We start from the raw sequence: 71,214 nt of genomic DNA, 5'->3' as shown, positions 1-71,214 counted from the left end.
CTAATTAGTGCATAATCAATATGCACAAATAAAATCACAAATCAATTCAAATCACATTAAAACTCATGCAAAACCGAAAACCATCAAACAAAATAAATAACAATATCAATTATTCATCGTAAACAAATTAAGACACATTTTAACTTGGTTTATCACACGATAATAGTGTAAGACACACTTATCTCTTCTGAGCTGCATGACATGAACAGGATACGACGATCACTCCAGCAGAAAGCAAACACAGACGACGTCGAAGAACAAGAACGTTTCTATGCAACTGCAACAAGCAACCCACACATGCCGGGGGACCAGAGGTCATGCGAAAACCAAGCTGGCTGCTACAGCGAAAGCACAAGCTGTTCTCCCACCAGCAAGCTAGAATCATTGCAACTTTCGCAGTCACTTAGATTTGCGTAATCGCGGCACGCCGATCCCCACTCCACATGCACCATTACTTCCCTGCCCGGCGACGGCCAGACCGGCCGGCGTTGGTGTGCGTCGTTGTTCGTTTGCCGGTGGCGGCATGGATGAAGGGACGTCGAGTGTGCTTAGCCGCTTGCGCCGAGGAGGCAGTGCGGCGCATGTGCGCGTCGCCGCCCCGGGACAAACCGTCACGTGAGCGGCGGGACGGACGCGACGGCTGGGCCCGACTCGCGGCCGAGTTGATGTGCGGCCCAGCGAATCGATAGGTGGGGGCGGGCTGACTGCTTCGAACCTTGCGATTGCGTGCAGCGCTGCTGTTCCGTCGGCGGTCAAAGTTACCTGTCACTTGGGACCTGGAGACGGCATCTTGAAGCGCCTGAGACCCTGAGGGCGTGTTTGGATGGTCCGGTCTGCTCCGCTCGTCCTTGCACCCGGGTTTGCTTGCTAGGACAGAGCATGCGGGTTTGCATCAGCTGGTGCAGTTTGTACACGCGGATGTAGGATGGAAGTCACGTGGGAATTGGCCCTAGCTCAGATGCAGGCTCGTCAGATGTAACGGTTTGATGCTGAGCTCATTGGTCGGTTTTAAAGTTATCAAACATAAATTCAAATTAAACATAGATTCAACCAACTAAACAGTTTTATTTTCTAAAATATAGTCTTCTCAGCTTGTTTCTGCTCATATAAGATATACGATACAGCTCTACAAGACACCGTACAAATAATCAAATACATCCTTTATATTTGGAGGTAGCACCGTCCGTTAACGCGGGAGAGAGACTATAAGCCGGGGGAGTCTGACGTTTTGGGCAACCACAAAAGCTCTGAGCCTGCCTTCTTCTCCTATTCTACTCCTAACCTCATTTTCATCTCCTGCTCCCTATCCTGATCTGTTGTACCGTAATTTCTCACTGAGTTCGTGACATGTGGATTCAGCGACAGGTTCGAAAGCAAGAAATCTCTCTCTGTGTGTCCCCTGCAAAGGGCATTGGATAGCATGCGGGGGAGGTCACGGTGCCAGGAGCTCGTGACAGCGGAAAGGGACGCCGGCACTTGAGAAGAACAAGATCAGATTTGACACTTCTTTTTAAAACATTTTCAGGTGAATTTTTTCCCAAAAGTTTTCCGAAGAAAGATTTGTCAAAAAGTTTATGGGAAAAATTTTCCGATTTTTTTGGGAAAAATATTTTTCAACAAGTTGTAGAAAAATGTTTTACGAAGAGTTTGAATTTTTTTCTAAAACAGTTTTCAAAAAGTTTTTAAAAAGAAAAAATGGGGAGGGAAAAGTTTAAAAAAAAGAGAAAGACGGAGAGGCTGTTGAATCGTGCGTGCGGCCATTAGCAGGGCCCCTAATCAATGCCTTTGCACGGGCAGCGTTTCGTTCTCACGCTTCAACAGAGCACCAGCAGAGACAAATAAACCAGCAATCATTCACGCATGCAACCCATCGACAAGTTGCGAAGAACAGCTCTTGCACGACCTGTTCCGTGCTGAAATGAGGCGGCCGTACGGTTGAGTGGGCTCCTCCTTGCAGACGTGCGAAATGGACGTCTGTGTTCTTGGGCTCATGAGCTCATCCCGTTTTGTTGGTATCGTCGCAGATGAATGGGTGGCTTGGCATCTTGTGATGTTAAGGGAATGTGACAAGGTTTGCATCGCACACTTGCGCCGTTGCATGTTGCTCTAGGAGTGTTCTCCAGGACCGCTGGGACCCCGAGCATCGTAACAGAGCATCCTCTGCCATTTACCCCGTTTGTAGTAGCAGGATTGCTTATTATAAGTAAGTTGAGGCCGACCTGATTTTATTTGTACCGTTTGATCGAGTACAGACATTTATGGTGAAAATGAAGGTATATGAGACCCAGGACATATATACCATTGTGTTCAGTACTGAGTTTTGGGAGACTTGAGGAGAATGTTACGAACAAGAAGAGATCACAAGCATTATTGAAGGAAAAATGCAGCCTTGATATTATTTCAAGCAGCAATGACTGTATTTGGTTGTTTACTACACCGACCATCAGGAATCAGCCTTAAGAGCTTCTACTTGGGAGATATTTTATTTTAATATTTTTTAAATTAAAAAATTTGCAAATATATGTGCTTATTTTGAAAACTGCAATGTTGCCCGTTGGAAAGATGTCAGGTTTAAAATAAAAAATATTACGCTCTAATGCTCTCAAAATTTTAAAAACCATCTAAATAGTCATGAAAATTTTTGAAATAATTTTGTGATGTAGAGGATGCTATCATCTATCTCTCCAACAATTTTCAAACAAAAATATGTGCTGTACTATGAGACAAAAAGACAAATTTTAGGGATCCTAAAATTTATTTATTTATTTCTCATTGCACAAGTAATTGTTTATGTTAAAAAAATTTAGAGAACCAGATGATAGCATCCTATACACCACAAAACATTTTTATGTTTCTTATGATAATTTCGATAGTGCTTTGAATTTTAAGAGCATTAGAACGTAATATTTTTTTGATTTTTAAACATGTCGCCCGTTACCTGTTACCCTCCAATGGGTGATAGGGTGATAGTTTCTATATTTATAATTTTTCGAAACAGAGGTATATATTTATAATTTTTTATTTAAAAAATATAAAACAAAAAATGTTCTCAACGCGACAGGTTCTGAACCACATGGCCCGCTGGCTGCAAGGTAGACCGTAGACCCTTTAACGCGAGGGAATCGGGACGGGGTTGCTGCTTCATGGGCTGATTGGTCTCGCGTGCTGGGTACAACACGAGGAGCTTTTCTGACCCCGAATCGACCCGGCTGTGCGTTGCGTGGTGGGCTAACACGAGGAACTGCATATGATGAGCCACATCACGTTACAAAAGCGGGTGACTCAATATGGCCCGTTGGAATGACGAATTAACGTGTCGTGGGCCTGATACGTGTGTTTATTGTTTTTTTTTTCTATATATCTCCTTCTCTCCTAAAGAAGCAAGACGTGATCCGTTCGTAGAATATTCCTCTGTCTTCCTCGCAATTCCTCTACCGAGCGTCGTCTCCAATTGTTGTTCTTCACCATCGGACGGCTGTACCCTCGTACCCTGATTCCCCGTCCGTGCCCGCACTCCGCACGCCCGCGTGACCGCCCCACCCCTCTCTCCCCGATTCCCCACCCCGGCTTCTCCGCCCGCTGCCACCTTCTCGCCCTTGGCTTCTCCGCAGCCCCCTGCCCGCCACCTTCTCCGCGCCCCCTCCTCGGGCGAACCGTCTTGGGCCCATGGAGATTTCCCCGCCGCCATCACCGCCAGAAACACCGCACGACACATCGCCCCAACCGCAGCCGCCAACTTCGCCCTCCAGCTTCTTCACGCCTCCTGTAAGTACCTCCGTGTCGAGGGCAACACCACAGCTGCCTCGGTGAGTATTCATCCTCCGACTGTCTCGTGAGGTGAGTAGCACTAGAATCACGAGGTGGTCTCAAAGAAGCCAATAATTTTCATTCTCTCCCTTTATCCATACAGCCCCCTTTCTCCCCGACGGAGCACCCGCACCACCCGTCCTTCCAGGTCCTGCTCAGGTGAACGAGGTGGAGGCGCTGTACAAGCTGTAAAGAATATCAGCTGCTCCATTGTCGACGACGGCCTGATCCATAAGGTTTTTCCTTTCATGGTACGGTTGGTGAGATGTGTGCTTTTTTTTTGCTCCGTTGGGGTGGTGGGATCTTCATGATTAATATGAGTATTAAGTTGTCTGCTGTGAAAGTCCTTCAAATTATACATGGTTGGGGTCTGGTGGGGGTCTTTGTGCTATTTCTGGTGGGGGTCTGGTGGACATTCTGAGTGCATACGGGCTCGTTCCGTGGATGGGTTCAATTGGGCGAGCTTAGTTGACGAATTAGTTGGAGATTTGTGTTTCCTTTAGCCGATTCCATCTGTTCAGGGGTTGGTCATGAGAACATTTTGCTGTTTTCCTCGGGAGAGCACTTCCATTTAGGGATTGATGAGTTGCACTTGCATCTGGTATGCGGTAGTGGTGGCAACCGTTGCATTTTTTGTTAATTTTGCACTACTTAGTTAGTCGATCGGTGCTAATTTATGGTTCATTTATTACCTTAGTTGGTATAACTAACTGTGTTGGATGTAATTTTTTTTTTGGCTGCATTTAGCTCGGCGTGTGATTCTCTTGATGGAAATGGAGTCCTCCATGCCTGTATTTAGCTTGCCGTATTCGTAACAAGTAGTGAATAACATATCCTTTCCCCTGTATGAACTGAAACTTAGGATCCATTTGTTTGTTTGATTAGGACATCGGCTAGGAAATGCTATGATTCACCCGAGTAGTCTGTTGACTTACCTTTCCTGATGAAAATCCATCCGATAGTTGGTTTTGCTGAGTAAAGTACTTCATGGGACGAACAAATCGATGGTGAGGGAGTCTTTTAACTATGATTTTAGCTCCAGTCCTGGATGTTTCATTTCGTTTTTGCATTCTATTCTCACCAAATTCTTGGCCTTTGCTACTAAAATGATCTATCAGGTTTATTTGATACTACAGTTAGCAACTCATTTGAGCATTATAATACAACATTCTTATTTTTCATGTGCCAAAATTAGTGTTTCCGTGATGTAGATTACATTCAGGTTTTTTGCAATCTTTCCCATTCTCTTACAAATATGAACTACTATTTTGTTGGGAGAAACAAGTTTGTTCATGTCCATTCAACAAGAACTCAAAACATGTGCTGTGGTATTTGATTTTCTGTACTCAGTGTGGGCAGTTTCATGTGGTTATTTTTTTTAAACAGGGACTTGTATTCTGTGCAACTTTAGATCGGGCAAATAGGCATTTCATATTAGTTTTTATTGCAATTTTGTATATTGCCATGCAGTACAATCAGCATACGAGTAGGATGAAACTTATTCAGGTCAGCATTTCTGTGTAAATTAAATATAATAGATATATCAGTTTTTCTGTGTGTTTGTGCACCCCAAGCATTTTTTTTTTGTTTCAAATTGAAGCATTTTATTACATCGAAGCATGCACTTTAGTTATCATGTATTAGGAATTTGTAAGGTAAACAAGCTGGAGCTAAAACATTTTTTTTCTGCATATTGAAGTATCTTTCCAGACGTCATCGTGTACTTTAGTTAACGTTGAATGAACAAGCTAAGTTATTTTGATAAAAAAATCATTCTTATCGATACATACATTCCTTTGCAAATGATGTGAGATCAGATAGCTGCACTTGACGATTGTGCCATGAACCATTAGTCCAACGGACATATACAGGTAACTTGTTTTGAATGTCGCTAGAAGCAATAAGTAATAAGTATGTTTATCTAACACCGAGTTTACAATTCATTCTGCCGTAGGTATTTATCTGGTTTTTTCGTTTTGTAATTCATGTGCTCATGGAATAGTAATAATCTATACACGCCAAACTGCACAGTGAGCATATTACTTTATCGCACCGTTGTATGTACTTTTCAATTTAAAATACTATACTTTATACGTGAGGTATATTTACATTTACATATATATGATGCATGTGCAGGATGGCCAAACACTAAGGAGGTATTTTTTTATCAGCCTATTGACGTACAACGGGAATTCGTGTCGATACGTAATACCTACAGGTGTACGAGAATATCTTAGCCGTATCGTGGGCAAGATGATTTGAAAGAGATAGTTATGGTAATAAATCTATTTCTATAGACTTATTTATTTGTATTCAAAGTTAAATCATAGTTGTATTTGAAATTCAAGTTGTAAGCTTTATCTGAAAGCGATTTTATTATTTGTCATGAGGCTACATACCTAGATAGTCCTATATAATTTTTTAACGTCAGTTACAACGCACGGGCAGAAAACTAGTACTTAAAAAAAAGAGTAAAGTGTATTCTGTCCACACATAAGATTCCTCTGCCGATGCTGATTCCTCGACCATCGTCGTCTCCGATCGTTGTTTGTTCCCGATCGGATGCCCATGCCTATGCTCCGCACACCCGCGCGGCCGTCCCACCCCTCTCTCCCCGATTCCCCACCCTGGCTTCTCCACGCCACGCCCATTGTGGCACAGCGCGTCGCCATGCTCCCGAAATCACTGCTCTCCCATCCCTATCCTCATTGGTCCCCACCCCATCCACATCTGTTGCCCCGACTTACCTGCCTTCGTGTGGTCCCAAGGAGGAGAGCCCGCTGCCGCTAGCTCCACCCCCCTGCCCACCGCCTTCTCTCCCCCCCCCGGTGAACCATCATGGGCCTATGGAGATTTCCCCACCCATCACCGCCCGAAAACACTGCACTGCATAGTGCACCAACCGTAGCCGCCAGCTCCGCCATCCAGCTTCTCTGCGCCCCCTATAAGTACCCCGCATCGAGGACAACACCACGGCGTCCTCGGTGAGTACTCATCCTCCGTCCGCCTCGCGAGGTGAGTAGCACTAGGCGACGTCGAAGGTGGTGGTGAGTCGGAGCGGGGCCGCACCGTGGATTGGGGCTGGGCTCGGCTTTACCTACACAACTGGATTTGACGGGATCTGCCCATATCTCGTGCATGCCCACACTGCCACCAAGTCCTATGCCGCCGTTGCCACCCGCACCGAGATCGAGGACCTCAGCGTCGCCAAGCTCGACCTCGAGGAGAAGCAGCCGCACACGGAAGAGGCAGAGCAGCACCTCCACCGCCCTCTATAGTCCAGATCCGGGGCGGTGTCGTCCTCCCTGTTCATCCACCAAGCACTTGACTGCAGGCGCAGCGAATATCGACCCATCCACCTCCGGGATTGGATTCTTCCTTTGCTGCCTTCCTACCTGGTAAGGATGAACCCTAACCTATCTTGCCTGGACCGATCAATTGGGTTCTTCCTAATCCAATCCATGCATCCGTTCTATTGCGGGTCAATTTTATCTTATCTGCCGAGTACTGTTAGCAGCTACTTTATCTCCCGAATCTTCTTGCTGGTTGGCTGGGTGAATGCATATATGTGTATGCCTTCTTCTATGGATGAATAAATTGATTAGCTTTTAGGCGCGGCTGCTATGTTACGCTCGCAATTCTGCCTTCCATGGATCGACCCATTCGTAGATGCTTAGACATAGGTGCCAATAATTGTCTCCCCATCACCTGGCTGCATGTTCTCGCGAAATTGACTGGATGTTTGTTCTTAGCCTCAGATGCATGCAGTTTCTTCTTCTTTCGTGTGTGGTGCGGGTGGTGTTCCCTCCTGTAATCTTGTTACTTGTACACTTGCCTTTCTAATACCACTACCAATAAGCAATTAGTGGGAGCGTTTTGGTGGAGATTTTCACGACGAAAAAACACAATAAAAAGCATTTACAAACCAAAACCAACCCTTCTTGGCAGATTGTATTTTCTGAAGCCTGGTGGGTTAGGACAAAAGAAGAAAATCAGAAGAATTTAAACTTGAGTTTCCAAAAGAATTCCAAAATGTTTGCTTTCTTTGCATCCAAATTCATTTCTTCTATTTCCTGTTCTCTTTGTGTGTATCATATATGCTTCATCATTTTCAATTGATAGGATGCAGCAGATTGTGATTTTAGAGGTGGAACAGGTGCCACCATTAGTGAAGCAACTCGCAACAAACCTGGAAAGGAAATTGCAGAATCCCGTTCGCCGAAGCTTGAATCTGATAGTGATGCTTCTGAAGATTCAGATCATATTGATGAGAATAGCACACATACTATGAGTGAAGCACCTTCAGTTAGACAGTATGCTAGGACTGTTGAAAAGCCTTGATGTAAGACACTTTCACTCGTTTTCAATTGTTAATCCCAGTGATTTGCCATTAGTACTTTCTATCTTTCATGCTTTTTATGGAATTATTTTTTCCCCATTCCTAGACTAAAGCTCTTGTGTCTCATATGAAAGGTACCAAATTTGATTGGTACATAAATAAAAAGCTTGATCCCATATGTGTAGGTGAACTATAAAGCTGGTGGAAAGTATTAGGTGCTTGATAGTAGATGCACATAACATATGATCGGCAATATAAATATGTTTACCTCTCTAGAAGATGAAGTGGACGATTATGACAAAGTCACTTTTGATGATAATTCTAAAACAAATATGGTAGGTTTGGGTAAGATGGTAATCTCAAATAATTATGCTTCTCACTAGTTATGATAACATCAACATTACTAAATAAACATGTGAATTTTTCCTCTAATGAACAAGATCTTGATCACTCTTGCAAGATCAATGTTGGATGAGTATGGTACGTCAGAGAAGTTTTGGGCGGAAACAATCGACACGGCGTGTCATGCATCCAACTGAGTGTATCTTCACCGACTTTTGAAGAAGACGCCATATGAGCTTTTCATTAGGAGAAAACCCAATATCTACTACTTCTGGGTATTCGAGTGTAAGTGCTTTATCTACAAGAAAAGAGAATGCCTAGGCAGGTTTGAAAAATATTGTGATATTGTTTTTTTTTGTTGGTCATGTATCAAACTCCAAAGCATATCGAGTATTCAACAATGCCATCGATTTTGTTGAAAAAACTTGTGATGTGTAGTTTGATGAATCTAATGGCTCAAAAGGAGAAAGTATTTCTTGTGATGATGTAGGTGATGAACCCTTGAGAGATGTGATGAAGAATATGATGATTGGGGATATCAAGAACTAAGGATGATTGTCGGAGGGTTAGCTTCTATCGCAGGGATCCTAAGGGACCCCTTTTTAGAGATTCGTCCGGGGGGATAATTCTGAATAAGTTTGCTGGAAAATTAAATGGATATAAATGCAATGGCAGGTAGTAAGGAATGAACTAATGCAGAAAAGAGTAAATGCGATGGGGGATTTTTAGACAGGTTCGGGCCGCACTGCACGTAACACCCTACTCCTGTGTGGATGCTATAAATGCCCTGAGAATGTCTCTCAGGAATGCGCTAGTTACAAGAATGTCTATCTATCCTAGAGCCTGGGGCTCCTTGTTCTTCGGCTTCTATGCTCGTGCCAAGGTGTTCTTCGATCTCTGTTGGACTCTGTGTGCGCCTGAGAGTTCGAGCGTTGCCTATCAATTAATTCTCTCAGACCTCAGACCTCATACCTCTCTTTGTCTGTGCTGCCGGTCGCTTTAAATACCCTCCGGCGGTAGCGTGCCCCGAATGGAAGGGCATGAGTTCCAAGGCGTGATAAATGGAAAGGGCGTCATCATAGCCTCTGCGCGAAGTGACGGGGGTTGAAAACGCGCCCCACGCCCGGTCTTCAGTCGTCATGATGGCGCTGGCAACGGGCGCTGTGGAGAGGGCCCACCGGGCAGCCGCAGAGCGGCCCGGCGTGCCCGCCCTATCTTGTTCGCCTGCCACAGCAGCGCGGCAGACGGAACACCTCGGGCCTTGCGATGCTATCCCGAGGCGCGCCGGATGGCACAAGATGGGACCCGTGCATTAAATGTCCCCACGCCCTTCTACCAGAATATGGCAGGAACTGACACCGAGCGTGGCGGGAGCAGTTGGAGGTGACAGGCCACGCACGCTCTTAAATGCGGCCTTGGGCCTTTCACTGGCTGACACCTCATCGCTGGACCCCTGTGGGGGCCACTGACGGAGGGGCTTCCTGGGTCGTCGGGGAACCGAGTGCTCGGGGGTCACTGTTCACCTCCCCGAGCACTCTCTCCCGAGAACTCCCTTTCTTGGTCCTCGGGGAACCGAGTGCTCGGGGGCCACTGTTCACGGCCCGAGCACTCTCTCCCGGTATTGACTGTACGGAACCTTGGGGAACTGAGTGCTCGGGGGCCGCTGCCCGCAGCTCCGAGCATTCTCTCCCAGAACTACCTTCCTTGAGTCCTCGGGGTACTCGGGTGCCCGGGGGGCTACTGCTCGCAGCCCCGGGCACACCTCTCCCGGTACTCGGTTCTCCTGGTCGTCAGGGGACTTGGGTGCTCGGGGGTCACTGTTCACCTCCCCGAGCACTTTCTCCCCGGTCACTTTAGTCTTCGCAGATCATCGGGCAACCCGGGTACTCGGGGACCACTGATTGTGGCCCCGAGCGCCCTCTCCCGGGACTTAGTCTTTTTTACCTTGCAGAGGTGACCCCGCGGGATGGCGTCATGTGGTAGATTGCTGGCCTGGCCTCGGGATTCGGGGACCCCTGGTTCCTGATTCACCGACAGTAACCCCCGGGCCCATTGGCAGGCGATGGCCCAGAGACTGCGGATGGGCCCTTCGTCGTCATCGAGGCTGAACCCAGCACTGACGCCACGCGGCGCGCTCTTAGGCGCTGGCCTCTCCGGCCCGGGCTTCTGGTACGGCCCAATGGGGAGCCGAGCGGATGCGCGTCCAGCCGACTCCCGAGGCGCGTGATAACAAGGCAGGCGGCGCGCGTGGCAATCGTGCAGATCGAGGAAAGTGCGCCTGGCAACCGCTGACAACCGCGCGGCCCGAGGGAGATTCGCCTGGCAGTTGCGCTGGCCGAGGAAATCGTCTCACCGAGCGCGCCGCGGCAGGCGACGTTTGAATTTCCCCGGAGTATAAAGGGAGGAGGGGAGCGAACCGCCCCCCTCTTTACGCCATCTTTGCGATCAAGCCTTCTTCTTCCTTGCGCTCCTGAGCTCTTGTCCTCCCTTAGGCGATCAGAGCACCACTTTTCCCCCACCGTTCCAACTCATCCCCCACCCTGACAAGATGCCGAGAGCGGGAGGAAGCCGCCACGACAAGACACCTGACAGCGTGCTGCTGGAGTCCCGACTCGTGAACGAGGAGGCGGCGGATAAAGTGCGGAAGTTGATGGTGCCCGAAGGCCAGCGGGAGGCCTCGGTGGTGAGGCTGATGAGCTTCTCGCCGGTGACGGACCGGTCGGAGCGCATCGTCCTCTTCATCTCCTTCGACCTTCTTCCTCCAGATCCTCGACACGTTCGGGATCCAGCTGGTGCACCTCAGCCCGAATTCCGTCGTCGCTTTGGTGGTCTTCGCCCACCTCTGCGAGATGTTCGTGGGGGTGCCGCCGTCGGTGTCACTCTTCCGACACTTCTTCGTGCTGCGGCCAGCTGGGAAGAAGAGGGGCTTCTCCACCGCAGACGTCGCCGGCTATTGCAATTTCCGGCTGCAGGACGGCCTGGCGGAGCAGTACATTCCCCAGGTGCTGCGGAGCAAATGGGACGACTGGCGGCGCGACTGGTTCTACGTCGACATCAGTCCCCACGACCGCCTGACGTTGCCGGAGATGGCGGTGGAGCCCCAGAAGTCAACCTGGGAGGCGCCGCCGCAGACGAACAAGCGGATGGAGCCGGTCCTGGATCGCATCGACTTCCTGCGCCAGGCCGGCCTCACTTCGGTGATGGTGGTGGCGGATTACCTGCGCCGCCGTCTCGCACCTCTGCGGGAGCGGGTCCGGCCCTACTGGGTGTACACGGGCTCCCAGGACATCACCAGGACCCAGATTGGCGCGGAGTGGGACCTGGACGATGCGGCGCTGAGGGGCTTGCTCCGGGTGGTGACCGGCGTAGATGACCTGACCCGGGTGGAGCTTCCCTGGAAGGAGCTGGCGCTCTGCACCGACCCGAACTGGGTGGCGCTGCAAGCGACACTGCCTGAGTTCGACGCCCAGGGGTTGGTCGACCGGCCAGGGCGTCGGAACCCCGGGACTATCCAGATTCCTGGGGTGGATGAGGCGACCGGCTGCGCTCCGAGTGCTTCCGGCGGGAGCGCCGCCAGCAGCAGGCCGCAGACGAGCGGCAAGGGGCCCGCGAGCGGCCCGGCGCAGACCGGTGGCGCGAGCGCTGCGGGTAGCAGGCCGCAAGCCAGTGGCACGGGTGCCGCGGGCGATAGGCCGCAGACCAGCAGCGCGGGCGCCAGGCCGCAGGCCGGACGTGGGGCGGCCGCAGGTAGAAGCCGCCAGGCTGGTGGAGGAGGCGCCGCTGGCAGTGGGGCGGCGACAGCGCCGGGGGACAAAGGGAAGTGCCCCCGGACTTTCGTTCCTACGCCGACGTCGTCGTCATCGCCGTCGCCTCCGTGGCAGCGGCCGCCGGCGGGCGGCGCGATGGAGGGAGGCTGGGGCGGCCAATCGTCCGGCGCGGGGCCCGTGACGGAGGCAGCATCTGCAGTTCTGGAACCCGGAGACCAAGGTCGGGGCGGCCAATCGTCTAGCGTGGGGCCCGCGATGGAGGCGGCATCTGCTGTTCTGGAACCCGGAGACCAAGGCCGGGGCGGCCAACCATCCAGCGTGGGGCCCGCGATGGAGGCGGCATCTGCGGTTCTGGAACCCGGAGACCAATGCCGGCACTCGAGTGGGCCTACAGCGAGTGCCCAAGCCGGCCCGCCACTGGCGACGGGCACCCGGGCGCCGGAGCCCAGAGACCAAGGCCGGCACGAGAGCACGTGTACAGTGAGTGCCCAAGCCAGCCCGCCGCCAGAGACGGACCCTGCGGTGGCCCCGCAGAGCCCCCCGCGGAAGAGGAGGGAGGATTCCGGGCCAAAGCTGTCGGGCCCAGAGTACAAGATCCCGGAATCGAGATGGCAATACTGAAGACCGAAAACTGCGTAAGTTTCTCTCTTTTCCCCGAGCATGCCTTGCCCGGAGTGAGTTCAGAGACTGACCTTTATTTTCTCTTTCAGGCTGCCTAAGGATGCCGCCGGAGACCAAGGACGGCCGGAGGTGCCAAGGCCAGCTCCAGCCCCCGAGCCGAGTGCGCCTGGGCCGAGCGTGCGGGTGGAGCCGGAGCCGCAGAGCGCGCCAGCCGAACCAGAGCCGCAGGCGCCGCCCTACCCCGAGCCGATGGCAGAGGCCGCGCCCAAGCAGCCGGCGCTGGCTGAGCCCGCCCCGAGCACATTGAGTGCGGGGCGGATGGCCTCGTCGAGGGCGGTGCCTACGTGGCAGTATTCGGGGACCCTGAGCTCCTCAGAGAGGGCTCGCAGGGGACCTAGCGCCCGGCCGTCGTCCAGCCGGCCTGCAGAACCCCTCCCGGACGTGCTAGGAAGCACCCGGGAGGTGATCGAACGGCTGGAGGCGGCCGTGGCGGGGGAGAGGACCCAACTTGAGGCGGACCGTGCCGCCCTTGTTGAGGAGAGGGAGTGGCTGGCGAAGATCAACCGCCTTTTGGAGGCCCGCGTCACCACGGCGCGCGCCGTCCACGAGAATGAGCGGCGCACGATAGAGGCAGAGCGGGAGGCCCTGGAGGAAATATGCACGGAGGCCATCGCCGAGCAAGAAGAAGCCGCCCGCCTGGGCGAGATATCGCGGCAGTGGGCCGCCGAGGTATTCGCCAGGGAGAGGTTGGTGCGGGCTTGGGAGGACGCAATCCTGTCTCGCGAGAGGGCGGTGGAGGCCTCCCTGGTGGACTTAGCCCGCCAGAAGGACGAGGTTGAGCAGAGCCGCGCCGAGCTCCATCGTCGGGAGGAGGACATCACGATTCGCGTGACTGACGTCGGCATCACGGCGACGGCTCTGGACGCCCGGGAGGAGCTATTGACTCGCCGGGAGGCGGAGGCTATCGAGGCATCGGCGGCCTTATCTGCTCGGGAGGAGCGGGCCACGATGTGGGAGTCAGAGCTAACTGCTCGGGAGCAGGCCCTCTCTGCCCTCGCCGAGCAGGTGAAGCAGAAGCAGGCAGAAGTCTCGGCGCCCGCCGTCGTCCCAACCAGCGCGGCCGAGGGACTGAGCTTGGAGGAGCGGCTGCAGATCCTGAAGAACAAGCTCGAGACCGTCAGCGCCGAACGGACCAATGTGAAGCTGATGATGGGAGACATCCTTCGGTAGGCACGGAGGTCCGTGAGGGTGGCCGGGCTCGGGCGAATCGACGTGGGCGAGAAGGGGATGGAGCGAGCTACCATCGGCCACATCGCCCTCGGCTTCGAGGAGATCAGCCAGCGGCTCAAGGCACTTCCACAAGCCGTGCAGGAGCTAGCTGCCCGGGAAGGGCGTGTCCTGGCCCAAGTGATGGCCGAGCACGTCCTGGCCTGCTACCGAAGCCGGGGCCCGAACTTCTCGCTGGAGCCAGCTCGGGAAGGGGTGGTCGAGGCCGAGGAGGAGGCCACCCGGGAAGCTGTCCAGGGCGTCGCCACCGAGGTGGCGGCTTGCTTCATGCGGGAGCCGCCGCCGCCACCGGACCCGGGTAGCAGCGGCGAGGAGTCCCCGCTACCTTCTGAGCCCGATGACTCAGACTTAGATTAGGCTTTAGTAATTTTCTTTTTCTTGGACTTGATGTAAATATGGGAGTGATCCCTCAGAATAGCTGTCCTTTCTTTTGAATATAATGGAAGCCTTTCTTTGGGGTCGCAACTCCAGTGTTCTTTCAAATGCTTGATGAAGTCTCTGTTCTTTTCACTTGATGTCCCGAGGAGTACTCATTCAGACCGAGCCCGACCTTTCCCTCCCCGAGAACGAAGTCGCCCCGACCACTCAACGCTTGAGTAGTGAGGCCTTCTTCGCGCGTTCAGCCCCGAGCCCTCACGAGTCCGTAGTGGCTAAGTCAAAAGATAAAGGCACGAACTTCCTTGCTTGGGAGATAGGTCGATCCAGCACGGAGCACGCCATGACCAGTGAACACTTTCCCATTTTGCGACCACTGAAACAGGTAGACTGGAGACACGTGCGGGCGGAAATGTGACCAAGAGTCCCCACGGTTTGGTGGTGCCCGGGCTAGGACGGACCAGACCGAGCACCAACAGCCCGCCCCCAGGGTCTAGGCTCCCGATCGCTCTTTGCTCGATCGGTGAGATTACCCGAGAACCCTAGAGGCTCGGTAGTGCTCGGGGCCTTTTGAGCGGACTGAACACCACGACCACTATGAAGGACTTTGGTCAGACATCGCCGTTCGTACGGTACACCTTTCTACTGTCCGTTCTGTCGTTCCGGGGAAAAGTGGACACGTGGGCAGGGTTTTGTGCGCGGGGAGACCATCTCGCCGAACAGATTAGAATACGAGGGTCTCGGGGATAACTCGGGAATAATATATTAATGAATGTAAATTCGTATGACTTTAACCACTCACCGGACAGCTGTCAGCTTTTCGGCCGACCGATCCAGGAGAGGCGTACGCTTCGAGCTCGGGGTGCTCGGGAACTTGGTTCCTTCAGTTGGAGGGCCCGAGCACTGGGGAGCGCGATGGGGAGCCCGGTACCAGGCGATCCCGACCACTTATATCCGAGCGGTAGGACCACCCGAGGACCCCTAGGCCCGAGCAGCGACCTGGGCACCGAGGTTGTCACGGTCGAGCTACTTTTGCTCTCGATTGTTGATCTGTGATTTAAGAAAACAGGAGGATTCTTTGCTTGGTGTGCTCTGTTAGTGCGGTACTCATTATAGGCTGCTCTCGTTTTCGACCCGAGACCTCTCGAATACCCGAACCGGCGGACTATACAGGGAGAGGCATAACCCAGAGGTCCTATGGTTTGGTGGCGCCCGGGTATGGCAGAACAGACTGAGCACCGACAGCCCGCCCCTGGGGCCTAGGCTCCGGACTACTCTTTGCTCGAGCGATAGGATTACCCGAGAACCCCAGGGACTCGGTGATGCCTGGGGGACTGCCATGACACCGAACACCACAGCCTACCACGACAGACATAGGCCAACGGCAACTGCCCGCGCGCATACCGATCGGGATTCGTTTATCAACGGGGAAAATGAGAGAGCAAGTTTTTTCGCACAATCGAGCATCTCACCAGACAGATTAAACATATGGTTTCCAGAAAAAATAAAATTTGACATAAGAACTGGATATTGATAACATATATATTGTATTGACAATTGACAATTTTTACAAGTCTGGGTGACTTACCCGGTTAGTGGTAGCCCCTAGCCAACTTGGGCGGGGGGGAGCCCCCGGCCTGGTTGGCCTGAGCACACATACATGCCATCTACGGGAAGAACTTGCGTAGATGCTCGATGTTCCACGCATTGGGGAGCGGTTGCATGTCCTCTGCAGCCAGCCGAAAGGAGCCTTCTCGCGGGACACTGATCACGGTAAAGGGGTCTTCCCACATAGGGGACAGTTTATTCCTTCCTTCGCGCGATTGGATGCGTCGGAGAACTAGATCCCCCACCTCGAGAGACCGGGCCCGAATGTGACGCTGATGATAGCGTCGCAGGCTTTGCTGGTAGCGGGCTGTTCGGACGGCGTCACGCCGTCGGCACTCTTCCAAGTAGTCGACGTCGTCGCGCCTTCACTGTTCCTGTTCGCCTTCAGAGTAGGCATGCACCCGAGGGGAGCCACGAGTGAGCTCGGAGGGGAGGACCGCCTCGACGCCGTACACAAGGAAGAAAGGAGTCTCCCCGGTAGCGCGACTTGGCGTGGTTCGATTGGCCCATAGCACAACAGGCAGCTCGTTGATCCACCCTTTCCTGTGCTTTGCGAGCACGTTATAGGTCCTGGTTTTGAGCCCCTTCAGTATCTCCGCGTTGGCGCGCTTGACCTGCCCATTGCTTCGAGGATGAGCGACAGAGGCGAAGCAGAGCTTGATGCTGAGGTCCTCGCAGTAGTCCCCGAATAGGGCACTTGTGAACTGAGTGCCATTGTCGGTGATGATCTGGTTCGGGACACCGAAGCGACTGGTGATACCGCGGATGAACTGGAGCACCGTGTTCTTGGTCACGTTGACGACTGGAACCGCCTCCGGCCACTTGGTAAATTTGTCGATGGCGACATAGAGGTACTCACAGCCCCCGATTGCTCGGGGGAATGGACCCAGAATGTCCAGCCCCCAGATTGCGAAAGGCCATGATAGGGGGATGCTTTGCGTGGAACTGGCACGCCTTGCAGCGCCAAAGCAACTCGAAAGCATCTTGGAGGGCTGTAGGCCAGTAGAAACCTTATCGGAAGGCCTTCCTGACCAACGTGCGGAATGATGCATTGCCACCGCACTCGCCCTCGTGGGCCTCAGCGAGAAGCTCGCCGCCTTCTGCCCGTGTGATGCATTTTAGGAGGACGCCGCCTGTGCCGCGCCGGTAGAGATCCCCATCTACTATGGCATAGCGTTTGGACTGCCGAGCAATTCTTTCAGCAGAGGCATCATCCCCGGGGAGGAACTTTTCTTTCAAGTACCCTCAGATCTCGTCCATCGACAAGGCATCTTGAGAACAGCCAGCAATCGCAGCGCACTCGCCGGGCGGCGGCACCCTGTCGGGGCTTCCCACTGATGGCGCCGCCAGGGTCCCCTGAACTGGGCTCGAGGTTTCCCCTTCGTCCTGTTCGGTAGGCAGGACAGAAGATCGTGTGAGTCTTTATTCAAAGACTCCGGCAGGGATGCGCGCACGGGAAGAGGCCAGGCGAGAGAGGTTATCGTCCAGAGCGTTGTCGCGGCGAGAGATGTACCGCAGCTCCAGGCTGTCGAAGTGCCTCTCCAGCTTCCTGACTTCTGCCACGTACGCCGCCATTTGAGGATCCGTGCACTGGTATTCTTTCGATACCTGGTTGACCACCAGCTGGGAGTCTCCCTTGACCAGGAGGCGACGAATCCCGAGGCCCACCGCAGCCCGGAGGCCAGCGATGAGGCCCTCATATTCCGCCAAGTTGTTGGTTGCTCGGAACTGCAGCTGCACGACGTACCGGAGTTCTTCACCTGTTGGGGAGGTGAGAACCACTCCGGCTCCCGCGCCTTTCACCATGAGGGAACCGTCGAAGTGCATAATCCAGTACCCAGGCGCATCGTGCCCGGGATATGCGGAAATCTCTTCTTGGTCGATATCGGGAACAGGCGTCCACTCTGCCACGAAGTCAGAGAGCTTCTGGCTTTTGATCGCCTGGCGGCTGACAAAGTGCAGGTCGAACTCCGCCAGCTCCACCGCCCACTTAACAATGCGCCCGGTGCCTTCTCGGTTCCGGAGGATGGGCCCCAGTGGGTACGTGGTAACCACTGAGACCTTGTGTGCGTGGAAGTTGTGGCGCAGCTTCCGGGTGGTAACGAGCACGGCGTCGCGTAGCTTCTGGGCTTGGGGGTATCTTGTCTGGGCATCCCGGAGGACTTCACTGACGAAGTACACCGGTCGCTGCACGCGGCGGGCCCGGACTGCGGCGTCACCCGAGGGCCTTTTACAGCCCCCGAGCTCGGCGATGTGGTCGGGGCTGGCTGGGTGCTCGGGCTCGACCCCCTGCTCGGGGGGAGCGAGAGGACTGGGGAGTGCTCGGTGGCGGCCGGGAGCTGGGACCCAGTACCTCGCCCCGAGCACTCATCGCGCTCCACCACCAGTACCATACTCACGACCTGAGGAGTGGCCGATACGTAGAGCAGTAGTGGCTCGCCCTCAGAGGGGGCCACTAGTACGGGCGGTGAGGTGAGATACTTCTTCAGATCGTGGAAAGCCTGTTCGGCCTCCGGCGTCCAGTCGAAGCGACCGGTCTTCTTCAGGAGCTTGAAGAGGGGGAATCCTCGCTCCCCAAGTTTGGAGATGAAGCGCCCGAGGGCTGCCATGCAGCCGACGAGACGCTGCACTTCCTTGAGTCGAGCCGGGGGTCGCATCTGCTCGATGGTCCGGACCTTCTCTGGGTTGGCCTCGATCGCTCGGCTGGAGACCAAGAAACCGAGGAGCTTGCCCGCAGGTACCCCGAAGACACACTTCTCGGGGTTGAGCTTCAAGCGGGTAGTGCGGAGACTGTTGAAAGTCTCGGCAAGATCTTCAAGCAAGGTGGCGTGGTCTCGGGACTTAACCACAAGATCGTCGATGTAGGCCTCGACGTTGCGGCCAACCTACGAGTCAAGGGTGATGCGGACAACGCGCTGGAAAGAAGACCCAGCGTTGCGCAAACCAAAAGGCATCGATACATAGCAATAAGTCCCCACAGGAGTGGTAAAAGAAGTTTTTTCTTCATCCTCTATGGCCATGCGAATTTGGTGATAACCAGAGTTTGCATCTAAAAAGCATAAAAGATCACATCCTGCGGTCGCATCTACAATCTGATCTATGCGGGGTAAAGGAAAAGGATCTTTTGGGAAAGCCTTGTTTAGATCGGTGTAGTCCACGCACATGCGGAGCTTGCCATTGGCCTTCGGGACGATGACTGGGTTTGCCAGCCACTAGGGGTGGAGGACTTCTCGGATGAATCCGGCGTCAAGGAGCTTACTGACTTGCTCCCGGATGAACTCCTGGCGCTCGAGCGCCTGCCGCCGGACTTTCTGCTTCACTGGGCGTGCGTCCGGGCACACAGCCAGGTGGTGCTCGATCACCTCCCTAGGGATCCCAGGCATATCGGACGGCTGCCATGCAAACACGTCGACGTTAGCCCGGAGGAAGGTGACGAGCGCACTTTCCTATTTGCCGCCCAGGTCACCGCCGATTCGGACGACCTGGGAGGCGTCTTCGCCCACCACGACCTCCTTCGTAGGAACGGAGGCGTCGGCAGCGAGTCGGGGTTTGGATGAAGAGGGTCCCGGGCCCCCTGGATGACCTTCGACCTCGGCCCGTGCTGGGATCAAGGCCGAGTATAACTGCTCGGTGCAGGAGACGGCACTGCTGGTCTCGGCGAACACGGAGATGGGGCCCGCTGGGCCCGGCATCTTAACCGTGAGGTTCGCATAGTGCGTGGCCACCATGAACCGAGCGAGCGCCGTGCGCCTGAGGATGGCGTTGTAGGGGAGGGGGAGGTCCACGACGTCGAAGATGACGTTCTCCGTCCGGAAGTTGTCCCGGCTCCCGAATGTCACGGGCAGCTCGACCTGCCTGAGGGGCAGGGAGTGCCCGGGTGTCACCCCGTAAAAGGGGAGCGACGGCTTTAGGCGCCTGGAGGGCACATGCAGCTTCTCGAAAGCCTCCCTGGAGAGGAGGTTAAGGCCTGCGCCCCCGTCGATCAGCACTCTGCTGACCTTCACATTGCAGATGGTGGGGAACACTACCAGGTGTAGTCGCCCCACGCCTGCAGTACTGGCGGGGTGATCGGCTAAGCTGAACGTGATCGGGGCATCCGACCACTTCAGGGGCCTTGCGGCCTCTTCGCTCGGGGTCGCCGAGCACACCTCGCGCCGCATGGTCTTGACACTGCGGCGGGAGGAGGGCATGTACGCGCCTCCGTCGATGAAGGCGATGGTGTGCTCGGGTTCCTGGAAGCTGAGCTCTTGGTTGTCGGGGGCGGCTCCGTCGTCGCCACCCCTGCGGAGCTCCTCGCGGTCCCTCTGGCGCTGCTCGATAAGGCCTTTGACCGTGCGGCACTCCGTGAGGTCATGCCTCCTGGTTTGGTGGATCTGGCACCACTTCCCCGGCTCAGGCCTCGCGGGAGCGGGGGCCCTTGCCAGAGCGGGAGCCCTTGCGGGAGCCGGAGCCCTAGGAGGGGCTCAGGCCTGAGCCCTCGCGGGCGCAGGCCGTCTGTCGGCGGCCACCCGGCGTGATTGCCGACGGTCGGGTTCCTGGGCCGGCCCACGGGCCGGGTCCTGGGCTGGCTCGACGGGGACAGCCTCGTGCCTCCTTCCCTTCTTCTTTTCCCGCCTGTCAGTGCAGGAAGGACCTAGCTGATCGGCGGCGGGATGCTCAGGGCGCAGAACATGCCATGCCTGAGCTTCCGCCGCCTTGGCGCACTTGTCGGCCAGGGCAAAAAGCTCCGCGGTGGTTTCGACCTCGTGCGTGCCCAGCTTCTCGAGCATCCGCTTGTCGCGGACACCCTGCCGGAACGCGACAATAATAGCGTGGGGGGTTATCCGTGGGATGGTATTGCGGACCTGGCTGAAACGCTGTATGAAGCGCTGTAGCGTCTCCCTCTCCTGCTGTTTAACGGCGTGGAGGTCGCACTCCAGGCCGGGGCGCGTAAATGTGCCCTAAAAGATAGCCACAGACTGGTGGCAAAGATCATCCCAGGAGCTGATGGATCCTGGGGGTAAGTTCATAAGCCAAGAGCGGGCAGAGCCCCTCAAGGTGACATGAAAGTAGTTGGCCATCATCTTTTCACTGCCGCCAGCCGCTTGGACAGCAGTGGTGTATATCTGGAGGAACTCGACAGGGTCGATAGACCCGTCGTACTTCTCCGGCAGTTCTGGCAGGAACTTGGTGGGCCATTTGACCTAGCGGAGCTCCCTGGTGAAGGCACGACAACCGGTGCCGTACCCTGCGGTGCGGGCAGCGCCCTTGGGCGGTGAACGCCGGTGAGCCGGGGAGCCCCGACGATCATGTGCCGGCAAGGAGGAGGCCTGGTCCTCGGCTTCAGCCTCATGTCGGGTCTCCCGCTGGCGCTCCAGGGTGACGCGCGCGTCTTCGATGCCCCTCCGCTCATTGAGGTGTAAGCGAAGGTCCTGGGCTCCGGTAGTGGCCAGGGGGGCGGCGCTCCGCTTGGAGGCCCCCCGGCCAGTGCGACCGCCACCTGATGATGGGCCGGTCTTGGCTGCGCCGCGGTGTGAGGTAGCGCGGGAACTTTCGGCCAGCACCTGGCGGTGAGCCGTGCCGACTAAGGCGGCCACCTCCTAGAGCCAGTGTCCTTCCGGGGATTCCCCCGCCGCCTGGTCTAGCGGGTGCCTGAGGAGAGCTTCCGCCGCAAGCAGCGCACTCCCAGGACTGGCCTTGCCGAAGGCGAGCCTACGACGCAGCGGCGCCCGACGCTGTCCAGACGTGGACCTGGCGGCAGGAGTTTCGGCCACCTGCTGGGGGTTAGATGGTGCACCAGCGACGGCGGCACCAGCCCTGCTTGGCCCAGCGCCATGGTCCCCCTGAGAGGTGAACGCCATGCGTGCAGGTCGTGGCTGCTGCTGGGAAGCAGCAGCGACTGGGGCCTCCTGACCGAGGGGCTCCACTTCCTCAGTGGAGCTGGAGCCAGAGCGCCGGAGACAATGGCCACCAGCCATTTTTTCTGCAGGAGAAAACAAACAAACAAATTCAGGGATGCAACCCTCCTACCTGGCGCGCCAGCTGTCGGAGGGTTAGCTTCTATCGCAGGGATCCTGAGGGACCCCTTTTTAGAGATTCGGCCGGGGGGATGATTCTGAATAAGTTTGCTGGAGAAATAAATGGATATGAATGCAATGGCAGGTGGTGAGGAATGATCTAATGCAGAAAAGAGTAAATGCGCTGGGGGATTTTTAGACAGGTTCGAGCCGCACTGCGCGTAACACCCTACTCCTGTGTGGATGCTATAAATGCCCTGAGAATGTCTCTCAGGAATGCGCTAGTTACAAGAATGTCTATCTATCCTAGAGCCTGGGGCTCCTTGTTCTTCGGCTTCTATGCTCGTGCCAAGGTGTTCTTCGATCTCTGTTGGACTCTGTGTGCACCTGAGAGTTCGAGCGTTGCCTATCAATTAATTCTCTCAGACCTCAGACCTCATACCTCTCTTTGTCTGTGCTGCCGGTCGCTTTAAATACCCATCGGCGGTAGCGTGCCCTGAATGGAAGGGCGCGAGTTCCAAGACACCATAAATGGAAAGGGTGTCATCATAGCCTCTGCGCGAAGTGACGGGGGTTGAAAACGCGCCCCGCGCCCGGTCTTCAGTCATCATGACGGCGCTGGCAACGGGTGCCGTGGAGAGGGCCAACCGGGCAGCCGCAGAGCGGCCCGGCGTGCCCGCCCCGTCTTGTTCGCCTGCCACAATAGTGCGGCAGACGGAACACCTCGGGCCTCGCGATGCTATCTCGAGGCGCGCCGGATGGCACGGGATGGGACCCGTGCATTAAATGTCCCCACACCCTTCTGCCAGAATATGGCAGGAACTGACACCGAGCATGGCGGGAGCAGTTGGAAGTGACAGGCCACGCGCGCTCTTAAATGTGGCCTCGGGCCTTTCACTGGCTGACACCTCATCGCTGGACCCCTGTGGGGACCACTAACGGAGGGGCTTCCTGGGTCGTCGGGGAACTGAGTGCTCGGGGGTCACTGTTCACCTCCCCGAGCACTCTCTCCCGAGAACGCCCTTTCTTGGTCCTCAGGGAACCGAGTGCTCGGGGGCCACTGTTCACGGCCCGAGCACTCTCTTCCGGTCTTGACTGTATGGAACCTCGGGGAACCGAGTGCTCGGGGGCCGCTGCCTGCAGTCCCGAGCACTCTCTCCTGGAACTACCTTCCTTGAGTCCTCGGGGTACTCGGGTGCCCGGGGGGCTACTGCTCGCAGCCCCGGGCACACCTCTCCCGGTACTCAGTTCTCCTGGTCATCGGGGGACTTGGTTGCTCGGGGGTCACTGTTCACCTCCCCGAGCACTTTCTCCCCGGTCACTTTAGTCTTCGCAGATCATCGGGGAACCCGGGTACTCGGGGACCACTGACTATGGCCCCGAGCGCCCTCTCCCGGGACTTAGTCTTTTTTACCTCGCGGAGGTGACCCCGCGGGATGGCGCCACGTGGCGGATTGCTGGCCTGGCCTCGGGATTCGGGGACCCCTGGTTCCTGATTCACCGACAATGATGATGAAGATGTACGTTCTACTTTCACTCAACACACCTCCTTGGCACATCAAGTTGATCAAGATGATGAGAAGGATGATCAACCACTTCTATTATAAGATGTCCATATCTGTTGAGAGGAAGCTGAAGTTGAAGCTCAAGATGTTGGATCATCACAAGATACACCTCAAGAATCACAAGTGAAGCAAACGCACATTTCTAAGGATCACCCAATTGATTTGATCATTGGAAGTCCGTCTTTGGGAGTAAGAACTTGCTCTTGTAAATATGCTTCATTTTGTGAACAGTACTCATTTGTCTCTTGTTTGGAACCCATACATGTAGATGAGGCTCTTAAAGATCCTTGGAGTTCCTTGGAGTTCTCTCCTTCCTTTTTATGTGGTTCATATTGACTATTGAAAAATTATTATGCTATAGCCGTTTTGGCAACTATTTGCAAATGAGTGTTTGAGAGGGTAAGAATTTCACTCAAACTAGTCCAAACATGAGTTTTTGTTATGTGTTTGTTCGCAGTTTGAACTTAATGAGAGTTTTTAGTTCAGTATAATCTTTCTCTTCTCACCAGATAGTCCGATGATCCTTTCTTTCTCCTCATCGAATCATCCGGTGATCTGTGCTTCTGGCACTCAGTTCAGCTTATCCCTGATAAAGGTCCGGTGGGTCCATCTAGTGATGAGTTGACCAGCAATGGATAATCCGGTATTTGAAAATGGTTTTTCTCTCAGAAAAGGTCTGGTGTTTGCTAAGTGTTCTGGATCAGACCTTCTGATGTTCAGTTGGTGGCAGTCAAAAATAGCAAGTCAAAAAAATAGTCCGGTGAATTTATCCTGTGCTTAGTGCAGTGTCATCGGAGAATCCGGTGTTCAGAATTGGAAATTCTCTGAGAGTTTGTCCAGTGGGTCTGTCCGTTGTTCAATTTATTATCACCAGAGCATTCGATGTTTGATTTGGTTTCAGCTGAAGGTTGACATGTTCTCTGCAAGTTTTTGTGTGATGGCTTTTCCGGTCATCTAGGTTAGCATTATCGCACCTTTTGGTGTTTGAAATTTTAGCGGGACCCACATGTCATAATAAGAGCTCTTCTCGGTTGGCTCTCCTCTCTTTGCTTCGATCCGTGCCACCGCCCGTACCCGTCTCGCCTCCACCTACCTCGCCACCGCCGTGCCTCCTGCCGTCGATGAGGTCTGCCGCCCAGCTCCACTGGTCACTGCCCTTGCTCCACCGCAGTTAGGGACATGTTGATCAAAGTTTGTTGCAAATTTCAATCAATTCCGTGCAAATTTGTTGCAATATGTTGCAATTCCATTCAATTGTTCTGAGTTAGGGACATGTTGATCAAAGTTTGTGCTTGAATCGATAAATTCATTCAAATTCGAACGAATTCGTGCAATTTTACCTCAAATTCATGTCAAATTTGATAAATTTGTTCAAATTTGAAGTAAATATCTTAAAATTTGTCAATTGGTAGTGTCCCTAGCTCTAATCCATAGCATGTTCATCCCAATTTGTATCATTTTCAATCTGGAGTAAATTTCATTTCAAATTCTTAAAACCTGAAGCGCTCTCTCATTCATTTTCATCTTTCTACTTGTCAAATTGGTCGTGAGAGCAGTGATAAGTGCAAAGGCAAGGCCGTTGAGCAACCGAAGAAGAAGAAGTCGAAGGCTCAGAAAGAGGTTGATCGTGCCATTATAGTGGCAGATGCAGCTGACGCTCAGCGAGGTTTTGAGACCAGAGACATCGCTTCAGCTCCTCGTCAGGCCACCTACACCTGTCCTACTACGGGGATGGGCTCGATGCCTTTCGGCTAGTCAGGTAGCTGGAAGAGGGCTCATCCGAAGCCAGTGGCAGAGGAGGAGAAGCAAGAGAAGCTTGAGCCAGAGCAGAGAGAGTAGCCTCGGCCCTATGGAGAGATTCATTTGCGTGACTTGACCTCTTACAATTCACGAAAAATCAAGAAACTGAGGTTTGTGATGATCGATGAGTGGTTTCCCCTGGTCAGAGCTGAGGGCGTAGATCACAGGTTCTATACCATTCTGCAGGAGAGCTTCTTCCACTCTTATCTTAGGAAGAATGTTAAGTTGAGTCAGCACAAGACGCTCAACTGACACTACAAGAAGTTGGCTGCAGGGGGGAGTGGACATGAGGCAACACTTTGACACCATCCCGTGTCTTATAGCTCTGCTCACAGGTGTGGCCAGATATGTTGAGGAGTGAGTCAGAGTCTTCTACGTCATAGTGTGGATTACACTAGAGAGGAACTTCTTGAGTTCATGTTCCAGGGAGAGCAGTTTAGATTATATAGGAACAAGATACTGTTGGGGAACGGGTAGGCTACGTTAGCCTAAAATAAAAATTTTCTATCGCATTCACCCAGGAAATCATGCTAGTAGGAGATCATAGATCATTACTGCTCGGCGCGTAGTGCAGCAGAAGAAGAGTTGGAGTAGACCGATCTAACATCGTGTGTGTCAAACTCCTCAAGCACCTTCTTGATCAGATCCGCGACCAACCCCGCGCAGGTGGTCACGCTCCTCGACCAACTCCGAGCAGGTGGTCGTGCTCCTCGACTAACTCTGAGCAGGTGGTCATGCTCCTCGACCACAGTTGGCGACTAGGGTTTTGGGATCAGCGCCGCAATAGCAACAACGCCTCTACGGTATCCACACGTACTGGGTTGAAACGACGAGCGTCGATGTGCTAGCACCGCATGCGCGACTAGGGTTTTGGGAGATCGTGTGGAAGGCTACGACTAGGGTTTTACAGTGGCTTAGCCTCTACATGCCCTACCCACGCCTTCTCCATATATAGAGCTCGTCAATGGGCTCCCACGTTGGAAGCCCTTTAGGACTCAACTTTTAAAGGATCACAATCCAATCAAAACCCATATGTGAATCCAATTCACATGTTTTGTTCCAACCCATTAAGTATGTGACCCGTTAGGTTCATGTACAAACGGCTATGACTCGGAAACCCTTTCCAAACTAAAATTAATAGCGGTCCCTAGCAGGACATGTTGACTCCCGAGTATACATAAAAGATCATATCGGTTGAACCTTGATGTACACATGCACTGATCCCTTCGCCTCACGATATCAGTCAAGCTCAAGGCGAGATACGTGTCACCCTTGTGATAGCCCGACCATTCACTTGATCAAATAATGGATTCATCATGATTAACGCTTTGATCATGTTGGCATGGTCATGCACTTTCTCAATCCAACTACCTCGAGGGGCCCAGAGATATCTCTCCCGTTATTAAGGAGGGGCAAATTCCATCTTGATCGCTCATACCCCGTGACATATTTCATGACAAACCCAAACTATCTTTATGACTATCCAGTTACGGAATAGCGTTTGGCAGCCTCAAAGTATGCCACTACACATTCTGGGAATCAATGACGATCTCAGGTCTAAGGATCCTGCAGGTACACCATTTGAGATAATAACCGATGGCACATCATAAATAACAATCCCAATATTATCTCAAGGTGGGTCTATCCAATATCATATTCTCTAACATAAATGTCCACATTATCGACATGGTATCTCTATACCTATGATCCATAAAACGTGATCATTAATCAATATATGTGCTGGTCTTATGTATCATCACAATGATATGCGACCAGGGATCGACTAAGAATAACATCATGAAATAAATAAAGAGTTTTATGAACAAGTCACATACTTGCCAATCAATATAAATGATAGTCATTCTTGGAATAACACATTATTCGGTAGTACATGAACATAGACGTGTGATACAATCATCTCTATGATCTCCACTAGGCATATCACCTTCAGATACTTGAGGCTTTGGGGGTTTAGGCGAGTTTCAGGTTTCTTAATGAGGCCGTTCATCCAAACGCCAAGACCCCTTGCCGTCCTCTAGTTGGTGGTGTCTTTCCCACTAATGAGGAGATCATACCACTGTTTAGGCAGTCGTTTGCTCCAGGATCGCCAAGACTACCAGATATGTTGACACCTGAAGTGAAGGCCATTCACTTGGTCCTGAGATACAGCTTGTTGCCGAGGATCGGCTAGGAGAGCCTATCACTAGCTTGCAGCAGTGGTTGATTCTCTCTATCCTCACTTAGCAACGATTTGATATCGTTGACCTTATTCTTTGTGAGATTGAGGATGCCATAGTAGAGGGGATGTCTCTGGCTAGATATCAGCCGTATGCGCACTTTAATTCACATTTGCTTGCTCACGTGATCAGGTATCCCGAGTTTCTCAAGACCTACGAGGACTCTCCTACTCAGTTCCAGAAGTATATCCCTAGTACTCCTACAAACAGATGCCATGGTCAGTGTGCCATGGTTCACACTCAGGAGGAGATCCCTGTTGGGGAGAGAGAGAGATAGCAGCAATTGAGGACTAGGCCCTAGCAGAGGCCGAGGCAGAGCTCCCTTATGCCATCTTTGACATAGACAACGACAATGACTTAGACTCAGAGGACATCGAGAACTTCCCTCCAGTCACTAGGTCTCACAACGCCGAGGCAGGAGGTTCTTCTCAGGTTGCATCACAGACCTCAGTTCCACTCTCTTCAGCACCTGAGATGACATCTTCTTTAACTCCTACTGCACCACCTTCAGAGTTTACCCTCTTTCTTTAGCAGATGCAGCAGCAGATGACAACCCAAACAGAGATGTAGGTGAAGCTTCATGCTGATATGTTTCGCCAGCAGGAGTAGCAGACAGTGCTCATGCAGTCACTCCAACAGCATCAGCATGCCATATTTGCAGTGCTTCAGACAGACAGGGAGAACAACACTCGAATGTTCTCATTCCTTTTCCAGCATACAGGTCTTCAGTTGCTAGCTGTACCTCCAGCACCAGCTCTAGCCCCGAGTCCTCCCCCAGGCAGTGTTGGTGGTCTCTTGAGTACTCTGGTGTCAGGCTTCCCTCTTTCAACACTTTTCACCATCAGAGTTGTCGGTGTATCAGGAACCGGGGGTCCCTGAGTCCCGAGGCCAGGCCAGCCGTCCATCACGCGTCACCATCCCGCGAGGTCCCTCCTGCGGGATGAGGAAAATCTGAGTTCCGGGAGAAGGTGCTCGGGGCCATAGCCTCTGGTCTCGCCGCCGCAGCGTCAGCTCCTGCCATGCTTTGGCAGAGGGGCGTGGGGCTATTAATTGCACGGGTCCCGTCCCGTATCTCCCGTTGTGTCTTGAGATAGCATTGTCAGGATCAAGGCGTTCCGCCTACCGCCCTGCCGTGGCAGAGGAACAAGACAGGACGGGCACGCCGGGTGCCTCTGTGGCTGCCCGGTGGGCCCTCTCAACGGCGCCCGTGGACAGGGCGTCCACAGTGACGAGTGACCAGACGGGCGCCGCGCTTTTTTCCACCGCCCCAGTCACTTCGCCCAGAAAAAATGATGACGCCTTTTTCGGTCATGGCGTCTTGGAACTTGTACCCCTTCCTTCCCGTTCGGGGCATGTCGTAGCCGGCGAATGCATAAAGAGTCAACACACCGGAGGGACAAGGGGGAGGGCGGAGAAGAAGAGAAACAGAGAGGACGAACCCCACAACGCACCAAGCCATCAGACGAAGACATTGTGAGCTAGCCTGAGCAGAGCTTTTGCCGAGAAACGAAGAGCCTCAAGCTTTTAGTTAGACACAATATTCTTGTAACCAGATACATCATCGGGGGACCTCCCTCAGGACAGTTAATTCATCCATACAGGAGTAGGGTATTACGCCCCGTGCGGCCCGAACCTGTCTAAACTCCGGTGCATTTATTCCTCTTTGCACTAGGTCAATCATCCCCCACCACCGGCCGTCGCATCTACATCCACTTCCATTTATTTCTCCGACGAACTTATTCAGGATCATCCCCCCGGCCGAATCTCTAAAAAGGGGTCTCTCGGGATCCCTGCGATAGGAGTTCATCCTCCGACAGCTGGCGCGCCAGGTAGGGGGGAACATCCCTGAATCTGTTTGTTTGTTTTCTTCCATAGGAAAAAGAAAAAAAAATGGCCGGTGGACACCGCCTCCAGCATTCCGGCTCCACTTCCAGCGAGGAAATGCGGCCCTTCGCACCGGAGGTCCTAGCCGCTGCTGCGTCCCAGCAGCAGCCGCAGTCTGCACGTACGGTTTTTCCCTCCAGAGGGGACCAAGGCGCTGGGCCCAGCAGGGCCGCCGTCGTCGCCGTCGGTGCACCGTCCGACCCCCATCAGGTGGTCGAAACTCCGACCGCCAGGTCCGCCCCTGGACAGCGCTGGGTGCCACTTCGGCGTAGACTCGCTTTCAACGAGGCCGGCCCGGGGAGCGCGCTGCTTGCGGCGCATGCCCTCCTCAGGCATCCGCCTGTCCAGGCGACGCCGAACACCCCGGACGGTCGCTGGATTCAGGAAGTCGCTGCCCTGGTCGGCACTGCTCGCCGCCAGGTGCTGGCCGGTAGTTCTCGCGCCACCACCCAGCATGGCGCCACCCGAACCGGCCCATCAACGGGCAACGTTCGCGCAGGCCGGGGGGCCTCCATGCAGAGCGCCACCCCCTTGGCCACGTCCGAAGCCCGGGACCTCCGCTTGCGTCTCAACGAGCGGAGGAGCCACGAAGATGCGCGCGTCACCCTCGAGCGCCAGCGAGAGACCCGGCAGGAGTCCGAGGCTGAGGACCAAGCTTCCTCTTTTCTGGCCCCTGGTCGCCAGGATTCCCCGGCTCACCGGTGTTCACCGCCAGGGGGCGCCGCACACGCCACGGGGTACGGCACCGGCTGCCGTGCCTTCTCCAGCGATCTCCGATGGGTCAAATGGCCCTCCAAGTTCCGCCCTGAGCTGCCGGAGAAGTACGATGGGTCCATCGACCCCGTCGAGTTCCTCCAAATATACACTACGGCCGTCTAGGCGGCTGGAGGCAGTGAGAAGGTGATGGCGAATTATTTCCATGTTGCCTTGAGGGGCTCTGCCCGTTCTTGGCGCATGAACTTACCCCCAGGGTCTATTAGCTCCTGGGATGATCTCTGCCACCAGTTTGTGGCTAACTTTCAGGGCACGTTCACGCGCCCCGGCCTGGAGTGCGACCTCCACGCCATCAAGCAACAAGAGGGGGAGACGCTGCGACGCTTCATCCAGCGTTTTAGCCAGGTCCGCAACACCATTCCGCGGATAGCACCCCACGCTGTCTTCGTCGCCTTCCGGCAGGGCGTCCGCGACGAGCGGATGCTCGAAAAGCTAGGAACGCACGTAATCAAAACCCCTGCGGAGCTCTTCGCACTGGCCGACAAGTGCGCCAAGGCGGCGGAGGCCCGGGCGTGGCATGCTCCGCGCCCCACCGCCGACTAGCCATGTTCTTCCCGTTCCGACAGGCGGGAAAAGAAGAAGAGAAGGAAGCGCGAAGCCGCTCCAGTCGAGCAAGCCCAGGGCCCTGCCCATAGGGCAGCCCAAGGGCCCGACCGCCGGCAAGAACGCCGGCCGGCCGCCGAAAGCAGGCCTGCGCCCGCAAGGGCCCCGGCCAGGCACCCGGCTCCCGCAAGGGCGTCAGCTCCCGCAAGAACCCCGGTGCCCGCCCGGGCTCCTGCTCCAGCGAGGGTCCCCGCTCCGGCGGGGCCTGAGCCAGGCAAATGGTGCCCCATACACCAGACCAGATGGCATGACCTCACGGAATGTCGTATGGTCAAAGGTCTCGTCGAGCAGCGCCAGCGGGAGCGCGACGAGTCCCGCGGGGGAGGCGCCGAAGAGGCCGCCCCCTGTAATGCCGAGCTCGGCTTCCAGGAACCCGAGCTTACCGTCGCCTTCATCGACGGAGGCGCTTACACACCTTCCTCGCGGCGTGGCATCAAGACCATGCAGCGCGAGTTGTGCTCGGCAACCCCGAGCGAAGAGGCCGCCAGGCCCCTGAAGTGGTCGGACGCTCCGATCACGTTCAGCATAGCTGACCACCACCTCAGTACTGCAGCCGTAGGGCGACTACCCTTGGTGGTGTCCCCCACCATCTGCAATGTCAAGGTCGGCAGGGTGCTGATCGATGGGGGTGCAGGTCTCAACCTCCTCTCCAAGGAGGCTTTTGAAAAACTGCAGATGTCCTCCAGGCGCCTAAAGCCGTCGCTTCCGTTCTGCGGAGTGACGCCCGGGCACTCCCTGCCCCTCGGGCAGGTCGAGCTGCTCGTAACCTTCGGGAGTCGGGACAACTTCCGCACGGAGAACGTCCTCTTTGACGTCGCGGAGCTCCCCCTCCCCTACAACTCCATCCTCGGGCGTCCGGCGCTCGCCAAATTCATGATGGCCGCGCATTACGCGTATCTCACGGTTAAGATGCCGGGCCCAGCAGGCCCCATCTCCGTGGTTGCCGACTCCGGCGGCGCCGTCTCCTGCACTGAGCAGTCGTACATGGCTCTGGTTTCAGCGCAGGCCGAGGTCGAAGGCTGCACAGGGGGCCCGGGACCCTCTTCATCCAAACCCCGACTCGCCGCCGACGCCTCTGTTCCTACGAAGGAGGTCGTGGTGGGCGAAGACGCTTCCCAGGTCGTCCGAATCGGCGGCGACCTAGGCGGCAAATAGGAAGGCGCGCTCGTCACCTTCCTCCGGGCTAACGCTGACGTGTTTGCATGGCAACCGTCCGACATGCCCGGGATCCCTAGGGAGGTGATTGAGCACCACTTGGCTGTGCGTTCGGACGCACGCCCGGTGAAGCAGAAGGTCCGGCGGCAGGAATTCATCCGGGAGCAGGTCAGCAAGCTCCTTGACGCCGGATTTATCTGAGAGGTCCTCCACCCCGACTGGTTGGCAAATTCAGTTATCGTCCCGAAGGCCAACGGCAAGCTTCGCATGTGTGTGGACTACACCGACCTAAATAAGGCTTGCCCTAAAGATCCTTTTCCCTTGCCCCGCATTGATCAAATTGTAGATGCAACCGCGGGATGCGATCTTTTATGTTTTTTAGATGCAAATTCTGGGTATCACCAGATCCGCGTGGCCGTAGAGGATGAAGAAAAAACCACCTTTACCACCCCGGTGGGGACTTATTGTTATGTTTCAATGCTTTTTGGTTTGCGCAATGCTGGGTCTTCTTTCCAGCGCGCCATTCGCATTACCCTTGGCTCGCAGGTTGGCCGCAACGTCGAGGCTTACGTCGACGATCTCGTGGTCAAGTCCCGGGACCGCGCCACCCTGCTCGACGACCTTACCGAGACTTTCAACAGTCTCCGCACTACCCACCTAAAGCTCAACCCCGAGAAGTGTGTCTTCGGGGTGCCCGCGGGCAAGCTCCTCGGTTTCTTGGTTTCCAGCCGAGGAATCGAGGCCAACCCAGAGAAGATCCGGGCCATCGAGCAAATGCGACCCCCGGCTCGACTCAAGGAGGTCCAGCGTCTCGCCGGCTGCATGACGGCCCTCGGGCGCTTCATCTCCAAACTTGGAGAGCGGGGGCTCCCCCTCTTCAAGCTTCTGAAGAAGACAGGTCGTTTCGACTGGACGTCAGAGGCCGAGCAGGCCTTCCGCGATCTGAAGAGGTACCTCACCTCACCACCCGTGCTGGTGGCTCCCTCCGAAGGCGAGCACCTACTGCTCTACGTATCGGCCACGCCTCAGGTCGTAAGCATGGTGCTGGTGGTGGAACGCGACGAGTGCGCGGGGCCAGGTGCTGGGTCCCAGCTCCCGGCCGCCCCCGGGCACTCCCCAGTCCTCGCGGCTCCCCCCGAGCAGGGGGTCGAGCCCGAGCACTTGGCTCCCCCCGAGCAGGGGGTCGAGTCCGAGCACTCTGCTCCTCCAGACCAGGGAGTCGAGCCCGAGCACCCGGCCAGCCCCGACCACGCTGCCGAGCCTGGGGGCTGCAACAGCCCCTCGGGTGAAGCCCCCTTCCGGGCCCGCCGGGTACAGCGACCGGTGTACTTCATCAGTGAAGTCCTCCGGGAGGCCAAAGCAAGGTATCCCCAGGCTCAGAAGCTGCTCTACGCCGTGCTCATCGTTTCCCGGAAGCTGCGCCATTACTTTCAAGCGCACAAGGTCTCGGTGGTCACCACGTATCCGCTGGGACCCATCCTCCGGAACCGAGAAGGCACCGGGCGAGTTGTCAAGTGGGCGGTGGAGCTGGCGGAGTTCGACCTGCACTTTGTCAGTCGCCAGGCGATCAAAAGCCAGGCGCTCTCCGACTTCATGGCAGAGTGGACACCCGTCCTCGAGGTCGTCCCAGAAGAGATTTCTGCGTATCCCGGGCGTGACGCGCCCTGATACTGGGTCATGCACTTCGACGGTTCCCTCACGCTGAAAGGCGCGGGGGCCGGAGTGGTTCTCACCTCCCCAACGGGTGAAGAACTCCGGTACGTTATACAGTTGCAGTTCCGCGCATCCAACAACATGGCGGAATATGAAGGTCTCATCGCCGGCCTCCGAGCTGCGGTGGGGCTCCTGGTGATCAACCCAGATCCCTCCTGGTCAAGGGAGACTCCCAGCTGGTGATCAACCAGGTGTCCAAGGAGTACCAGTGCACGGATCCTCAAATGGCGGCGTACGTGGCAGCAGTCAGGAAGCTGGAGAGGCGCTTCGATGGCCTTGAGTTGCGGTACATCCCTCGCCGCAACAACGCTCTGGCCGACGAGCTCTCCCGCCTGGCCTCCTCTCGTGCGTGCGTCCCTGCCGGAGTCTTTGAAGAAAGACTCACACGGCCTTCCGTCCTGCCTGCCGAACAGGACGAAGGGGAAACCTCGAACTTAATTCAGGGGACCCCGGCGGTGCCCTCAGTGGGAAGCCCCGTCAGGGCGCCGCCGTCCGGCGAGTGTGCGGCACTTGCTGAATGTTCTCAAGATGCCTCGTGGATGTCCGACATCCGAGGGTACTTGAAGGAAAAGTCCCTCCCCGGGGATGAGGCGTCTGCCGAAAGAGTTGCTCGGCAGTCCAAACGCTATGCCATAGTAGATGGGGATCTCTACCGGCGTAGTGCAGGAGGCGTCCTCCTGAAATGCATCTCCCGGGCAGAAGGCAGCGAGCTTCTCGCTGAGATCCATGAGGGCGAGTGCGGTGGCCATTCATCGTTCCGCACGCTGGTCGGGAAGGCCTTCCGGTAAGGTTTCTACTGGCCTACAGCTCTCCAGGATGCTTCCGAGCTGGTTCGGCGCTGCAGGGCGTGCCAGTTCCACGCAAAGCAGATTCACCAGCCGGCTCAGGCTCTTCACACCATCCCCCTGTCATGGCCTTTCGCGGTCTGGGGGTTGGACATTCTGGGTCCATTCCCCCGAGCAATCGGGGGCTATGAGTACCTCTATGTCGCCATCGACAAGTTCACCAAGTGGCCGGAGGCGGTCCCAGTCATCAAGGTGACCAAGAACACGGCGCTCTAATTTATCCGCGGCATCACCAGTCGCTTTGGCGTCCCGAACCGGATCATCACCGACAATGGCACCCAGTTCACGAGTGCCCTGTTCGGGGACTACTGCGAAGACCTCGGCATCAAGCTCTGCTTCACCTCCGTCGCTCATCCTCGGAGTAACGGGCAAGTCGAGCACGCCAACGCGGAGATACTAAAGGGCCTCAAAACCCGAACTTATGACGTGCTCGCAAAGCACGAGAAGGGATGGGTAGATGAGCTGCCCGCCGTGCTATGGGCTAATCGGACCACGCCAAGCCGCGCCACCGGAGAGACTCCATTCTTTCTTGTATACGGCGCTGAGGCGGTCCTCCCCTCCGAGCTCACTCTAGGCTCCCCTCGGGTGCATGCATACTCTGAGGGTGAGCAAGATCAGTAGAGACGCGACGACGTCGATTACCTAGAAGAGCGCCGGCGGCGTGCCGCCGTCCGGGCGGCTCGGTACCAGCAAAGCTTGCGGCGTTATCACCAGCGCCACGTCCGGGCACGGTCCTTTGAGGTGGGGGACCTAGTTCTCCGACGCGTCCAGTCGCGCGAAGGAAAGAATAAGCTGTCCCCTATGTGGGAGGGTCCCTTCACCGTGATCGGGGTCCCGCGAGAAGGTTCTTTCAGATTGGCAGCAGAAGACGGGCAACCGCTCCCCAACCCATGGAACATCGAGCACTTGCGCAGGTTCTACCCGTAGATGGCTGTGCCCGCGGCTCAGGTCAACCAAGCCGGGGGCTTCCCCCCCCCCCCCCGCCCAAGTTGACCGGGGGCTACCACTAGCTGGGTAAGTCACCGAACCTTATAAAATTTATCAATTCAATGTAAACTTTAATGTGCAATCATATGTCAATTTCTTTTTTCTGGATTCCATATGTTTAATCTGTCTGGTGAGGTGCTCGGTTGTGCGAGAAAGGTTCGCTCTCTCATTTTTTCCACGCTGATAAAAGAATCCCGATCGGTAGGCGCGCGGGCAGCTGCCGCTGACTTACGTCCGATGTGGTAGGCCGTGGCGTTCGGTGTCGTGGCTGATCTCCGGGCACTACCGAGTCCCTGGGTGCTCTGGGTAATCCTATCGCCCGAGCCGCTCGAGTAGTCCGGAGCTCAGGCCCCAGGGGCGGGTTGTCGGTGCTCGGTCTGGTCTATCATACCCGGGCGCCACCGAACCATAGGACCTCTGGGTTATGCCTCTGCCCGCTCTTTCCGCCGGTCTGGGTATTCGAGAGGTCTCGGGTCGAAAGCGAGAGCAGTCTATAACAAGTACCGCACTAACAGAGCGCACCAAGCAAAGAAATTTCTGACTTACGTCCGATGTGGTAGGCCGTGGCGTTCGGTGTCGTGGCTGATCTTCGGGCACTACCGAGTCCCTGGGTGCTCTGGGTAATCCTATCGCCCGAGCCGCTCGAGTAGTCCGGAGCTCAGGCCCCAGGGGCGGGCTGTCGGTGCTCGGTCTGGTCTATCATACCCGGGCGCCACCGAACCATAGGACCTCTGGGTTATGCCTCTGCCCGCTCTTTCCACCGGTCTGGGTATTCGGGAGGTCTCGGGTCAAAAGCGAGAGCAGTCTATAACAAGTACCGCACTAACAGAGCGCACCAAGCAAAGAAATTTCCTATTCTCTCTTAAGTCACAGGTCGACAATCGAAAGCAGCTCGACCACAAGGGCCTCGATGCCCAGGTCGCTGATCGGCCCCAAGGATCTTCGGGTGGTCCTACCGCTTAGGCATGAGTGGTCGAGATCACCCGACCCCGTTTTCCTCGCGTGCCCCTTGACGCTCGGGCGCCCTGGATGAAGGAACCAAGCCCCCGGGCACCCCGAGCTCGGAGCGCACTCCCCTCCTGGATCGGTTGGCCGGAAGGCCGACAGCTGTCCGGTGAGTGGTTAAATTCAGAGGAATTTACGTTCGATAATATTTTGTTCCCGAGTCGCCCTCGCGGGCCCTCGCATTCTAATCTGCCCGGTGAGATGATCTCCTCGCACACAAAACCCTACCGTGTGTTTACTTTTTCCTAGAACGACAGAACGGTCCGCAGAAAGGTCCACCGTGCGTGCGGTAATGTCTGATCGAAGTCTTTCATGGTGGACGTGGTGTTCGGTCCGCTTTCAAGGGCTCCGAGCACTACCGAGCCCCTGGGTGCTCTGGGTAATCCTATCGCTCGAGCCACTCGAGTAGTCCGGAGCCTAGGCCTCGGGGGCGGGCTGTTGGTGCTCGGTTCGGTCCGTCTTAAGCCCGGGCACCGCCGAACCATGAGGACTCTTTGTCGCATTCCTGCCCGTGCGTGTCTCCGGTCTGCTGACTGAGTGGTCGCGAGGTGAAAGAGTATTTACCGGTCATGGCGTGTTCCGTGCTGGATCGATCCATCTCCCGAGCAAGGAGGTTCGTGTCTTTGTCGTTTGACTTAGACGATGCGGACTCGCGAGGGCTCGGGGGCTGAACGCGCCAAGAACGACGATCGGGACGACTCCGTTCTCGGGGATGGAAAGGTCGGGAACGGCCCGATTGAGTACTCCCCGGGGTTTCAAGGCAAAGCATCAGAAGAAACGCTAAGTACTCAAGAGCAATGGAGTTGCAAGCCCAAAGAAAAGCTCCCCCTATATTCACAAGGAGAATACAAGCATTTCTAAGGGATCACTCCCATATTTACATCCAGTCAAGACAAAGATAAAGAAAGAGAAAACTACTACAAAAGCCTAATCGGAGGCAGAGTCGGCGTCGGGATCATCTTGGCCATCCCCGGGGGCTGGCAGTGGCGGCGCTTCCCGTCTGAAGACGGCCGCTACCTCCGCGGCGGTGCTCCAGTCCGCTTCCCGGGCGACCTCTTCCTCGGCTTCGACTACTCCTTCCCGCGCTGGTTCCAGCAGGAAGTTCGAGTCTCTGCTCCGGTAGCAGGCCAGGACGTGCTCGGCCACTGCGTGGGCCAAGCCGCGTCCTTCCCGGGCAGCGAGCTCCTGGACGGCCCAGGGTAGCGCCTCGAGGCGCTCGCAGACTTGTTGAAGCCCTAGGACTTGTCGTGCGGGGCTGTCACTCTTCTCGTCCGCGATGAGTCGCCCAAGGCCGGCCCTCTCCACGGCCCGCCGCATCCGCCGGAGTATGTCCTCCAACATATGCTGCAGGTTGACCCGCGAGACGAAAGCAGTCTCCAGCTTCTCCTTCGCGGCCCGCAGCTGCTCCTCGAGTCCCTGGGCCCCGGCCGCGCCAGAAGAACCGCCATCGGTTGCGGAGCCGGCGGCCTGCTTTGTCTGCACCACCAGTTCGGACAGGGCGCGCTCACGGGCGGTTAGCTCCGCCTCGTGTTTCGCGTTCTCCTCCTCCCTGGTGGCAACGGCCGCTGACGCTGCGGCAGCCTCCCCCTCTCGACGGGTCAGCTCCCCCTCCCGGTGGGTCAGCACGTCCTCCTGGTGGGCCAGCGAGTCCTCCCGGGCACCCAGATCCGCCGCCGTGATCTCATTATCGACCTCCCGGAGGGAGACGTCCTCCTCCCACCGGCGGATATCTTCTTCAATCTTCCGGAGGCCTTCTTCCCAACGTTGGAGGTCGACGCGCGTCTGATCGGCCTCGCCCTCTCGGCGGGTCAGCTCGGCCCGGAGCTCCTCCGCCGCCTTCTCGCGGACCGCGACCGCCTCCTCCCTCTCCTGCGCCTGCTCCGCCCTGGCAAGGGCTTCGGCAGCCTGCTGCCGCGACGCCTCAACCAGGCGGGCGGCGTCTTCTCGCTCCCGCGCGGCTTCGGCGCGGGCGGCCTTAAAAATCTCCCGTTCCCGCGCGACCTCCGCGCGGGTATCTTCCAGAAGCTTCTGCTCCCGCGCAGCCGCTGCGCGGGCCTCATCCTGGGCGCTCGCAAGCTGCGCCCTCTCCAAGACCAGCCGGGCGCGCTCTGCTCCGAGCTACCCCTCCTTCGCGTCCACCGTCGCGCCCAGCCGCTCGACCGCCACCTAGACGCCCTCGATCGCGGCCAGAAAGGGGTCGGCAGGTCGGCTGGGCGCCGGTGGAGCGCTGGTTTCCCCGTGATCTGCCTCCGGGGGGTTCGGGGTCCCCAAGGGTCGCCACATGATCATCCGCCCCGGGCTCGGCATGCCCGGGGTAGGTTGGGCCGCCGCCGGGCACTCGGGCGACGGCCGCGTTCCTACCTCGGCCGCCGCATCCGCCGGCCCCGGCAAGGCCGCTGCTTCCGCCACCACCCGCCCCGGGCTCTGCATGCCCGGGGTAGGTTCCACCGGCGCCGAAGGCTCGGGCGACGGCTCCATCCTTCCCTCGGCCGCCGCATCCGCTAGCCCCCCTGCCATCGTTGCGTCCGCCTGCCTTGGCTCTGGCGCCGGCGCCGGCGCTCCTTCGATCGCGGCGGCGCCAGTGGGCGGCCTTCGGGAGATAGACGAAGTTTAAAATCGAAGCCTAGTTCGGGCAAAGAGCGCCCAAGAATGAGCGAAGAATGAAACTTACTCGGTCGTAGTCCCCCGGTACTGCCATTTGGCCGCCGGGAGCCTGAAGTCCGGGTCTGGCAGTCCCGGCCCGGAATCCTCCCGTCTCCTCTTCCGCCGGGGGCTTGGCGGGGCCACCGCGCGATTCCCAGGCGCCGGGTCAGGCCCCATCCTCTCAAGGCGCGGTTCTAGGATCGGAAACACCGCCGCTGCCGATGGTGACGGCGGGGAATCCGGCACTGGGATGTAGACTCGGGGGCGCTTCCCCCGATCCCCCGACGCCGCCGCCGCTGCGCTGTCGGCGGTGCCCTCCTCTCCAGTACGGCGGTTGCTGCCCGCAGCGGCTCCACCACCGGCCTGCGGCTCGCTGCACGCGGCGCCCGGGCCACCGGCCCTCACCGGGCTGCCCGCGGTCTCCTCGCTGGCCAGCTCGTCCAATCCACGGAGCTCGGGGGCCTCGGGGCTCCGGCTCCTCAGTCGGTCGACGAGCCCCTGGGCGTCGAACTCCGGCAGCTACGCCAAGATCGCCGCGCGCTCGGGGTTAGCGCAGAGCGCCATCTCCGGCCACGGGAGCACCGCCCAGCTCGTGTCCTCCACGCCGGTCACCACTCGGGTCATGCCTCTCAGCTCCGCTGGGCCCAGATCCCATCTTGCGCCAATTTGGGTCCGGGTAACGTCTTCGAGCCCGGTGTAGAGCCAGCACGGCCGGCCCCGCTCCCGAAGGGGCGCCAGGCGGCGGCGCAAGAAGTCCGCCACCACCATTACCGAGGTCAGCCCGGAGTCGCGCAGGAATCCGATGCGCTCGAACACCGGCTCCAACCTCGCGTCCTCCGGCGGCGGCACCTCCCACGTCGACTTCCGGGGCTCCGCCGCCGCTTCCGGTAGAGCGAGGCGATCATGGGGGTCGACGTCGACGAAGAACCAGTCCCGCCGCCGCTCCTCCCACTTACTGCGTAGCACCTGGGGGATGTACTGCTCCCCCAAGCCGTCTCGCAGCCGAAGATTGCAGCACCCCGCGACGTCCGCCGAAGATTGCAGCCGAAGATTGCAGCACCCCGTCTCCCCCAGGACGAAGAAATGTCGGAGAAGCGTCACCGAAGGCACCACCCCCACGAACATCTCGCAGAGGTGCGCGAACACCGCCAGCACCACGACAGAGTTGGGGCTCAAGTGCACCAGTTGGATGCCGTAGGTGTCGAGGACTTGGAGGAAGAAAGTTGAAAACGGCGGCACCAACCCCGCCGCCACAAAAGAAGTGAACAAAATGATTCGCCCGGGAACGGTTGTCGCCGGCGGAAAGTTCGCCGGCGTCACCACCACGGCTCCCTCCTGCCCCTCGGGGACTAGCAGCTTCCTGATTTTGGCCGCCGCCTCTTCATTCTTCAGACGAGACTCCGGCAGCACGCTGTCCGGAGTCCTGTCACGACGGCCTCCTCCGGCTCTCAGCATCTCGGCGGGAGCGGAGGTTGTCTGGTGGTGGAGAGAAAGGAGGAGAAGCGTCCGATCGCCTGAAAGGTTTCTAAGGGCTCCAGAGCACGAAGGAGACAAGAGCAAGATCGCAAGAAGGCATAAAGAGGGGGGCGGATTGATCCCCTCCCCCTTTTTATATTTCATAATTCAAACATTGCCGGCCAACGGTTCGCTCGACGGGACGGCTTCCTCGATCGACCCAACTACCAGGCGAATCTCCCGCCGATCGTGCGGCGTCAGCGGCTGCCAGGCGTATTTTCCTCGATCTGCGCGGCAGCCGCGTGTGCCGCCCGTACCATTGTCATGCCCTTCAGGAGTTGTATGGACGCGTGTCTACTCATCTCCCCGCTGAGCCGCACCAGAGGCCCGGGTCTAAAGGGCCACCTCTTGAAAGCCTACCATGTGGCGTCCACGCCAGCCTCGGCCTCGTCCGCGACGAAGGGCCCATCCGCAGTCTCCGTGCCATCGCCTGCCAATGGGCCCGGGGGCTACTGTCGGTGTATCAGGAACCGGGGGTCCCTGAGTCCCGAGGCCGGGCCAGCCGTCCGTCACGCGTCACCATCCCGCGAGGTCCCTCCTGCTGGATGAGGAAAATCTGAGTTCCGGGAGAAGGTGCTGGGGGCCACAGCCTCTGGTCTCCGAGCACCCCAGTTCCCCGATGACCCGCAGAGTCCAAGTACCGGGAAGAAAGTGCTCGGGGAGGTGCCCAGTCGCCCCCGAGCACCCTAGTCCCCCGACGATCAGAAGAGCTAAGTTCCGGGAGAGAGTGCTCGGGGCTGCACGTGGTAGCCCCCGAGCACTCGGTTCCCCGAAGGGTCAGTGCAAAAGTGCTCGGGAGAGAGTGCTCGGGGTTGCACGTGGCAGCCCCCGAGCACTCGGTTACCCGAAGGTTCGTGCGAGAGTGCTCGGGAGAGAGTGCTCGGGGAGGTCAACGGTACCCCCGAGCACTCGGTTCTCCGACGACCCAGGGAGGCCCCCGAGGGGCCCACCGATGAAGTGTCTGCCAGTCAGAGGTCCAAGGCCGCATTAAATGGGCACGCGTGGCCTGACATATCCAGCTGCTCCCACCGCAGCGTCAGCTCCTGCCATGCTTTGGCAGAGGGGCGTGGGGCTATTAATTGCACGGGTCCCGTCCCGTATCTCCCGTTGTGTCTTGAGATAGCATTGTCAGGATCAAGGCATTCCGCCTACCGCCCTGCCGTGGCAGAGGAACAAGACAGGACGGGCACGCCGGGTGCCTCTGTGGCTGCCCGGTGGGCCCTCTCAACGGCGCCTGTTGACAGGGCGTCCACAGTGACGAGTGACCAGACGCGCGCCGCGCTTTTTTCCACCGCCCCAGTCACTTCGCCCAGAAAAAATGATGACGCCTTTTTCGGTCATGGCGTCTTGGAACTTGTACCCCTTCCTTCCCGTTCGGGGCATGTCGTAGCCGGCGAATGCATAAAAGAGTCAACACACCGGAGGGACAAGGGGGAGGGCGGAGAAGAAGAGAAACAGAGAGGACGAACCCCACAACGCACCAAGCCAACAGACGAAGACATTGTGAGCTAGCCTGAGCAGAGCTTTTGCCGAGAAACGAAGAGCCTCAAGCTTTTAGTTAGACACAATATTCTTGTAACCAGATACATCCTCGGGGGACCTCCCTCAGGACAGTTAATTCATCCATACAGGAGTAGGGTATTACGCCCCCGTGCGGCCCGAACCTGTCTAAACTCCGGTGCATTTATTCCTCTTTGCACTAGGTCAATCATCCCCCACCACCGGCCGTCGCATCTACATCCACTTCCATTTATTTCTCCGACGAACTTATTCAGGATCATCCCCCCGGCCGAATCTCTAAAAAGGGGTCTCTCGGGATCCCTGCGATAGGAGTTAATCCTCCGACAGGAGTCTTCTCAAAACCTACCAGGACTTCTCAGAGGCTAGTGCTTCCTTCATTGATGTCACCTCTTACCACTGGACCTCTTAATTTTGAGGACTCTCCGCAGCCGACCGTCCCTGTTCAACACCCCTTAGTCGAGTCATCTTCTATCATACAGTCAGCTTTTGATGAGCTTGAGGCTACTCTTCAGTCTACAACAGCTTAGGGTGTCGATACTTCTAGCTCCGACCCTCGTCCCGACGCAGTAGACAGAAGTTCCTGCTCTTTCTACATGTGTTCATCCGTCATTAGGATCGCTCTCTCCTATCGTCGTCGAGCTTGTCTCTTTCGACTTCAAATCCGATGCTTCTCAGTTCGTGGTGCGACCTTCTTTGACAATGTCGGCTCCTGCATCTCCTCCGGCTCCAGATGCTTAGATGTGTTCTCTTTTTGGTGCTTAGATGCCAAAGGGGGAGAGTCTAGTGTTAGCGGGAGTTGGGAGAGAATCTTAGCATGAGTGTCTAGAGAGCTTTTATTTCAGGGGGAGTTTAGGAATTTGGGTAGTTAGGTTTGGCTTATTGGATCCTATGGATTTTGATGTAATGACAGACTATTTGATTCTCTCTATTGTTGTGTTTCGCTTGTTATCACATTGTGTTTAAATTTCATGCGTGTTTAGTTTTTATTCTTCTAGCATGATAGGTTGTTATAATGCTAGGTTTACTCTTGCTTAATTGATATACACTGTTAATTGCCTTGTATGATAGGGTGCACTTCAATTCATGTCTCTATATTGTGTTGTCATCAATCACCAAAAAAGGGGAGATTGTAGCATCTAGACCCCTAAGTAAGTGGTAAGTGTTTCGATAATTAATAACAATTGTATCATTATGACTAACAAATTTGTTTTGAAGGGCATAAAAAATTTTAGTTCACAATGATGATTGAGTATTCTTGGTCCCTAAGGCTATTATATGGATGATCAATGGAGATGTGTATCGAGATTAAGGATCTTCTAGTTCTAGGGATGTCAACGGGGAAATTCCCCGCGGGGAATGGGTAACCATCCCCGCCCCGATTGGGGGAAATTTTCCCCACCCCCGTCCCCGTCCCCGCTTGCGGGGGAGAAAATTCTCCCATCCCCGTCCCCGCGCGGGGAAATATACCCGACGGGTTCCCCGTCCCCGCTACGCTAGCACGATGAAGGGCCTGCTGGCTGACGGGCTTTGGTGGGTTGGGCTTTAGTTGGACCGTTTCTTGCATATATGGGCCATGGAGAGTTTAAATATTTCAGGGAATTATCTCCGTGAGGAAACGGGGACGGGGGACAGGGAATCGTCCCCGCCCCCGCCATACCCAACGGGGGAGAATTTTCCCCCATTAAACCCCCCGCGGGGGGAAAATTGGCCCCATCCCCATCCCCTAATAGGGGAATTCCCCGTCAGGGAACGGGGATCGGGGCCCCGTTGACATCCCTATCTAGTTCTAAGTGTCATAAGGGAGAGGAAGGACACTTAGAGTAGTATATGTCCTCTTTCTTAGTCTTTTTGACTGTACTATAAAGAGGGACTAAGAGTAGTAGCTTGACCTAGATGAGTCTAGACTTGGTTTGATACACACTTGTGAATCTCTAGCATTAGGTAGCTCATAGAAGTCCATAGTTAAGATGTCGTGAAGTTAGAGCTCAAGAAAAGATTGAATTGGACGAGCTCATTGAAGTTAGCCTCATCGGATAGTCTAATGATATGACTCTTAGTTCTCACCGGAGCATTTCTCTTGGTTCAAACAGAAAACAAATGAGAAAACCGGATGGTCCGGTGGTTAACTTGCAGGTATCACCGGAACCTTTTCTTGGTGGCATGTGTCCTGAATTTTTTGAAGTGCTGCACTGGATGGTCGGTGTTACCCCCGTGAGGGCATTGGAGCTTTTTCAGTAGAAGCAATTTTTTCAGGTGAAATTGAAGTTGAACTCACCGGATTATCTGGTGATGGAAAGATGAGAGCACTGGAACATTTCTTGCAAAAAAGATTTTTTGGTTTTAGAAGAAGCTACACTCACCGGATGGTTTGAAGGCAAAGAGGAATCACCAGACTAATTTTTGCAGAGAAGATTGCAATAGGTATTCTGGCTTGGTTCTTCTGATCGGATGGTTTGGTCAAGGCAAAGAGGAATCACCAGACTAATTTTTACAGAGAAGATTGCAACATGTATTCTGGTTTGGTTCTTCTGATCAGATGGTCCGGTGAAGGCAAAGAGGAATCACGAGACTAATTTTTGTAGAGAAGATTGCAACGAGTAGTCTGGCTTGGTTCTTCCAATTGAATGGTCTGGTGATGAACTAAGTCGCACTGGATGAATCCACCGGATCATTTTTTAGCAATAACGGCTAATAATAGCTGGCACAGTGGAGCTCTGAAGTCTGTTCTCACTGGATTATCCGGTGATTGTAAGAAGATACTCACCGGATCATCCGGTGTTAACAGAAAAAATGTGTTGTTAGGCAACAACTAAATTTAGATCTCTAGCCTATAAATACCCCCTCATTTGATTTCAGTTGGTTGTCTTGCAACTCTAGAAGAGCTTATACACTGCGTGTGTCATCAAAAAGCAAGAGAGTATACTTGAGTAAATTTCAAAGTTCTTAATTGAAGGTTAAGGACATCTTTAGTGCTTGGAGAGTAGAAAGTGTGCATCTAGCTGTAGTCTAGGTTTGATCTTGGTCAAGTAAAGCTATTAGCTTGTTATTTTTGGTGGTTAGCAACACCTAGCCGGTCTTTGATGGTTGCAAGTGTCTCGGTGAGCTCTTGGAGTTTTTGTGGGAGGCCTAGGAAGAGCTATGTGCTTAGTTATATGTCTGCCAATCCAAAGATGGAGAAGCGGCAATCATGAGTGAGCACTTGAGACTTCGTAACTCAAGAGGGAACGATATCCTTTGTGGATGCTCTAATGAGTTCTAGAGAGGAGTGCAAACTCCTCGATACATTGGGAAAAAATTGATGTTCTCTTGTCCATCTTCTTATTTTTTTATATTTATATTTGAGCTTTTACTTACTTACAAGCTTTACTTTTCGTATTTACTTTGTGTTCTAGATTGCTTGTTTTTATGCTTCCATCTAGTTTAATCGTGTAGTCGTATTTCAATTTATCTAGACTAAGGTTGTTACTTGTTCTACAATTCTGTAGGAGTAATTTTTTAATAGCCCAATTCACTCCCTCTTGGGCCATTTGATCTTTTCAGATACATTAGACTCTTATCTCTTTTAACAAGCATGACCGGAAGCTTCTAAGATTTTTTATTTTTCTAAACCTTTTTTCTGTACATATATATTTAATAAAAAGTCTGAGTTGGTAACTAAGAGGCATTAAATACTTATTTAAGAAGTCCATAGGATAAAACTAAACAAGTTTTAATAAGTGATCCTGGTCACAAATTAATTACATATATATATATATATATGTCAAATATACATATATATATGCTTAATTATTTGCAAAAAAATTGGGCATTTAGTTGAATGCCCTTGAATCAAGGGAGATCAACCCCTGTTTGGCATTGAGTCGTAGGATTGGGTTTAGTGCTATATATTTCTTTTCTTTCGTGGACGCCAGAGCTCGCGATGTCCATTTTCTAAGGAAAAAAGAGCGTTAAAATCTGTTATTTCATTCACTCTAAAGTTAATTGCAAATAATCCATTTCACTTTATTCATTGTCGCCAGCACACCCAAATTAAGCATAACCTAATAACTTCCCAAGAATAATCGACAACCAAATAACAACCCATCACTCGCTGTTCCATCCACATAGCTACGAGAATGCTCTGATCAGTGCAGAATGGGAGGGTTGCAGTAGGGCCCGTTGAGCCACCCGTTGGCGATCGAGCGGTAGGCCGCCTCCGTGAGGTGGATGCCGTCCCAGATGAGGTAGTTGGCCGGGTCGGCGCAGGCGCTGGAGCCGGACATGCCGCACCTCGCCTTGTTGTTGTAGTTGTACGAGCCCTGCCCGCCGGCGCCGCAGCAGACCTTCAGGCCGTACTTGAGCCCTGCAAACGTGCACCAAGAGGTCATTCCATTCCCACTAGCTAATCCGGGTGATTACACTTGATAAACCTGCCTCGTAACGCGCGCCCGCGTGCTCCCCATCACGTGAACTGAACACTAATCACCTTTGAGAAACGTCATTGGGGTAAAAAAAAAACGAATTGTAGGCATGGAAAGAAGGCCATGCTTGTTAATTGTTGTGAACATGTGGCTTGTATTTGTTTATTTCTGTTATGAACTTTTGCTTTTGGACTATCTTTGTCGAATACAGATCGTTACATGCAAAGGAAGAGCTGGTAGATGAGCTTAGCCACCAGTAGTATATGGTGTATGAGAATATGCCACCCCAAATTATAACAGGCTTTCACCCTATCATACATCACATCCTTATTTCATCATAACTGGTTGTACGATAGATAATATGCCAACTAGATTATGAGGTATTGATTCCCAAATTATTTGAACAAAGGTCATGGTCCCCAGGGCATAATTGACAACACTATTAGGATGAGTCATTGGAGGGCTAAGAATCTATAGACCATAAATTTAAATATGCTAACCATGCGTGCACGTAGCTATCTTTACATCCGTCAACATGCTTTGGATCTATCCCTGGCGTGAACTCTGACCTATGGGCCCCATGCCCTCGCTGCCTATACGCTAAACATTCCGTGAGACTTAAACTCTGTCACGCCAACTTGATTCTAGGACACAGAGCTAAAAGTCTGAAAAAGAAGATCTTTTTTTTTTGCCTTCCTGCTCTGGACAGGGATGTCAGATAAACTAGAATATTTATTCTTGTGGGAAGATTTTAGAGTAAATTAAAAAAATATATAACTATTTTGCTATATGTTACAGAAAATCATAATTTCTGTTGTATATTTTAAAAACTTACAGCTATTTTAACATATGTTATAAAAAACTATAATTTTCTCACCGTGAGCCCACCTGCTGCTAGAGGATGACAGGTGGGCCCACAGTGAGAAAGTTGTAGATTTTTACAATATATATTAAAATAGTTGTAGATTTTTGAAATGAACATTAAAAATTGTAGTTTTTTAACATATATTAAAACAGCTATAGATTTTTAAAATTTACTCAAGGTTTTTAGTATGAGATGGTCTTGCCACCTTGGCATAGGCGAGGTCCTAATAATAGAAAAGCTATTTTTTAGATAATGGAATAGTCGTATCCCGGCCTCTGCCGGAAAATAGCCAGCTTCTTACGAAACGACAGCGCACAGCCGGAAAATAGCTAAACAGATCGACTGAAGCACGAGAGAGAAGAAGACAAGAAAGAAGTGTCGGCTCACCGAAGTTCTGAGGGGCCCGGATCATCTGGGTGACCTGGGAGTAGAAATCGGCGTACATGATCCGGGTCTGTGGGTACGTCCTCTGCAGCCTGGAGAGGCTCCGCTTCAGCAGGGAGTTGTGGTAGGAGGACAGCCCGTTGTAGCTCCTCAGGCAGCCGTCGCCGTCGTAGTCGGCGCCATTGGAGGTCCCGTAGAGGGTGAGGTAGATGGGGAAGCACCCAATCGGCAGCACCCCCGGCACGACAATGTCCACTGCTCCCGTCCTGATTATCGTCTGCAGTAGGGATGCAATCATGCAAGTGGTATTTATTAGGGAGTTCTAGATTAGTAATAAGTTTATATATGTTTTTCTTAACTTAATTGAATAAAGATGAATCTTTAGTTTATTTTTTTTAGTTTTGGGTCGATGTAATGATTCAGAAAATACAAAATGTACATTTTTATCTGCAGATTATGCACATGAATACAGCGTGTTAGGTTGTGTGCAGTGTTTCCCTCTTAAACAGAAAGAATGTGCAGTGTCTGGCTGCTTGTACAGTTCATGCTTGCATGATAATTAAATGTACGTATTTTTCTTAAGAATAAAGATAAAGAAATGAGTATTGTAGCTATGGTAGGATAGTGGCCGAAGCAGAGCCACCGTACCTCTAGGCCGCGGATGAGCTTGCTGACGACCCTCGGCACGTAGCCTTTCACCTCCGCCATGGTCCGGCCGGAGAAGAGCGCGGCGTTGTAGTCGTTGCCGCCGAACTCGCCGACGACGAACAGGGACTTGGAGAGGTAGTTCTTGCAGTCTACATTCTCGCGACAGAGATGCAAGTAATTAACTACTTGATACGTCACACAATTTATCGGAGCGTACTCCGATTGATTAGGCGAACCGTTTGATTTGTTGGTTGATTAATATGCAACGGTACCGCACCGTTGCCGCAGACGGAGGGCAGGAGCTGCCGGAACCACTGGATTTGGGTGTCGAGGGGCCCGTTGTTCCAAATCTTGTCGCTGAGGCCGATGGACTTGAAGAAGTCGAAGTTCATGGTGGTGGCGCCGATGATCGCCATGTTGGCGCCCTTCTTGAAGTCACCGCCGGCCTTGGACGCCGGCAGCAGCGGCAAGCCGAAGTGCTCGGCTGCATTTACGTACGTGCAGTCGTGCACAGGCAGAAGCGTTCAGCTCCGGTCCATCGGTCGCAATCTCACACACTAGCAAGCTTTAAATTTTGATGACGATGTACGTACCGAGCACGTCGACGATGACGCGGCCATCGGAGCATCGTCCGGTGGGGCGGCCGAAGAAGGTTTCGCCGTAGGGAGACTGGCCCGTAGTGAGCCAGGACGGGCAGCCGCCGACGCAGAGGTTGCCCGTGTCGGAGATGGAGTCGCCGAAGCTGTAGATGCCGTTGTACCGCTGCGACGCCCCCTGCCGGAGCGCGCACAGCAGCACCAGCACCCATAACGCCGCTTTGCCGGTCGCCATCCTCTCTCGTCAGTCGTCACCTACCTACCTCTCTAGGTAATCACGTGTGCCGAGACAACGAAGACGACGCCGGCGACGTATGCGGGATGCCTAGCCAAGTGTGCGCGTGAGAGTTAAAGCGCCAGCTCGCGTGTGCTCGTGGGCGACCGTGTCTGGGCGGTGCGGCCATGTGGATGGCCGGACGAGGGAATTTATAGGCACGGTGAGACGGCGGTTGGGGCGTCGCTGTCCCGGTGGACTGCTGCTGGCGACGTACGTGCCTGCTTCCATATTCTTTCCTTCGCTGACGCCGGCTGGCCTCTTTTTACTTACGTACACAACTTTTTTTTCCGATTACAAGATGACAACGCACAAACATATATCACATTTATATATACACGAGTACATCCTGTAACATATCTATAGATAATATTATTGAAAACACTTGTATTTACATAAATCCTGAATATCAGGATTTAAACCTAATGAGTGAAATCGTACCTTCACGTCCCCACCACTCCATCAAAAAATGGTTGTACATAACTTTATTAGTGTCATATTCTTACAACTAAACTTATTCTTCCGAATTTTTGGTATCTCTCTTTTTAATTTGCTGATGACAGCGCCTCTGATGGCTGACAGATGTGAGACATTCTAAGGGTTAAAAAATGATATTTTAAGGGTTAATGTTACTAGCAGCGAAGGTTTCTGGAAAGTTGTCAGGTTAATCATTTATGTTACTAGCTTAACATAATTCAGTAAAAGCAGAGGGCGGTACAGCTCCTCAATTCGAGCAGTTTATTTCGCATGCAGTCGAATGAGCCGGGCACCCCAAAAGGCAAAATATTCCTCTGCCTTTTCTGGAGAAAACTAGAGGAATTGACAGCATGGAAAGTCCATTGCATGGTTTTCTTTCCGCTTACTTTGACTTGATCAAAACTCGTTCCCTTCACGGGTTTAAAGAATAAAAAATTGGAGCACAAAAGGGTGAGAATGATAATCGAGACCGAATCTTTAGAGGTGAATGGATTGGTTTCTTGACTAATGACATGCACATGACCAAACTCTGGCTGTCAGACTCCATCACATGTACGGCCAGATATGGTCCATCCAGGTCACTCGTTATTATCCATAGGATCGATGGAGAAACAACGGGAAAGGCGATGTGTGATACGGGTTATTTAGTGTGTTAATCTTTCATACTTGATATTTATCTATTTATTAATTTTTTTATATATTTTATGATATTTTTATCATCTCTTCAACATTAATCGTAACGCAAATTAATAGTATTAATAGTCCATACGTATGGAAGAGGTAGTGAAATTTTTCACTCAAAACTTGGATTAGGGAAAGCTACGTGGAGGTGCCGTGGGAGATGAACATCTATACGTTTTTAGTTTCTGTACAGGGGTCAAAGTTGAGTAGTTTCTATGTGTTTGTTTCGTTTAGATTGTGATGATTTCACAAGAAATTAACCAAAATTTCACGAGAAACAATTCAGTCTGTTATCTTAGTGGAAGGAAAGAAAATGGAGAACCTCTTTCGATCCTCGAAAAGGAATAAGCGCGCAGCGCTTATGCATTCAGAAATGGAGAACGTAACGCTAGGAGATTCATAGTAACCATTCACTGTAATATCTTATTGGGATATGTTCAATTATGTCTCGTAGTATATGAACAGAAGCAGCTCCAAATTGGGCGTGGTTTGGATACCGCCATCTCTGTTAGACTGTTACTACCAAGTTGCCGTTCATGCCACTGTTTATGTATAGAGACATGAAAAGGATATGGAAAATGTTCGGCCTGTGCCAATCCATTTTGGATAAGGCCGAATTCGTTTCGACGCAGATGCCATTGGTGTCTACAGATTTTCAGCAAAGATGGGAAAATGCAGCTAGCTTCAAGGGGGCTATGTATGGTTGCAAAGTAAAGAAATTCAATTTTTTTTTGTCCGGAGCTTTTCTTTTTGAAGTTTCGTAGTGTCCAAAGTAGATGGAGAGAAAGTACACTCAAAGAGCTAGCTATTAGAGGCTACTGTCAATGCTGGAACTAAAGCAGCCTAGATTGCACGCGCAGCTGGAAAGTGGGAAATAGACAAAGTACAAGTTCTAGAAATATATTATATCCAATTTTCAAAAACAATTTTAAACTTCAACTGAGCTAAAAAATGCTGCCATCCAGAAAACAAGAGCATTTGCAAAAGCATGGCTCTATACAAGTCTTCCATTTCTGCAGAAACAATGCCCACGAATCAGTTCTACAGAACCTTCCTTGCAATCGCAATCGTCCATGGCGCCACACGCAAAAGCAATTTATTTCTCTGCGAGGAAATGCAAAAGCACAATTGACAACGACCAAAATCACCTTCACTTGAATGCACACACAAATGCATGCATCCAATTATTATTTGATCCAGATGGCATATTCTGCATACACGATTACACATCACACATGGGCTGTCCATGGCCGGGCACCGGTACATTTTTGTCTCGTAATTCGCTCTATTGCTACTGTTACTCATAGAAGCACGGTTAATTCTTGATATAAACCGGTAATGTTATGTCTAAATCACAGATCAATTTATTCCTACTTCTAATGTCAACTTGAATATATATAATTCTCTCTCTATATAGAGTTTATTCTCACATATATACATCATAGGTCATTTACATACACAAATAGTACCAGTCTAGACACATTTCACAAGTATCATCCATATACACAATCACATGTCCGAACCAGTCTCGACACATTTCACAAGTATTATTCATCTATACACATCAATAAGTTTTCATCCTCATACACAGTTTTGCATCAAGTTTACAAAATAAGGATCCGAAAGAACACAAATCGGTTCATATAATAATCATATTTCTATCTTTTACTTTTACTATAAGTTACTTGTGTCTAACGAAGGACTGTTATTCTGAGTTGGTACATGAAACTCGTCCCTTGAATTGACAATCTCGTTAATAATGAACCTAATAAGTTATTCTTGAATTGCTATTATTTGATTGATCAGTAGTCAACTTGTGTTCAGCTTGAGGCACTATCATTAGAAGAGATAAAGAAATTAATCCTTAATATGTATAGAAAATGAAAAGTAGGCGTGATTATGATTAGTAACTAGATTTAGATTCAATTGAATAGAAATAAACTAGAGCAATAACAAAATGATCAAGTACACCTGTTTAGCATGTCTATACTAGGTTGGTATTGTTTTTATTCTCTCCTTTGTGAGTCCAAAACAATAATTTTGCTAATGTATGGTTGGATGACAAGATAGATCCAGTGATAACTGCACATACATCACAGTAACTAATTAGTCCTAACATTATGTTGGACATAAAGAGTAGAACGGGCAAGTAAGGAAACACATACTTAAAGGTGTAGGGTAAAAATATGAATGTCTTCTATTGATGGTGGAGCATAGCCTTGAATAAATAGTTATTGGTTTCTTTTGGAAGTTATTTGACAAGGCCCTGGTTCACTAGTGCTGGATCCAGGAATCATACTTTGTGAATGCAACCTTTTCTGCATTTTTGTATTTCTATTCTATTTAAGAAATAAGTTAGACATGCAATGTAATGGTGGAAGAATGTATACTGTGAATTATACATAAGACACCTACAGAGTCTAGCGACTAAGTATAGACATGTCGAGGGCATCTTACTAATACAATTAATATATTTTCTTGAAATCCAGCCACAATATGCCATCCCCATTGTGAAAATCTTCATGTTTGTATCTGGCGCTGAACATTGTTGTACGCTGCTTTAACAATTTCATGTACCACTCATAAAATCTCTGCAATTGAGTTGTTAAGCAGCCGGTTGTATCGACCAATGGTTTTTCCAACTCAAACTTCCATCTAAGAGGTGGAACTAGAAATCGAGCACGCACAATCTACTTGAGCTTCTGCAAGTTGAGGTGTTGAAATCCCAGCTTATGCAAGAAATGCTTCCACCACTACTTTCTTCAAGTAAGGCTTACTCTTGATGTGCTCGTATTCTGAAAATCACTTAAGTGAAAGCACCCTCATCTACGCTGTACTGCAGGATCGACTAAAATCTTCTCATGACTATCATTTGGACGTTTGAAGAATGAAGTTACACTAGAGTTCACTTCCATTTTGGAGTTAGGAGGTGATGGCGACTTCTGAAGGGGTACCGACTATTGAGACGGTTGTAGTTCTCACTTCTGAGATGAACGAGATTTCTGAGATGATTGCAACATATGAGATGATGCTAGGTGGTGGAGGAGGAGTTGGACTTCTTCTAGATGCTGGAGGAGTTGGGCTTCTTCTTGATGGTGGCAACAATGATGCGATGTCTCTTTGTGGATAATCCGGTTCAAGAACATTGTCAAGTTCGAATACCATGTAACGATTTTGCCACACGAGGAAAATCATGCATGTTTTCTCCTAGAGTCTTCTTCCCCTCCTCTCCTAGGATGTCTAGCTCAAGTTATCTAGACTTTGACCTTGGTATAACCTTGCGTTATCTAGACGGTGTGCAAAAGCTGCCCTTCCGCGCATGGATAAGCCATGCCGACATCCACCTTGATGGTAATATTCTTAGTGGTCATGTGTAGCTTGCACGGTGTCCGTTCTATGATGGGGTCCACATGCCAATGGATTAAGTTCTATGCGGGAAGTCCTATGGATGTGCATCTACTCCGACGAACACCATGGTTGGTGATTACAACATTATGGTTGGCTAGCTGATGTTGTTGGCTAAAGGCTTCTATATCATTTCTTGTATATGAGCATCCATGTCATGTCTATCATGTTCTCTCTCTTGCTATAACGCTTCTCATACAAGGGCAAATATTTCCTCATGTTTGGTTTGCTTCTCTTTTGACTCCTATAACTTGTGTTGCCATTTGGGAATCCATGGTACCAATTCACCAAACCAACTCCTCGTGTGTGACCATCGTTCTACTTTTTTTCCCAGAGACAAGGTTAGCTCATCCTTATCCTTATCTGGCTTGAAAGAGCCTTAGGAAGACTAGACATGGGCGTCTGCAATCCCTTCTGCAAGCATTTACGCCACTTCCTTGTCTTTGGAGTTTCTAAAGTATAAGCTACCATTAACCGAGAGAGAAACACCCCTGCTAAATAGCCAATTCTTCGATCGTGGGCTCCACTCGGCCATCACTGGTGTGATACCGTTGTGAGTTAGTTCTTCTTCCCATCTCTTCTATCGGGATATTTTCTTGAAGTACCCACAAATGCTCATTGTATGGGGGTAATTATTCTTCTCTGAGTTGGCATTGTTTACCTCACTTATCTTCAAAGCTTCTTCCGACGTCTTGTATAGCACAAAGTCATCCTAATACTCAATCATGGGAATTTGTCAAAGTCCGGCAATAGACCCTCCTTCAAATAATCTTTGTTCAGTGTGATCTTCCAATTCTTAAACGAATTGCACATGATGAATAACGCATGTTTTTTCACAACCACAAGAGAAACCTTGAGGGAATTCAAACTTGTCCTATTGAGGTCACTGAGAACTAGCCATTGGTTAACTCGATGACCACTCCAAAATCTATAGGTGATGGGCACATGATCCCTAACAAGAACCCCGTATGATGTCTTGTACTGCCTCACTGATGCCAAGGGTGCAGTAGGCTCCTCAAGTGCCGAGAGCTCTGCAAGGATAGGTCATCTCCTAGGCATCTTGCTAGGACCTCAACCACCACACCAAATCATGCGACTGGTTATAAGTGCAAATAGTTTATATACAAGATGTGAGAAGGGAATGTACAAAATAATCTATTTATAGACTACTCAACCTATTAATCATAGAGTCCTTCAGAGTTGGTTTAACTCTCTGGATAACTAGTCTAAACTCAGCTTTGAATTCTCTAGCCCATAATGATAGAGATAAATTCCCATTGTTGAAGATGATTGCATTTCTCTGTGTTCAAATAATCCAGCGTACTATTATGAGCACTTCTTTGAAGCATTGTATCCCCTACTTGCTTCTTTGATCTAGAAGCATGTCATGAAGATTAAGCAATATATCCCAATTGAAATGAAGAAAAAACCAACAAATATGACTTAAGGACATGAGAAGAACAAGTAGATCATATTGTTCTCAACTCTATCTGTGCAGAGTACACAAGAATATGACGGGAGATGAAAAGATTTCCTGCGTAGCAGATTTCTTGTATTGAGTCGATCATTGAGAAGTAGCAAAAAAAAAAGACTTTTTGTTTGCTTCTACAACAAGATTTCCATGATGATTTGATTGTTAGCGGCACATCAATAGTTCCAATCATCAAGTCATATGCCTTCTTCAATGATTATTCAGCCGTACCACTCATATAACAACAGAAATCTTGAACTATCTGATTGCAAGATAAAATCTGCTAACACAACCAACAGTTGTTGCCATTGGGCAAAAGCAACTGGTGATAAAGACAAGTGAAACAAAAACCTGAGGGTTGTCCCTATGCTCCATAAAGAAAGCCAATGAGGCATTTTGATTTCTTGCCAAAGAGAAGAGCTGCAGAAACATCAACTGTAGCAGGCCAAAGTTCCACATATCTTTCCAGAACAATATTGTATCTCCTTTACTTACATTGCAAGAAGAAAATCCTCAATAAAATTCAGAGTTGCAGCATCATTTTCCACCAGAATGATCCCTTCAATGAGATAGCATGTGGAGCTTGATTTCTAGAATAGTATGCACGCCAAAGCGAATTTGACCCAGGAAGATCATGTTTATTATAGAACTTATGCAAGTGTTTCATGAGTAAGAATTTATTTTGTACTTTTAAATTTATAATTCCAAGCCCATCTTTCTCCTTTGGATGAAATACTTTCTTCCAAGCAGCAAGATAAATGCCTTTTTAGTGAATTTTTGTACCCCCTCCAAAGACATTGTGGGTGATACTTGTCAATTTGCTCAATGATCTCCATTGGGAGGTGAATTACACACATTTACCAAGTTTACCATTAATAATATCCCAACATAAGTAAGCAAAGATGAAATCCCCATCATTCTTCTCTCAATTCTATTTAAAAGGACATGAACTCCTCCACCTTGGGCATAGTAGTACCCAGAGGGAGACCTAAATATGTAAACAACAATGATGCAATTTGACAACCAAATGTATTGGCAAGAATAGAAGCTTTTTCCTCAGACATGTTTATGGGCACCAGATGTGAGTTATGATAATTAACTTTTAAGCCCGTTGATGTAGAAAAGGTATTAAGTATGGCCTTCATAATAAATAATTGCCTTGCATCACCTGGTAAGATGAATAAAGTATCATTGGCATAATGTACTATTGGAAAATCCTAGCCAAAAGATGAATCTAGGGGCAAATATAGTAAGCCTCGTTGATAAGCGTCATTGATGATGGATGCCAACAGGTCTGCAGCCAACACAAAAAGTAGTGGAGATAGTGGATCACCTTGTCGTGCCCCTCAATGACAACGAACTAATTTCCCAGTACTCTATTGAGTAGAACAGAGGGTGTAACAGAGGATAAAACCATATGAACCCACTTGCTCTACTCAGTACTAGAATGGGCAACAGTCAGAGGGGATGGAAGGCCCTCTGGGGATACTTTGACTGGCATGGTAGGAGGTGTAGGTGGAGCATTGTTGGATTAATTCCTTACAGAGATTAGGAGCAAAGCCAAATCTAGGCCATCAAGGGGGAGGGGTTGGTATGGGGTGTGGAGTTGCACCATTAGAAGGTGGATGATCCTCATCTCGTGCTGAAATGTCCCCTCATCATGCAAATAAGTAACAAAGATTGATAATGACTAGAATAAACAAAGGAGTACTTTGATCAAGATGCGCACTTTTGTGGGGCCAGTGAATCTGAGTACCAAAACATGGAACCGCTTTAGATATGGTGGGGATGTTATAGAAATCAAGTGGGAAGTGAGTGAGCATAAGCCAACAGATGCGATCTAAAGGAAAACCACGCACATTGGGGCCCTCATCATGAAGCACCAAATTGAGAGTGTAGGGAGCAAGGCTAGGATGATTATGTGGGCTATTATTGACCATGACTTCCCTCTCTAAATAGATACCAAAGGTGATGAAAGCTATACCAATATCAGTGTGAGATACCTCATTGACCCTCACATATAAGATGTCCATGAGGTAATCATGGATTGCTTGTGCCGCCAAGGTGATATTCTCTGGCACCATCACCAGAATCAAGATTGTAAGGGTCATGTATTCCCTCTCTAAATAGCTACCAAAGGTGATGAAAGCTATACCAATATCAGTGTGAGATACCTTATTGACCCTCACATAGAAGGTGTCCATGAGGTAATCATGGATTGCTTGTGCCACCAAGGTGATATTCTCTGGCACCATCACCAGAATCAGGATTGTAAGGGTCATGTCTTCATGATCACATGGTTGTTTTGGCCCTAGGAATGTGTAGATGTGTTGAGGATGATGCTCCAAGAACATGGTGTTCCCAACCCGAAATCCACATGGTAGGATTAGCTCTGGGTTGAAGGCAAAGTTCGCCATTGTTTCCAATGTCAGTGACTCAGTTGATGCCACCAAGGCAGGGTTTAGTGTTGGCGGGGATGGGGTTTCTCTAGGATGAGAGGAAGGGTTGATCCCAGAACCTGCCCCTAAAATACCATGATCGGTAGATTTACTGGGCTTTGTGGGTCGATAGATTCATTTGAATTGTTTCTTGAAGCAAGAGGCCACACGATGCCCGTAATTGAAGCAATCGCGACATCTAATCTATCCTTTTAAAAAATAAGCTTTATGTCCATAAGCCTAATTTGATACAAAAGTCCCCACGATATTAATGGAAAATGCTTGAAAACTTGAACTCTAAACCTGAACTCACTCTAAAACCTGAACTCTAAACTTGAACCCAGTCTAAAACCTGAACTCACTCTAAACCCTAATTTTTATGTAGGAGACTTGCTACCAACTCTAAACCTGAACGCACTCTAAAACTTGACTCAAAGCAATCTTACCACCATAGTACTACTATTCAAAGCAATCTTACCCTAAACAATAATATCACTATTCAACCCTTTTCCTATGAGATGACTCGAGGAAATGTATATGTCATGCATAGTGAAGGAATTAGAATCATAAGCCCCACGATATTCATAAAAAAAATGATGCACGTCCTTCATTGTGCGCGCTGGAAAAATTTGTACTGTCGTCTCTATTGTCTTCTCTTAAAGAATGCCATTGTTCTACATGATGGGAGAAAATATCATTCATCTTCTTGAAAATGAATGTGTTTTCTGTCATTCATGTAGAATAAGTCAAACTGCTTCATATGTGTATTGCGCTATCTATTTATCTATCTATTCACCTAACAAAGTGGAATTGTTCTACATGAACGGGAGAAAACATCATTCATCTTTTTGAAGATGAATATATTTTCTGCCACTGATGTGAACAAGTCAAACTATTCAGCATATGTATTGAACTATCCGTTCATCTATCTATTCACCTAACAAGAATGGTATTGTCCTATATTCATCCATCTCTAATTTTCAATTGAAAATGCTATCTACAAACTTGTTGGAGCAAGAGTTCACCTTGCCCCAGCAAGTACGTCCAGAGTTTCTTCTAACGAGGATACTCAAGCATGGAGATGAAGTTTGAGAGGAAGGAACACAACAAATGTATTGATAGTTAAAAATATGGACCGGGCTAGGGGGAGTATCACAGGAAAACTTGGTGATTATGCTCCTCTGTGCTGTGTTGAGCGGGCCCCTTTTCGACCTCTTCTTCCAGTGACCATTACCCCCTATTTATAAGGTAGTACGTAGCTTAGTGTATAAGTTATCACGATGTACAAATATCTAGAATCTAGCTGAATTACTGGGCCTTATTTTGGATAACTACCTTTTACCTTACATAGAAGATAAATATCTACCGTGGTAACTATTTTGGTGCTTACCCTTTGAGGGGTGAGTTGGTTGCCAATTACGGCCTAGCGCCGCTCTGCCGGGGGAGTCAGGACGACTTGTATTATGTTGGGGTGTCAGGATAAGCACCACTTGCACCGGCATATATCGCCCGTCACCTCGCATCAGGTCAGCTGCAGAGGGGGTGTTCTTTCTTCTCTAATATTATCTCCAAAGGCCGGTCACACCTTTAGGCTTCGAAAGGCCGCATGGGCACCAGAGGGGCGGCCCGAAGGGGTCCGCATCTTCCGAGGATAAGGCCTCCTGTTGAGGTCGGAGACCGAAGGCTCTGGGGGTACTTATTGTAGCTTCGAGTCTTCAGAAGGCCACGTACGAGCCGAAGAGGTGGCTCGAAGGGGTTCGTAGCCTCCAGGGATAGGGCATCCTGTCGAGTCCGGAGACCGAAGGCTCTGGAGGGACCTTTGATAGTGACCACCAACCATTATCCTTAGGCTGGTCTATTTTTCCCTAACAAAACTAAATTTCTAAAATTCAAATAAAAATAACTAAAATTTGATGTCACATCGCAGACTTGCAGACAATAGGATACCATCTATTAATTGCAAACTAATTCCTAAACTATCAAAATTTCAAAATATTGTTAGAATTGCAAACTAAATATTTAACTATATTTCCTAACTAGTTTCCCCCAACAAAACTAAAATTTCTAAAATTCAAATAAAAAATAACTAAAATTTGATGTCACATCATAGACTTGTAGACAATAGGATACCATCTATTAATTGCAAACTAATTCCTAAACTATCAAAATTTCAAACTATTGTTAGAATTGCAAACTAAATATTTAACTAAATTTCCTAACAATTTCATAAAATAACAAAGTTGGAGCTAATTCCTAAACTAAATAGCTAACTGAACTAACAAAATTGGAGCTAATTTGTAAACTAAACTAATAAAAGTGGAGGTAACTGAACTAACAAAATTGCATGACTAATATTGCTAACTAGAATTTTTAACTAATTCCTAAACAAATGCTAGCTAATATTTCTAACTAAATTTGGAATTAACATATGCTAACTAGTATTCCTAAATTAATATATACAGTGTGCTAATATTGCCGACCTGGTGGTGGCAGGTGGACGACGGTGTTGGTGTGGCGGGAGGCCAAAGTTGGTGGATGCCGAGGTGGACGGTGGCATTGGTGTGGAGGGAGGCCAAGGTTTGAGGATGATGAGGTGGACAACAGTAGTGGGTGGAGCTACGGCTTTGTGTGGCTGAGGTGGCGTCGGCGTGAAGAGAGGCCAAGGTGGACGGCTATGTCGGGTGGAGCCACGGCTTTGGGTGGCCGAGGTGGATGGCGGCATGAAGGGAGGCTGAGGTGGATGGTTTTATCGGGTGGAGCCTTGGCTTTGAGTCGTAGAGGTGGACAACAACGTGGATGGCAGTAGGTGGACAATGTCAGTGTGGAGGGAGGTTGAGGTTGGAGGAGGTCGCGGCGGCACGGTGGTTGGAGCAGACCAGGAGGGGCATGATGGCGTCTACGGCATGGGGGCCAGGAGATCTGGAGGCCGCTAGATCTGCATGGGGTCAACGACGATGGTGGTTGTAGTGCACGGCGAGGATGCGGAGGCACATTAGAGTGGTGGTGGTGTGGTGCGGGATAAAAACGGCTAAGTGCCGAAGTGATGAGGCTGCTTCCTATATAGGGGATGGGCACTACTGCCGGCTTTAATTAAGAACCAACAGTGATAATTTATCACTCCTGGTTCTTAATTGGAGCCATAAGTGATATTGCAGTATCACTACCAGCTCCAATAGAGAACTGGCAGTGATACTCTCTTTTCTATTTTCTTATTACTTTTTTACAATATATATTTTTATATAGTATTTTAAAGCATCATATAAATATATTAAGAAGTATATTAAAGCATACAATTTACTTTATTAATACAATAGAAAAGAATACAAATAGAAAATATTCACATCCTTAATTAATTCAAATTAAGATGTCCTTAATGAAAAAAAATTAAAGCAAATCCTTAATCAATACAAATTAATATATCCTTAATAAAAATTAAAGAATATCCTTAATCAGTACAAATTAAAGGAAATGTTTCATTAATACAACTAATTAGCTACTTTTATTTAATGATTAAACCTTTATTATGATAGTGGCATATGTAGATAGCTTCTAAAATCTTCTAGGATATTTAGTCGACGTTCTCTCTTAAAGGAGGTAGGTCATCAAATTGTTTATGGTCTTCCTCGTCGACGACATTCTCAAATCTGACAATTCTTCTTTTTCCATGAAGGACCACGCGACGCTCCTTGTTATCTGGGTCCGTGACATAGAAGACTTATGTAACATTATTAGCAAGTACGAATGGTTCTTCTTTGTATTCGATGAGTTTAGGGTCCATGGTAGTAATAGCGTACTTGTCGATATTCACTCCCCCATTGGAGTTTGACCCATCGGTACCAAAACAGAATGACTGTCAAAGCTTCATAGTTGACCTTCCAAATCTCCTATATTAATCTATAATAGGTCTCCCTATTTCCATTGTTGTCATAGGCATCTATACAGATATCACTATTTTGGTTGGTGCTCTTGTTATCTTGTGTTCTTATATAAATTGTATAGCCATTCATATCATATACTTAGAATGTAGTTGATAGTCCATGAGCGAATGCTTTCAACTGAGCACACTATGTCTGCTTAACCATCATGTGTTTACGTAACCAATTACCAAAATGATCTATGTGCTCTCTCACGATGCAAACCTCTAACTTCGCTGGGTTTCGGTGCGTAGCTTGTTCTTGTGCATATCAACATACAAGCGCGCTACAACTGATTGTTGTAGAACTATGAAATATGCTTTTATGAATGAAACACGATTGTTAGTACAGACTGATTTCTCACCCATCATCCATTTCCTCTTTAACCTTCCCTCATGGCGAGATACTCAATAGACATCCTTGGTTTCTTGACCTTTGACAATGCAGCCTTCTAACCAAAATCGATTACGAACATATTTCTTCATAACCCTTATGAAGCTCTCGAAATGGTACATTTGATGCAAAAACACAGGGCTAAGAATTTGTATCTCTTTCACAATGTGAACAATAAGATGGACCATTATATAGAAAAAGATGAAGGGAAACATATCTGGAGTCAACATAGAGTATGGACAACGTCTACTTATCTAGCTTCAATGGATTGATGACCTTCTATAAAATTGAGTTGAATAATGAACACAACTTTATGATTGGTCTTGGACTTCCTCTACCAGAATGCCCCAAATTGCATCTGGAAGTGACGATGACTACTAGATAATTACCATATATGGGCACCCTAGTGTTTCCCGTAATTCTTGGGGCATATCTTTATCTTTGAGAAAAGGGATCCCTAGATGAAAGAAAATTACCATAGATACCTACGACATCATGTAAATAGGGAAATTTATCTCCATAAATGGGAAGTAAGACTCCAGAGGACGTATGACACCCCTTATATATACAAAGCCTAGAGCCCCTGTGGAGGGAGAGATCCATTAGAAGTGAACACAAGCCATTGCAATCAGAGCAAGCCGAGCAAGGAAGTCGCTGACTACGTTTAGATCCATCTAGGCTAGCCACACCCCCTTATAACAGGCATTGTTCAATATAAAACAAACATGACATAGGGTTATTATTCTAAAGAGGTCCGAACCCCTATGTGTTTTCCTATGATTCATCTACTCAAAGCATCCTTAATCTATTCTACAAATTTGCAAAATTGATGGTTCGCCAATTGTCGACACGAAACATATGTGTCATCATCACATGGCAATTATGAGACTGCATGCCAACTAATTTCAAATCGGTGAGACTAGAATCTTTATGTTTCCAGAATAACTAGATGGAACATTGATTTCATGCAAGCAACCACACAGTCTAGTTTGTGTCTTCCATGCTCATAGTGTAGCAAGCTTTGGGAATGTACTTTTTGTTCGTATCTAGGTTTATGTGATGTAATCTCCTTTTGAGATTCATATCTTCTAGGTCCATCCGTGTTTGGACTGTATCTTTTGTTTTCCTAGCTATGTTCAGCAAGATACCAATCAAATTGTCACCCACATTCTTCTCTATGTGCATGATGTCGATTGCATGGCAAACCTCCAAGTCTGTCCAATAAGGTAAGTCCCAAAATATTTATTTTGCACACCCCAAAAAACTCTAACCTAGCTATTGAGCACGCATATGCATCATGGCATTATGTTTCATACTTTTTGTTTAGTCTTAAGTGCTCAAAACTTTTTGAAATGGTACGTCTATAAGTAACTCGATTCTCCACCATATATGCTTATGAGTGGGAATCACTTTTGAAGTAGTTTAGATAGCCTAAAACCATTTAGAAAGGAAGGGGAAAAAGAATTGGTAGAAAAAAGGTAAAAGAGGAGAACTCACTGCATGTGGGCCTAGCCTGCACTCTGACCAGGCCTATCCACAGTCTGATCGATAGGGCTCAGAACGCCCACTTAAAACCCAATCGACCACCTCTCTTCTCTCTCCCTCACTCATTTTCCACCTCCACCCAAAACCGAGAGAAGGAGGAGGAGCACCACCTCGACCACCACGACAGCTGGAGATCGATGAAGAAGACTTCCCCATGCTCCCCAAAGCTTCCTTGAGCTCCTCCCCGCTATCATCTTCATCGGAGAAGCTTCCCACGTGTCTTCTTCCACATCAAGGCTGAGCTCCCCCCCCCCCCCCGTCCCGAAGCCTGATCTCCAAATTGAGACCTCCCCAGGGCTGGCCAAACCCCAAGGGAGCTTCCCCACACCAAGGTCATACTTCCCTGACCATTTCCCCATCATCCCTGAGCTTCAACCAACCCTCACTTGCTTAAATCCGAGCTCCACCCATAGCCATGGACGTCCTCCATGGGGCCCTAGAGTTTGGCCTGTGCATGTCACCCAAATAACCAAATATGAACTTTCCTAGTCTTGTATAGTGTTTTGATACCACTCTTGGTTGAAGAAATTGTCGGACCCTTCGCTGGTGACCTCGTTGAGGTGCTACCGAGCAAGCCTAGCGGTCTGACTGTCACTTGGGCTGGTCTAACCGTTGGGTTTGAACTTGGCTGGTTAGAATGTTTTCAGACTCCATAGTCAGGAATCAGACCGCCACTATAGCCAGTATGACTGTCATAACTACATAGTACTGTTTTCTTCTTTGTCTAACCCTCACGGTCTGACCGCCACCCATACTCGGTCTGACCGCCAGACACCTAGAGCCCAGTGAGCTTAGTTTATCCCATGTGATGTTTTGATCCCTTCCAGTCCAATGAATCAAGCGTTATTTTGGAAATGTTTTCATGACATGTTGCGTTGTATCTTGTTCATGATCATGCATCATAAAGCATACTTCATAACATTTCATCGTGCTTATGGTGATACATTTTTGTTCTTTTAGTGATCGACAAAGCGGAGAGTGACGGGTTTTCTTGAGGAGAATTTTGTGGTTGAATGTGATTGGGAAGCTGAGCACCAAGGTAAGCATCTATGCATATTTCTCCTATATTTTAGTGAATTGCTGGTCAATTTTGCTAGATATTGCTATGTGACATATATGCATGTTTAGTGAATTGATGTCGAGAATCGGGTAGCACCTATCTTGTTGTACTGTCCCTATCTTGATTATTGATAATCTCTATCCTTGTAACCTAGGTATAATCATGTTAATATATAACTTAAAATTTATTCGAAATACTTAGCAATGCATAGGTCACTGGTAGAAGTCGAGCGGTGGAACGTTCCATTATTCACGAGCTATAGGGCTTAATTACTTTCATGATGAAAACAATGTTGGGATGATGAGTTGTGAGAATGAGACGAGATGTGGGCGGTGTTAGGGGTAGGTCAAGAGAGGGACCCAGATGCCATATACCGTTTGCATCATTTAAGCACCGTTCATTGGTGTTGTTGACTTATGAACTATTCCGTATTACCACATATCCAAATAGGAAAGGATGAGCCAAGTATCGTAAGTCGTCGTATTTATTTGACTCATGCACCTGTGATGTGAGCGAGAGGGCTTATAAGAGGCACGTAAAGTTGCTCTTGGAGTAGACCTAGGTAGCCTCCGCAGACTCAAGCATGAGAACAAAGGTTTGGGGTGGGTACTTGAACAGTTGTCACGTGAATCGTCACTTGCAATCGACGGGTTGTATGGAGGGAGGTTTCATATCATGTGGGTAAAATGTACTCCCCTATAGGGTGTAAAATCAATTCAAAGTACTACGCTCTCGGTTATGAGTAAGCTTAATGTTCATTAAACATCATCGTAGAGTTCTGCTTGATATTTGTGGTATAGTGGTTATATGTGGGAGAAGGTGAGATGGTTCTCTTATGTTCTAAGTTGAGATAATCATGCCCATATGTTCTTAATGGTTATGTTCTTATAGTCATGCTAGGATAGTCTAAGTGTTAGGTTATGTAGGTGCTCATATTTTTATGTCAATAAATTGCCTTGCGCATAATTCAAGTTAACCTTATGGCCTATTCCTTGCTAATTCGTCCAAATGCATTATCCTTGGAGTCGGGAATATATATACACATAGGAGTAAGTCTTGCGAGTACCTTCATACTTACCGTGCTTTGTTGATTGTTTTGCATGTGAAGTTTAGGTTCCGGCTACTTGTGTCTCACAGGGAGCGGTGTGGTTACGAGTAGTTGCTATACTACTACTGTCCCCGGTCGGTTGCCTTGTGGGCAAATAGTGTCACTTGTTTTTGTTTCTTTTATCCGTTATTTTGTGGCGATTTATGTATAACTACGCTAGATAATACCTTGTCTCTTATTTAATTTATCAACTTGTAATCATTGGAACTTTTGTACAATCGTGATGTTGTGAGGTACATGTTGGTAGAGATATGTGTGGATAATGACTCTCCTTGGAATTATCAAAACACACTTATCGAGACTGCCAAAATTGCCTTCGTTTCAATTGGATGGTGCATTGAGTGTGGCACTAGTTGAGGTTTAACATATTCTGTGCCTTTTGATGAGCTTATGTTAGCTCTCAACTTAAGCGGATGATCGGCCATTCAATTGAATCGAGTGTAGTTTGGTCAGGTCTCCACAGTGTGGCATCAGAGCATGGTTGACTGTAGGTTAGAGTAGGATAGTGGTTTTAAGTAGAATATGTCAACCTCATTAACACAACTCATTAACATTTAATTCAGGTTCTAAATATATGCCCTATTTTATTCCCTGCTTTTCTTAGCGCTGTCTCTTGTCCTGTGCTTGTTAATAAGATTTAACTTGTTCTCGAAGTCACCTTTTTCTTTCATGTGTTAAGGGTGAGTTGGAAATGTTCTTAGTTCCGTTGTTTTATTAAGGAGATGTGTCTTATCTAATTCTTGATCTATGTGCCATTGTACCTCACCTTGCTATCGGTCCCCTCTCTTATATTCATGCTTTTCACATTCATGGTGTAATGGCAGGAGATACCGACAAAAAGAATGTGCGATGGAGATCTACGAGGAGCATATCTTATATGCTGAGGTATTAGGCTAAACAAGCACGTAGGAACTGGAACTAATTAACTAAAGGTTAGTCGAACTTAAGTAATGTGAATTAGGGTGTAGCTTCTTATTCACGGACAATAGGACGGTTAATTAGCTATATTATGCCCCCTAAGTGTAATATAATCGTGAACTCTTTGAGAGGATGATCGTGTATGTGGGTGGAAATGCTACTGCCTAGTGACAGACCTCCCAGCGGCTTGACCCCATGACAGTGGTCTGATCTCCGGTGCCAATAGTCTGACCACCAGTCTTGCGGTTTGACTACTGAATTCTCCCAACGTGTTTGTGAGAAATGAACTAGGCTACATGCATACCCATGCTGCACCTTATCTTTGAACATGCATTCTCCCATGTTGTAGGATGTTCTCATCAACATCCCTTGCCTCCATCCTACCATTTTAGAGTTCCTAAATCAAATTCAATAGTCCATCTTTCTTTTGCCCTTGTCATTGCTAACCTTGCCTAATGAAAGGATGAGAACCTGTAGTGGTGCCGGTACGGACAATCCGTAGGGTTTGAATGCTCATGATGCAAGAGCACCCCTACCATCGCCCATGACGGAGATGTTGGATCATCTCAAGGTCATTGCTTAGAATGTGTCTCACCATATTGGAGGTGGAGCCGACCTACTTGGTGGTTTCTCCGAGTTTCTCCACACTCAACCTCCCATCTTCACCCGCACCGAAGATCCCATTAACGCCTATGCTTGGCTTCGCACCATCGAGCAAAAGCTTGCTCTCATGTAGTGTGATGGCCATGCCATGGTCCAATATGCTGCCCATCAACTTTAAGGCGCAACCGGGCATGGTGGAAGAGTTACCTCACCATGCAAGCTCCTGACCACCTTGTCACTTGGACAGAGTTCCACACGGTCTTCCGTGCTTTTTACATCCCTAAGTGTGTGAGGGAAATCAAGAAACAGGAGTTCCTTGATATAAAGCAAGGGGACAAGCCCGTAATGGACTATGTGCAAGAGTTCAACTATTTGGCTCACTATGCACCCGAACATGTCTCTACCAATGAACGTAAGCAAGAGTACTTTATAAATAGGATTTCTACGATGCAAGAGAAGCTCTCTACCCTTAGCTTTGATGATTTCAACATGTTGGTGAGCAAGTCAATCATAGCAGAATACAGAATGAAGAAACATCAAGAGGAAAAGAAATGCAAGAGGGATGCACAGTTTTCTGTTGAAGACAACGTACAATGCCTATGCACAGGGCTGCCTCTCCCACCTCATGAGCCAACTATGGTTCCTTTGCAACCTACATGGTTCTCAATGGCAGTTCCAAGAAGCCACGAGGAATCAAAGAAGTAACTCAAATCGTGGCTCGAAGGGTCCATGCTTCAATTGTGGCCAAATCGGGCACTTTGCCTAACTTTGTCGCTATCCAAAACAAGACGTTGTGGTCAATGCCTCAAGTAAACCACCACCTCATCGGTCACAGAAGATTCCAGCCCTAAAGCATGAAAATATCAATATTATCACCGTTAAGGAAGCTCAGGATGAGATCAATGTGCTCTTAAGCACACTTCTTGTCAACTCTCACCCCGCAATGGTACTCTTCGATTCTGAGGCTTATCATTCTTTTATCAAGAGGAGTTGTGCCACAACTTATGCTTTTGCCATTATCATGCCTAATGCAGAAATTCCAATTAGTGGAGTCATTTACAAGCCAATTTAATCGTGATCGACTCAATGGTCTTGAATTTGGGAATTAATTCGTTAACCAAAAATGGTGCGATCGTCAAGTGTGCACCAAGGTCTATCTCCCTTGCAAATTCTTCCAACAATCGGGTCACTCTAGGACTTGATGAGATCGGGTCACTCTGGTCCACATCTCTATGCAATTGTGGGTGCCATCTCCATGGATCTTGCTAATATTCCCGTGGTGTATGATTACCTAGATGTCTTTTTAGAAGAGCTACCAGGAATGCCACCCGACCGAGAAGTTGAGTTCGCCATCGAGCTTTTACCTAGAACGACCCCGATTTCAAAAAGGCCCTACCGGATACTGCTAAATGAATTGGCGGATTTGAAGAAGCAAATTTAGGAGTTGCTCACAAAAGGTTTCATTCATTTGAGCTCCGCACCTTAGGGATGCTCGGTGCTCTTGTGAAGAAGAAGGACCAAACTTTACGGATGTGTGTTGACTATTGTCCGTTGAATGAGGTCACTATGAAGAACAAGTATCCACTTCATCAAATTGATTTTGTTTGATCAAATGTCTGATGCCTGGTTTTTTTTTTTCTAAGATTGATTTGAGATTGGATTACCATCAAATTAAAATCCGAATAGAGGACATTCCAAAGACGGCTTTCTCTACTCGTTATGGACTCTACAAGTATACTATTATGTCTTTCAGCCTAACCAATGCACTGGTCTACTTTATGTACTTGATGAACATGGTCTTCATGGAAGAAGTTGACAATTTTGTGGTGGTCTTCATCGATGACATCCTCATTTACTCCAAGATCAAAGAAGGACATGCCGAACATGTTCGTGTTGTTCTTGAAAGAATTCGGAAATATCTTCTTTATGCCAAATTTAGCAAATATGAATTTTGGCTAAAGGAAGTCTCCTTTATTGGTCATGTTCTTTCCAAAAATAGCGTCACACTTGATCCGAGCACAGTGCAAGATTTGCTCAATTGGGTGCAACCCCAAAATATCATTGATATCCAAAGTTTCCTTGGACTTGTGGGTTGGTACCATCGGTTCATCGAGAACTTCTCAAAAATCACAAAGCCTATGATCGAATAGTTGAAGAAAGATATGAAATTCAGATGGTCCAATGAATGTGAAGCAGTTTTCCAAACCTTGAAGTCTCATCTCATTACAGCGCCCGTTCTTGCTCAACTGAATATTCACTAGAGCGTTGATGTCTATTGTGATGCCTCTCATATTGGCCTCGTTGTGTTCTCATGCAAGAAGATCAAGTTGTCGCCTACACTTCACAAAAATTGAAGCGGCACAAAAAGAGTTAACATACTCATGATCTTGAGCTTGCGACCAAAGTGCAAGCCTTAAAGATTTGGCGTCACTATCTCCTTGGAAATCTTTACAACATCTATACTGATCACAAAAGCCTCAAATATATCTTCACTCAAGCCGTTCTGAAATGAGGTAAAGGAGGTGGTTTGAATTAATCAAGGACTATAAGTTAGAGGTCCATTAACATCCAGACAAGGCAAACATTGTCACTGATGCCGTGAACCGAAAGGCTCGATGCAACTATCTTATGGTCTCACCTGAAATTTCTACACTTTGTGATGACTTTCGGAAACTTGGACTCAAGATGGTCTCGTAGAGATTTCTTGCCAATCTAGAGATAAAATGCACCATCCTCAATCAAATCAAAGCAGCTCAAAAAGATGACAAAGGCATGGTTTGAATTCAGGATAAAATGAAGACATGCGAAGCTAGTTGTTTTTCCAAAGATGATCAAGGATTCCTATGGTTTAGAAAAAGGCTAGTGGTTCCAAAGGTCGATGAGTTGAGGAAGAGAATTTTGGACGAAACTCATGATTCATTGCTATCTATTCATCGAGGAGCACTAAAATATACCAAGATCTCAAGCAAAGATTTTAGTGGACCTGCATGAAGTATATAATCGCTCGGTATATCGCCACATGTGATGTTTGCCAAAGAGTGAAGACCGAACATCTCAAACCCGCTGATACACTCCAACCCTTACCTAATCCTTTGTGGAAGTGAGAAGAAATCGGTATGGATTTTGTGACTGGACTACCTAAAACTTCTCAAGGTTACGACTTAATATGGGTCATTGTTGATTGGTTGACCAAGTCGGCTCATCTCCTTCCTGTCAAAATCAGATACTCCGTCAAGCAATATGCAGAGCTATATCTCCCCCAAATTGTTTGTCTCCATGGTGTTCCATGAAGATAGTTTCTGACTGTGGCTCCATCTTTGTCTCTCATTTTTTGAAGAGCCTTCATGAAATTATAGGGACCGAGCTCTTCCATAGCACCCCAAATCATCTTGAAACTGGAGGTCAAACTGAGAGAGTAAACCAAATCCTTAAAGATATGATGCGAGCATATGTCCTCACTATGGAAAAAAAGTGGGAGAATTGCTTACCATTCACGGAGTTCTCATATAATAACAGTTACCAATCAAGCATCAAGATGTCGCCTTTCTAAGGGCTCTATGATAGAAGGTGAAGAACTTTCATTAATTGGTATGTGTCTAGCAAGAAACCATTCTTTGGTCCAGAATTAGTCATGGAAGCAGAGGC

General features: G+C 50.5%; 2 protein-coding genes across 3 annotated transcripts; one reads left to right on the top strand and one right to left on the bottom strand.

Annotated features, from left to right (window-relative positions):
- Positions 1 to 3,410: 3,410 nt before the first annotated feature.
- On the top strand, positions 3,411 to 6,203 carry LOC133885740 (uncharacterized). Of its 2 annotated transcripts, none has more exons than XR_009903255.1 (3): positions 3,411 to 3,837; positions 3,911 to 4,058; positions 5,944 to 6,203. XR_009903255.1 is itself a non-coding variant. In XM_062325482.1 (3 exons), exons 1-3 carry the CDS (start codon positions 3,667 to 3,669, stop codon positions 6,067 to 6,069), a joined length of 414 nt encoding a protein of 137 aa, XP_062181466.1. In that variant the 5' UTR covers positions 3,411 to 3,666; the 3' UTR covers positions 6,070 to 6,203. The 2 variants fall into 2 exon arrangements, 1 of the variants encoding a protein (XP_062181466.1); XM_062325482.1 differs by having other exon boundaries at positions 3,411 to 3,806.
- A 40,129-nt stretch (positions 6,204 to 46,332) lies between these two features.
- On the bottom strand, positions 46,333 to 49,673 carry LOC133885789 (GDSL esterase/lipase At5g45910-like). The gene is made up of 5 exons (XM_062325536.1): positions 49,280 to 49,673; positions 48,964 to 49,170; positions 48,687 to 48,835; positions 48,042 to 48,315; positions 46,333 to 46,731 (listed from the first exon to the last, which is right to left on the bottom strand). Exons 1-5 carry the CDS (start codon positions 49,515 to 49,517, stop codon positions 46,514 to 46,516), a joined length of 1,086 nt encoding a protein of 361 aa, XP_062181520.1. The 5' UTR covers positions 49,518 to 49,673; the 3' UTR covers positions 46,333 to 46,513.
- Between the last annotated feature and the right edge of the window lie 21,541 nt (positions 49,674 to 71,214).

Source organism: Phragmites australis, chromosome 11 (assembly GCF_958298935.1).
Source record: "Phragmites australis chromosome 11, lpPhrAust1.1, whole genome shotgun sequence".
NCBI lineage: Eukaryota > Viridiplantae > Streptophyta > Magnoliopsida > Poales > Poaceae > Phragmites > Phragmites australis.
Note: the sequence above shows the minus strand (reverse complement) of the source record. Positions and strands in the feature narration are given on the sequence as shown.

Excerpts from the sequence above, each read along its gene's own strand:
- LOC133885740 (XM_062325482.1), top strand. The coding sequence starts at position 3,667 with ATGGAGATTTCCCCGCCGCCATCACCGCCAGAAACACCGCACGACACA. Across the intron at positions 3,807-3,910 it reads GCAACACCACAGCTGCCTCG|CCCCCTTTCTCCCCGACGGA; the intron begins GTGAGTATTCAT and ends TTATCCATACAG. Across the intron at positions 4,059-5,943 it reads ATAAGGTTTTTCCTTTCATG|GATGGCCAAACACTAAGGAG; the intron begins GTACGGTTGGTG and ends ATGCATGTGCAG.
- LOC133885789 (XM_062325536.1), bottom strand. The coding sequence starts at position 49,517 with ATGGCGACCGGCAAAGCGGCGTTATGGGTGCTGGTGCTGCTGTGCGCG. Across the intron at positions 49,171-49,279 it reads CGTCATCGTCGACGTGCTCG|CCGAGCACTTCGGCTTGCCG; the intron begins GTACGTACATCG and ends ACGTAAATGCAG. Across the intron at positions 48,316-48,686 it reads AGCTCATCCGCGGCCTAGAG|ACGATAATCAGGACGGGAGC; the intron begins GTACGGTGGCTC and ends TCCCTACTGCAG.